The sequence below is a fragment of the Triticum urartu genome, chromosome 3A (genome assembly GCF_056163025.1).
Source record: "Triticum urartu cultivar PI428250 chromosome 3A, HENAU_Tu73, whole genome shotgun sequence".
Taxonomy (NCBI): Eukaryota; Viridiplantae; Streptophyta; class Magnoliopsida; order Poales; family Poaceae; genus Triticum; species Triticum urartu.
Window position 1 is genome coordinate 710,830,361 of NC_141875.1, and position 72,089 is coordinate 710,902,449.

General features: G+C 42.9%; 2 protein-coding genes across 2 annotated transcripts; one reads left to right on the top strand and one right to left on the bottom strand.

Moving 5' to 3' along the window:
* The first annotated feature begins 12,710 nt into the window (after positions 1-12,710).
* On the top strand, positions 12,711-13,348 carry LOC125549364 (uncharacterized). Its single transcript, XM_048712799.2, has one exon. It carries the CDS (start codon positions 12,936-12,938, stop codon positions 13,236-13,238), a length of 303 nt encoding a protein of 100 aa, XP_048568756.1. The 5' UTR covers positions 12,711-12,935; the 3' UTR covers positions 13,239-13,348.
* An 848-nt stretch (positions 13,349-14,196) lies between these two features.
* Positions 14,197-32,779, bottom strand: LOC125546147 (THO complex subunit 2). The gene is made up of 33 exons (XM_048710310.2): positions 32,475-32,779; positions 32,250-32,375; positions 31,521-31,562; positions 31,322-31,381; positions 31,145-31,207; positions 30,842-30,922; positions 29,816-29,890; positions 29,678-29,725; positions 29,512-29,580; positions 29,294-29,427; positions 28,657-28,732; positions 27,873-28,063; positions 27,621-27,701; positions 27,161-27,362; positions 26,076-26,264; positions 25,920-26,000; positions 25,706-25,825; positions 24,923-24,982; positions 24,655-24,782; positions 23,837-23,933; positions 23,631-23,759; positions 23,449-23,552; positions 22,934-23,111; positions 22,672-22,823; positions 21,246-21,852; positions 21,036-21,140; positions 19,635-19,790; positions 19,487-19,567; positions 19,311-19,386; positions 18,972-19,234; positions 17,328-18,473; positions 16,817-17,106; positions 14,197-14,823 (listed from the first exon to the last, which is right to left on the bottom strand). Exons 1-33 carry the CDS (start codon positions 32,616-32,618, stop codon positions 14,754-14,756), a joined length of 5,424 nt encoding a protein of 1,807 aa, XP_048566267.2. The 5' UTR covers positions 32,619-32,779; the 3' UTR covers positions 14,197-14,753.
* Positions 32,780-72,089: the final 39,310 nt, after the last annotated feature.

Here is a 72,089-nt window from a genome sequence, read left to right on the forward strand (position 1 = left end):
GGATTTTCAATGCAATTCACCGCACAATACATATAAATCTTCTCTAGATCAAAACCAAGAAGTTTATCGAGATTAAATTTTGGAATACCCTCACCTTTTCATCCATGCCTTCTTCCTCCTTTGCTCCTCCACTTTCGCACACTCGAGCTCCAGCGCCCAAGTCCGCATTTCCCACCTCGACCTTCTCCAATCATGTCCGGAGCGGGAGGCAGGTGGATGGTCTCCTCCGTCACGGAGGGACACATCAAGAAGCTGAGGAGAGCCGGATACTTGCCCGACGACATCGCGAACCGGCTCCCAGATGAGGGGCAGTTCATCCCCACCCCCAGGCCCCATTAGAGGGTAGTGTTCCTTACCCACTTCCTCCGCGGACTGGGATTCCCTCTCCACCCATTCGTCCGGGGCTCATGTTCTACTACGGCCTGGATTTCCATGATCTGGCCCCGAACTTCATCCTCAACATCTCGGCATTTATCGTCGTTTGCGAGGCCTTCCTCCACATCAAGCCCCACTTCGACTTATGACTGAAGACCTTCAACGTCAAGCCGAAGGTAGTGAGCGGCCGTCAGGCGGAGTGCGGAGGCGACATGGTGGGCAAGATGCCCAACGTCACATGGCTCGAGGGCTCCTTCGTGGAGACCATAAAGGGGTGGCAATCGGGGTGGTTCTACATCACCGAGCCGCGCGACCCTAAATGGGCAGCGGCCCCCGAGTTCCGATCTGGCTTCCCCACATGGCGAAGAAAGGCTTATCTTTTCCGGGAAGGAGGATACCGATCCGGCCATCACTTCCGCTTTTAATCAAACCTACGCTTTTTTGTTTTTTTGCTTGTTTTTTAGAGTTTTTTCTTTTTTTTTGCTAGGGAGAGGGTTTTAGTCCGTAGGACAACATACAATCATACCATAGGCTAGCTTCTAGGGTTTAGCCTCTCTGATCTCGTGGTAGATCTACTCTTGTACTACCCATATCATCAATATTAATCAAGCAGGACGTAGGTTTTACCTCCATCAAGAGGGCCCGAACCTGGGTAAAACTTCGTGTCCCCTGCCTCCTGTTACCATCCGCCTAGACGCACAATTCGGGACCCCCTACCCGAGATCCGTCGGTTTTGACACCGACACCCACCCCCTATGGGCCTGAAAGATCTCACTGGCGACTCGATCTAGCAGTTTTGTGCATCGTTGTAGCTCCAGTTTTGCGCCCTCCCTCACCTGCAAATGACACCAATCATTAATCCAATGTGACATTTGAAAAATAATAGTACTAGGGTCAAACAGCCAAACCCGTTGAAAACAAGCCATGTTCCTATTTTTCCAAATGCTCCAAATTAAGGCAGCAACTCCTACTGAATATAATCTCTCTTTTTCAAACCCATTCCCCTAGCCAATCATTAAAACATGAATCCAAATCAAAGAATTTACAGGATATTCCCAAAGTTTAATCCATGACACTCCATATATATCTAGCAAGAGGACATTGGAAAAATCGATGGTCAATTGGTTCTTTCTTCCCACAAATAAGCATCGTTCCTCACACTTCCCCCCTCTATGCAAAAGAACATCACTGGTTAGAATGCTTTTTCCAAACCCAACCACACGAATGATCTAACTCTAGGGGGGACTTTAACTTTCTAGAGGAATCGATTAGGACAGTTCTCTCCAGTCTGCAACGCAGAGTAAAAAGATTTGACACTAAAGATCCCACATGCTTCCAAAGACCAAATAAGTTTATATTCTTCATTATTCAAAGAAACCTGTCTACAAAGGTTCAACATATCCTGCCAATGAATTGCTTTATCACAAACTAGAGCTCTTCGAAAACTCAACTTTTCAAGACCAGTGGTAAGAGCATCATTGACCTTATGTTTTGATTTTGATAAATATTATATAAACTAGGAAAAGTATCATAGAGTTTCTATTTTCCCAGCCATTTGTCTTCCCAAAATCTGGATTTCAAACCATTTCTTACACAAAACTTGCAACAAGACAGAAACAAGTCCATACACTTCGGCGGCCCCTGCCAGAAGTGTGAATTGCCTTGCTCTTTCTGTACTTTCCCAAGAGTGGGATTGCCTATATATTCTTCCTACAATCCTTTTTCATTGAAAAGTTTCCACAACCATTTGGATAAAATAGCTATCTTCATGATATCTAAATTCAAAATTTCTAAACAACTCAAATCTTTAGTCCTACAAACTTTATCCAAAGCTACTAAATGATATTTCAGTTTGTCTTTATCTCCACTCCATAAAAGCTAGCTCTATGTCTATCTAACTTCTTCTTTACCCCAAAAGGGAGACCATAGAAAGAAAGCATGTATAAGACCAAGCTAGTCAAGGAGGAATTAATCAGTGTAGTTCTACCAGGAATATTTAAAAGTCTACCCAACCATCCACCCATTATGTTCTCCACTTTCCCAATCGAAGGATATTCCAATCACTTAACTTTAGTCTTTTTTTTACCAAGTGGAATGCCTAAATATTTAAAAGGCAAAGTACCTTTTCTACAAGTAAGAATCTCCTCAAATTATTTTATTCTATCTTCTTGCATACCAACACAGATCATCCCACTCTTATGAAAATTAGTTTTCAGACCAGACATGATTTCAAACAAGCTCAATATTCTTTTCACATTCCTGGCTTGAGCTAATTCATCTTGGAATAAAAGAATTGTGCCATCTGCATATTGTAGAATCGACACATCATTATCCTTGTGAGTTTTAGCAAGCCCACTAATTAACCCTTGCTCAACAGCTCTATGAAAAAGAACTGCCAGGATATCTACAGCAAGATCAAAGAACAAGGGAGACATAGAATCCCCTTGTCTCGAGCCCTTATGTGTTTTTAAATAAGGCCCAATATCCCAATTTACCTTAACTGCCACTTTTCTCAAGAAACAGTCTTCATTACCCAATCGGTCCATTTGTCTGGAAAGTTTTCATCTTAAGAGTTTGAAAAAGAAAAGGCCATTTGACTTTGCCAAAGGCTTTCTCAAAATCAATCTTGAAGAGAACACCAGATTTCTTTTTTTATGCATAGAATTCAAAGTTTCATGCAAAACCAACACACCCTCTAAAATATATCTCCCTTTTATGAATGTGGTTTGGGAGGACCTAATTACTCCAGTAATTATCAAGATCGATGTATTTACCATAAGCTTGGTTAAAAAACTTTAAAATAACATTCAAAAGACAAATTGGTCTGAACTTTTGAAACATGTCTGCATCACTCCCTTTGGGTAAAAGAGAAATTACTCCATAGTTTAGCCTATCAAGGTCTAATCTATGATCATAAATACTTCTAATAATGCAAATAGATCCATTTTTACCAATTCCCGAAAGTGTTGATAAGTTCAATATTAAAACCATCAGGTCTAGCCGCTTTATTTTGCTCCATACCAAAAACAGCCCCCTTCAACTCCTCCATGGTCAATTTTCTAGTAAGTAATTTTTGTTCCTCCTCACTAAGTGTTTCCACACCACCATGGTCTAGTTCCAAGGTTTTAATTTCATGCTCACTAAATAAATCTTTATAAAATTTGGTAATGTAATCTTTCAAATTATCATGTCCCTCAATAATCCCTTCATCTTGCAGCAACTTAACAATCATGTTTTCTCTGAGTCTCCCATTTACCTTAGCATGATAGTATTTAGTATTTGAATCTCCTTCAAATAGTTCTTTATCATGAGACCTTTGCAACCATTTGATTTCCTCCTCTTTTCGAATAATTTTCAAATTGTTCTGACATTCCTTTTTATACTTCCTCTCTTCCTCATTTAAAATATCTCTTTCTCCCAACTTATCTAGCCTATCAATTTCCTCCAACATATTCTTTTTCTGCCTTCTAATTACAGCCTCAACATTCAAGTTCCATGCTTTGAACACTTTCCTAAGATTTCTTAATTTGTTTTGAATTTTGTCTAAAAGAGATTTTCCAGGATAATCCTTCTTCCACACTTTTTCAACCACCTCATCCAGGTCTAGTCTCTGGAACCAACAATTTTCAAATTTGAAAACATATGGTCTCACGGGAGCTCCACAGATTTGATAAGCAAGGGAGTGTGGTCAACTACCAAAACCACCACAACCCAAAAATCAAACAGCCGCTAGGCACAAAGCACCACGACCGTACCACTGGCAATGGTGCTCCGGCAACCCTACCTCTACGGCATATGCATGTTCCTCTTCCATCTCCCGGCCATCCTTCTATCAACAGCCGAAGCCTCCCGCCGCCGACGGCCACTGTCTTGGCCAGCGACGACTACTACAAGACGGTGATGAGCCTCCAGAGTTGGTGCGCGGGATTGTTTTTGAAGAACACGCAAGCTGTGTATCATTTGTATTAAGAGGCCGAGGCCAAGAGGGAAAAACAGAGTATTACAGGGGTTAACAAGAGATGAAATGTGGCAGGAGTGCACACATCCCTCCACCGGGAGAGTTCATCAGGGCACTCTTCGTTGGTGTCAATACTTCCCCATCGACGAGTACTGCTGCGTGCAGCTTGCCTGCATGGCCGATATGACGTGCGGCCCCGTCACCCACGGTGTCTGCCCGCCCCCGAAGAAGTTCATGGATTGCCCGCCGCAATAGGCCGGCCGTCATCGACGGTGTCTACGACAGGCACTGCTAACTGATAAGTGGAGCCTTTTCTTTTTCTTTACTTTTTTGCGGGGAAATACGTGTAGCCTGAATGAATGCCTAGATGCATGCGCCTTCCTCCCATCCAAGTGCACATGCATGTCCATCCTCTCTTTGTGGCACCATGGTGGCACCTACTCTCCTCGTGGTTCACGCTGCTGTTGATGACAAGGTGTTCTAATGGTGTCATTCGATAGCCATCATGGCCAAGTGGCCAACCATATGCATAAATTCAGAGAGAACACTAGACACAGCGGCACACATTCAGTTAGGAGGAATGAACCGGCCCACTGAAGCAACATCCCCAACACGGAGTGTTTGCAACTTATATTAAGCTTCATGTATGGAGTTAAATCTCCTTTCCAAAGAAAAACGTCATTACATGCTTGCAACTCATACACATGAGAACATAGGAAGGAACAACATTGGTTGAATCCAAGGTTTTGGCTCCAACCTGAGTCAATTGTCAAATACTAGTATAATTCTATCAGGCACGATCCACAAATCTGTTGAATCGAGGGCAACAAAAGGCAACATGAAGAGGAGGAAACCGTAGGTGCGCACCTAGTCGAAGATGCCATCGGAGTTGGCTTAGCAGTTGATTGCATTGCGAGGCTGCGGTGGCAGAGGCGAAAAGTTTGCTGGCTTATAAAGGGAGGAAACCCTAGAAGTTCCCGTTGATCGGTGGATCTCGTAAGGAAAACGTGCTGGCAACTCATGGCATGGGTCGTCGGTGCCGGAGGCCGGACCCGGAGCTCATACGGGAAGGAAAGGCTTATCTTTTCCGGGAAGGAGGATACCGATCCGGCCATCACTTCCGCTTTTAATCAAACCTACGCTTTTTTGTTTTTTTGCTTGTTTTTTAGAGTTTTTTCTTTTAATCAAACCTTCCGCATTTTAACTTGCCATGGTCTACAATTTAACTTGCCATTTTCAACAAAGTTTTCAATTTCATGATGAAAATGATTCAAAATTCGAAAATAGAATTGCCAAGATCGACCTAATAAAAATGCCATAACATTAAAAATAAAAATTACATGATCCAAATATTAAAATTTCCATGCTTCTATATTTTCATCGTCATAATAACAAAAAGAAGAATTGTCATATGATCGAAAAAATGAAAATGACATGCTAAATAAAAAATTAATTTGATATAGAAAAAATCCATGCTCAAAATAATAAAAATAACATGCTTACATAATAAAAAATGCCATGCTCTTACTACTAAAAATTCCATGATTCTACAAAAAATTCCATGCTCTTTATAACAAAAATGTCATGCTATTTATAATAAAAATAACATGCTCTCATCATAAAAATTCCATGCCCTTACTACTAAAAATGTCATTATTCTACAAAAAAATGGCATGCATTTCCTAATAAAAATTCCATGCTATTTGTAACAAAAATGCCATGCTTTCATAATAAAAATGACATGCTTTTACTTCTAAAAATGCCATGATTCTACAAAAAAATGGCATGCTCTTTGTAGTAAAAATACCATGCTATTTGTAATAAGAATTGCATGCTTTCGTATTCTCTACAAACAAAATGCCATGCTCCTTATAAAAAGAAGGCCATGTTCTTTAAGATAAAAATGCCATGCTCTTCAAGATAAAAATGTCATGGTCTTTATAATAAAAATGCCATGGTCTTCAAGATAAAAAATTCATGCTTTTATAATAAAAATTGCAATGGTTCTACAAAAAAATGCCATGCTGTCAAGGACACAAATAACTAGTGACGCACAAAGCACACATTTCCATGATATATTCTTATGAAAAACTATTATAGGATTTTGATTTTCTTGTATGGTGGAAAAATGCCATTCAACTTGAGAAATATCCCATGGAAAATACATGACAACCATAAAACAACCATTTATGTTTATACAAGGACATGACAACTTATTTGGTTAAAAAAGGATTGTATCATGGCAACTTTTTTCGAAATTTTTAAGGGATACATGGGGGGATGGGCATTTTATTCCTTGAAACAACCATGATGTAAAGCAGAAAAGTTCTTAAAAATGCAATAGTCTTCTTTTGTCATGACCTAGAGCAAAAACTGTTATAAGTTGACGTATGTATCAACGAAAAAAAGCCATGTTCGGTGCTTAAAATATGTTCATCATAGATTAAAGTATCTGCTTGTTCTTTTTCAATATTATCTCCTCCGTACGATATAGTACTTATAGTTTCTGGATTCAGTGCGCGACAATATACCTATGGAAGAGGAAGTAGGAGGAGTTCCTTCAAGTTGAGGAGGAACACTGATGCTGGTTCATGAGTGGGAAAATTCTATCAATGGTAATCTATATTCATGTGATCCACGAGGCTGCAGTTTCCACTGGAGTAGATAAGTAGGACAAAAGGATGTGGTCAAAAAGTATATTTTGGTGGCAAGCATGTTATTTCACGGGAGAAAAATAGTTTTGCTAATTTTCTTTAGCTTAGCTGGAATTAGATAGATATGATGAATTTTATTGAGTGGTAGGCCTAGGCCAAGAGTTGGCCATCAGTCGACTCTCCAGGATAGTGCCTACAAGGCAACTAATAGGAGAGTTGTATTTAGGGGCAGGCTTTAAAGAATTTTATTTAGTGTCACGTAGTCCTTTTTCTGCGAAAAGGATCAGATCTGTTATAACAGTTAACTAGAAGCACAAAGCATCTCAAATATAAAAAAATAAGCATCTCCTTAGTGGCAGATAATTGCAATTAGTTTGCCAAGAGTTTCTTGTTTGCCGAGTGTTTTTCATCGGCACTCGGCACAGGCTAGGATTTGCCAAGTGTCAAGTGTTTTTCCCTGCACTCAGTTTAGGAGGGACTTTGTTGAGTGCCTGATAAAAAACACGGCAAACACGTTGATTTCGCTAGTGTTATGTGAATATTTTTTATACACATGACTATTTTATTCAGCACACATAAACAATTTATTTGACAATAATGAACATTTCCATGGATGATAAAGCATATTTAATATATATTTTACAACGGTCTTTCGATACAAAATATTGCATTAACTTGACAGGATTTGACAAATTATTTCTAATTTATTGGAAGCTGTCATTAAAAATCACAATTAAATGGGTCACCGACCTTTTTACTCTTACAAGGATGGCACTCCATTATGTTGGTGGATTTGGACCTAATTGACTCTTGAGAAAGTTATCAGTTTGAGAGGCACACACACCTTTTCAAAATTTCAGGTACTAGAAGAAACCTTTAGAGAAATTTGTGAACCAAGGAAGATACTCTCCCTTTCACGCCATGCAAAAAGATGTAATCATTCCACTTCATTTTGTTAAGCTCATCTCCAAGATATCATGTCCAACCCTCGCAAAAAAATATCATGTCCAAATGTAGAATTTTCCAAAAAATATCAAAGTGACCATTATATTTGCATCAAAGTGACCATTATATCCCAGTATTACATTGTGTACCTTAAAACCTACCAACTAATAGAAAAATTGATGTATCACTCTATTTAACTAGAATGCCCCGCCCGTTGTTGTGGTAACTTTGTTAAAAAATTCAAAAACACTTGCTAAAAATAACTAAATTTAATGCAAAGAAAATATAATCTTGAAAATCAATAAAAACAATGAAGTGTCTAAAAAGAAAAAACTTTTGAATTGTAGTTAAAAAAATTATTTGAAACAAAAATGTGAAGGATGACTAAAATGCATGTATGATATGGTGACATTACATGCATTGACTAATGCAAAAGTAATTATAATTTATAAGTTGAATGCATGGCTTGCTTATGTGGTAGACTTAAATGCATGGCATAGTGGGAACGCTGAGGTGGACTGTATGCATGTTGAGAGAAGACTTAAATAGATGGCTTAGTGGGGATGTTGAGGTGAACACTTGGCATGTCAAGAGAATTGGGATGAACTTTTTAAGAATATAGAATGAGGAAAGAAAGATATCATATCTTAATCTAACAGACATCTCTTAGCATCGAACTCAAGATAGCCCAGGTCTTTTCTAACTTGCCATGGTTCTACATTTTAACTTGCCATGGTTCTACAATTAAACTTGCCATGTCAACAAAATTTTCAATTTCATGATGACAATGATTCAAAAACCAAAAATAGAATTGTCAAGATCGACGTAATAAAATGCCATAACATTAAAAATAAAAATTCCATGATCCAAATATTAAAATTGCCATGCTTCTATATTTTCATTGTCATAATAACAAAAAGAAGAATTGCCAAATGATCGAAAAAATTGAAATTGACATGCTAAATAAAAAATTAATTTAATATAGAAAAAATCCATGCTCAAGATAATTAAAATGACATGCTTACATAATAAAAAAATGCCATGCTCTTCCTACTAAAAATTCCATGGTTCTACAAAAAATGCCATGGTTCTATAATAAAAATGTCATGATATTTCTAATAAAAATGACATGCTCTCCTAATAAAAATGACATGCCCTTACTACTACAAATGCCATGATTCTACAAAAAAATGCCATGCTCTTTATATAAAAATGTCATGCTATTTGTAATAAAAATGACATCGTCTCATAATAAAAATGACATGCGCTTACTACTAAAAATACCATGATTCTGCCAAAAAATGACATGCTTTTTATAATAAAAATTCCATGCTATTTGTAACAAAAATGCCATCATTCTACAAAAAAATATCATCCTCTTTGTAATAAAAATGCCATGCTATTTGTAATAAAAATTACATGCTTTCATATCAAAAAATGGCATGCTCTTAATACTAAAAAATGGCATCTCTACAAATAAAATGACATGCTCTTTATAAAAAGAAGGCCATGTTCTTCAAGATAAAAATGCCATGCTTTTATAATAAAAATTTCCATGCTTCTACCAAGAAAATGCCATGCTCCCAGGGGCAACTAGTGACACACAAAGCCCACATTGCCATGATATATTCTTATGAAAAATAATTATAGGAATGTTGATTTTTTCTGTTCACTCGAAAAATGCCATTCAACTTGAGAAACATCGCATGGGAAAAAATCCATGACAACTAGAAAACAACCATTTATGTTTATACAAGGACATGACAACTTATTTGGGAAAAATGGATTGTACCATGGCAAATTTTGTTGAAATTTGTAAGGGGCACATGGGGGGAGTTGGGCATTTTATTCTTTGAAGCTACCATGATCTAGAGCATAAAAGTTCTTAAAAATGTGATGGTCTTATTTTGCCATGACCTAGAGCAAAACAATTGTAAGTTGGCGTACGTGTCAATGAAAAAAAGGCATGTTTAGTGCTTAAAATATGCTCATTATAGATTAAAATATTTGCTTGTTCTTTTTCAATGTTATCTCCTCCGTAAGAGTACTTATAATTTCTGGATTCAGTGTGCTATAATATACCTATGAAAGAGGAAGTAGGAGGAGTTGCTTCAAGTTGAAGAGGAACGCTGATGCTGGTCCATGAGTGGGCAAATTCTATCAATGGTGATCTATATTCATGTGACCCACAAAGCTACACTTTCCAGCGGAGTAGATTTTGGTGGCAAGCATGTTATTTCATGGGAGATAAATATGTTTGCTAATTTTCTATAGCTTAGCTGCAATTAGATAGATATGATGTGTTTTATTCAGTGGTGGGCCTAGGACAGGAGTTGGCCACCAGTTGGCTCTCCAGGATAGTGTCTATAAGGTTCCTAGTCGGAGAGCCACAATAAGGGTTAATCAACTTGTATTTAGGGAGTGGCAGTGTCCTGGACTAGGGGGTGCCAACCTAGTCGGCCCATAGTTCTTGGATTGGGCATGTAAGCCATCATTCTCCTTTGGGTGGACTCCGGAAGCTACACGCCTGGACGTGATCAAGACTGCTTCTACCGAAGACTTGGCGTATACTCCAAGACATCTCCTGCCGCCTCCATGCGTACCCCTGGATACTGACCATGTAACGCTGGATGCCCTATGTGACGTGTATATAAGCCAAAGGGTTTAGCCTGTAGAGGGGACCGAATCACAATTACATTCGCCTAGCCCTAGAGTTAGATTTCTCCTTACGATCTCGAGGTAGATCAAGCTTGTACTTGATACATCATCATCAATACAATCAATGCAGGACATAGGGTATTACCTCTTCGAGAGGGCCCGAACCTGGGTAAATACTATCTCCTTTGTCCTTGTTACCACCTATCCAAGATCCATAGCTCGGGGTCCCTACCCCGAGGTATGTCGGTTTTACCACCGATGGGGAGGCTTTAAAGAAGTGGCACGTAGTCCTTTTACGAAAAGGATCAAGTCTATTATAAAAAGTTCACTGGAAGTACAAAGAATCTCAAATATATTTAAAAAAATAACATCTCCTTAGTGGAAAATAACTGCAGTTAGTTTCCCGAGAGTTTCTTCTTTGCCAAGTGTTCTTCATCGGCACTCGGCACAGGCGAGGATTTGCCGAGTGTCCAGTGTTTTTGCATGCACTCGGTTTAGGAGGGACTTTGTTGAGTGTCTGATAAAAAAACACGGCAAACACGTTGATTTCACTAGTGTTGTGTGAATATTTTTTATACACGTGACTATTTTATTGAGCACATGTAAACAACTTATTTGACAATAATTAACATTTCCATGGATGATAAAACATATTAGTATTTCTTTACAGTGGTCTTTCGATAAAAATAATGCATTAACATGACATGATTTGACAAATTATTTATAATCTATTAGAAGCAATCGTTAAAAAACCACAATTAAATGGATCGTCGACCCTTTTACTCTTACAAGGATAGCACTCCATCCTTAATTTGATGGATTTGGACCTAGTTGACTCTTGAGAAAGTTATCGGTTTCAGAGGCACACGCATCTTTTCAAAATGTGAGGTACAAGAAGAAACCTTTAGAGTAATTTGTGAACCAAGGAAAATACTCTCCCTTTGACGCCATGCAAAAGATGTAATCCTTCCACTTCGTTTTCTTAAGCTCATCTCCAAGATATCATGTCCAATCGTCGCAACAAAAATCATGTCCAAATGTAGAGTTTTCCAAAAAAAAATTGCAAAGTGACCATTTGATTTGCATCTTTAGGGTAGTCCCATTATTACATTGAATACCTTATCTAAAACCTACCACCCAAGAGAAAAAATGATGTAGCACTTTGTTAAAATAAATGAAAAAATACTTTCTAAAAATAACTAAATTTAATGCAAAGAAAATATAATCTTGAAAATCAAGAAAAACAATGGAGTGTCTAAAAATAGAAAAAATATTTTTAATTACAATAAAAAATGTCATTTCAAACAAAACGTGAAGGATAACTAACATGCATATGCACGTATGATTTGGAAACATTACATGCATAGATTAATGCAAAAGTAATTGTAATTTATAACTTAAATGCATGACCCGCTTATGCGGCAGACTTAAATGCATGGCATAATGGGGATGTTGTGGTGGACTGTATGCATGTTGAGAGAAGACTTAAATGCATGGCTTACTTGGCCGTTGAGGTGAACACTTTGCATGTCGAGAGAATAGGAATGAACGATTTAAGAATATAGGATGAGGAAAGAGAGATATTATATCTTAATATCTTAATATAGAGACAGCTTTTAGCGTCGAACTCAAGATAACCTAGGTCTTTTCTATCACAAAACACATTAAATAAGAGATTTTGTAGATACAGTACCATAAGATACAAATCCTTAGAGAAGTTGTGTCTAAATGTGTATGATCTGCTTAAGATACAATGCGTTAATAGCACCTTGCCCCCTCAACTACACGGCTGTCCACTACCAATACATTTACATGAAGCATCAATTGTTTTTTGGAGAAATACATGAAGCATTAACTAATATCATGAGAAAGGAAGGCAGTCATCACAATGAAAAAACTACTATATGCCTTGAAATGGGCCTAGAAGTTGCAACTGATCAAATTTTGGAGATGACCTTTCTGGTGGGTGTGTTTGTGTAATTGGGAGGGGGGAGGGGGGCTTACCATAGACATACTATATTGCACATTGTACTTTCCTCGATCTTCGACTGGTTTTTTGTTAATTAATCAGGCAATTCTTTTCCTCTTAATTAATGGATTAAGGCCGGCTTCCAAACATTTAATATCCTCCTGCATATTCATAACTTGTATAGAATTACTTCATCCAAAAGAAGAAGATAAATATTACGGCACAAATTAGGCAGAAAACACAAAAAGCATCTAATAAAAACGTGCTAGGAAAAAGTAAGTACGGCCATTACATCCCCCTCTATATACCGCCTCCAAACGCCGCCGCCTCGACCGATCCAGATCAAACAGCCGCCAAGCACCAGTCACCACCGGCCATGGCGCTCCGGCAACTCTGCCTCTGTGGCCTGTGCGTGCTCCTCCTCCTCCAGGCCGTCCCGTTCGCCTGCGGCGGCCGCAGCCCCCCGCAGCCGTGCTACAAGACAGTGACGGGCGTGCCGAGCTGGTGCGCGGGGGAGTTCATCCTGGCGCTCTTCGACGGCGTCAAGAACCACCCCATCAAGGAGTACTGCTGCGTGCAGCTCGCCTGCGTCGGCGAGACGACGTGCACCTCCGTGCTCCGCGGCGTCTGCCCGCCCCCGAAGCAGTATCTGCCGTGCCCGCCGCACCAATACACGTAGCCTATATACATACAAGCGTGCGTGTGTGTTATGTGATCTGCAAGTTGACCGTAATTTGTCGTACCTGGAGGTTGTGCGCGGAGCAGTAATAATCGATATGCAGTCCTTCAGTCTGGGGTTGGACGGGGCGCTCACTTTGTGGTTCTTGGTCTTTTACAACGGTCATGTAGCTAATAATTCAGGAAACAATAAAGCACAACCTTGAAGGTTCATCACAAGATAGCAGGCAACTAAATATAGTACTCCCTCTGTACTAAAATATAAGACGTTTTTGTAGTTCAAATTGAACTGCAAACATGTTGTATATATTGGTAAGGAGGTGGTAGTATAAAAGTCTGCGGGGATGTCACTCCTGTCCCGCTCCCTACTCGACAGCTAGCGGAGATGCATGGGAAGAAAATATTGTTGACATCCTCTGCAACCCACGCAATGGGCCTGGATGCCTGTGTTGCGAACTTGTATCGCTTGCACTCTGTTCTGAGAGGGAGCTCGTTTTGTTTTTAACTTACAACTACGTTCTGAACACTGAAGCAGAAACGTACTTGTTGACAATTGCTACTACAAACGTTATTTTCCATTGGTCAACAACTGCCCCAGACATATAATCTGCAACAAACGAACTAAATCACCAGGCCAGGAGAAGACGTTTGCCAAAATTTGGCAGCATTAAACCAAACGAGTTGCTCTTGCCAGGAACCCGGGATCAAACAAGCTCCAAGTTCCACACAGACTAGAAGGTAAAAATCACACAGATACAATGAAGGCGACAGTCGACAACGACCAAAACAAAACCACCACACTACATGATGAACTGCAACCATCTCATTACTTCCCTCCATAAAGAAATATAAGAGCGTTAGCGATCTAAACGCTCTTATATATCTCTACAGAGGGAGTAACATTTAGTAGAACACGACGATTCAGACAACCATTTCAGTTAACATCTAGAACACGACGATTCATGCAACCATCTCAGTTTAACATCTAGAACGCAACGGTTCATGCAACCATTGTAACTGTACATGTACAACCTACTCACAACCCCCCTGCTATTCCTCCTAGACAGTGCAAAAAAGGAAGCCCAAATGCTTCCCACAGCAAAACTCTCTGCAGTTGGTACAAAATGAATTACAAAAATAGCTGGACGACAAACTGCTCATCCTTGTTTACAGCAAATCCGTCTAAGTTCATGGTATGGCCCTTGTTCCTTACATTCCACATTGCTAAGATGTTTATAACGACTTCTATAACCGACCATATATGTTCCTTGCAATCAACATTTTTCGCAACAATTTGCATCTGGACAGCATAGACGAAGCACTGCTGAAGGTTTTATCCTGTTGGTCCCCTTAAGCCCCAGCAAACCTTTCTAAAACCATGGAGTGAGGCATGCACGCTGAATAGTTCAAATATGCCCAGATACATCTTCCTGCTACAAGAAAGCGGCTTGTTCGCAGGTGCGCGTCGCCAAGTGAAATCTTGTTATGTGACAATCATCAAGACACCCGCAGGAACCTACTTCCGATGCTTCCTTTTTGCTTCAGTTCTTGGCCTCTTCTCCTCTTCCCACTCTCTATCATGTGTTCTGCAATTTAACCAAGGATTGTTAGGGAAACAAATCGTATAGAAGCCATGAGTATATACATAAAAATAGATCTATACCAAAAATTGTGGCTGACATAGAAGCCATTACATAACTTTTTTACTTTTGTGCAGATTTAGAAAGAACATCAACCTATGTAATCATCTTCTGCAGCCTTATTTTTAATATATACCTTACTGCTGCTACATTTTTAAGGAAAGATATTAAGCCTACTCATATCAATGTGACAACAAATTTATAGCAAAAAGCTCAAGCTACACTAAACCAACAGAAAGATCAACACAAATTTAAAATACATATATGACAACACGAACAATCACACTGTTAAAATGTGCTTCCAATAGAAGAGTATATTGCATTGAACAAGAGTAAGCTTCGAGTACTCCCTATTTTTAAGTAGTACTCCCGACGGTCAGGTGTATAGGGCGTGCGCGTGTTCCTAGGTCCTCAATTTAATAACTTCCTAGGTCCTCAATTTAATATAACTAATAAAATATATGTTATATGCCACCAAAAATATATATGTTTAGAAACTTTATTTGAAAACAAATCCGATGATACAGTTTTAGATATAACAAATGTTTCATCAGTCAAATTGAGAACCTAAAATCCCACCCCGACACTATAAACCCATGGTTTTCTGAGTCGCGCGACTTGTCGCAACTAGTCGACGAGTCGCACTGCCAGGGTTGACTCAAACCCCTCGACTAGTCGAGACTAGTCACAACTCGTCGACCGGCCAGGCTCGACTCGTCGACGAGTCGTTCGACTTGAACAAGAGTAAGCTTCGAGTACTCCCTATTTTTAAGTAGTACTCCCGCCGGTCAGGTGTATAGGGCGTGCACGTGTTCCTAGTCCCTCAATTTAATAACTTCCTAAGTCCTCAATTTAATATAACTAATAAAATATATGTTATATGCCACCAAAAATATATATGTTTAGAAACTTTATTTGAAAACGAATCCGATGATACAGTTTTAGATATAACAAATGTTTCATCAGTCAAATTGAGAACCTAAAATCCACACCGACGTTATAAACCCATGGTTTTCTGAGTCGCGCGACTTGTCGTGACTAGTCGACGAGTCGCACTGCAAGGGTTGACTCAAACCCCTCGACTAGTCGAGACTAGTCACAACTCGTCGATCGGCCAGGCTCGACTCGTCGACGAGTCGCTACCCTTGAACTACTCGTCAATTCATCGACTCGAAAACCATGTATAAACCCGACCGGAGGGGGTACCAATTCTGCATACACCAAACATTGACCTTGGTTTTGGTAGAGCTAGGATTTAACGGTGACGCCCATACAGCTAAAATTGGTCATAAATCTCATAGTTCTCCATCAATGGAAACAAATACTTTGGATGCTAGCAATTCTTGGTAAGGCATTACTCCATTGAACTGTCTGCGTCACGCAGCTATTGGTGTGCTAACAAAATGACAACTATTTAGTTATGTGTTTCTCTACATCATTATTGCACACGAGTATTTATGCTTTTCAGTTGTTAAACAACCTTCGAGGTAGCTTTCTAAATAGCGCTAGCTTGGGAACACAAGTGCTTAGTTACCAGCCATACCGTACCTAGCTAAGTGCATGACACCATGTTATCTATTAAAACTTATGAAGGTACAATGGTGAATTTCCTACATACTTTACCTGCATAACGACTTGTAACCTGGGAATGCAATCATTATTTTATTTGACTAAATATTTTTCTTCAATTTAGAAACAGGCATACTAGAAGAGGTTAAAGAAAAAATGTGCCACAATTTGCACAGGATATTGCAGTTTACGATCTTGTATGTGCAGAGCATCTGAAATTTAAGGGTTTTTTTGTAAAAGCGACGATTTTGCAACTTCGTTCAGTCGACGAAACTGATCCTTCCCAAACAGATTGTGTGTTTCACATGACAGCTAATAAGGTATAAAGAACACATTGCAAAGTGGAAACTTCATTGTTTCCTAAACTTACTGGTCAGCCTCTCTACGACTTGTCTTGCTTGTTGAATCCTTGGCATGCATCCTAGGAAGGTCATCAGCATGTGATGGCCGATGCTGTGAAATAGCACCCTTTCTTTCTCTCTCTCGTATTTCAAACTGTGAGTTACCAGGTCCAACGCTCGGAGGCTGTGGAGCAGAAGGCGCATATTCCCCAGCTTCCAAAGCAGACTGTTCTCTTTTGATCTTCCGCCGTTTGGATGCACTATTAGGATCACTATCTTCTTTCACAGTATTACCTTTGTCCCTATCCCTGTCATCTACCTGTAAAAATAACAAAGTATTAGAGATCAAGCAAGAATGTCCATTACGATCCCAAGAGTGATTGCATGCCAAGTCACATCATAAAAGCCATAGAACTGTTCAGTAGATGAATAAGTACAGAGCACAAGACACAGATCAACTTTTATAGATATAACTGAACTAGTGAGCAAATAAATGATCACAGATCACAGAAGAGTATTAGGGGGTAAAGAAAAGTTTACCTTGCTTGATGAAACATCCCTATCTTCACGCTTTCTATCCCGAAGATCTTCCTCTCTTCTGTGCTTCCCATCATCCTGCGAGAGCGGAGCATTCTCCTCCAAGTGCCACCTTTCTTTCTCATCACGCCTGGGAGACGACCGTTGGGTATGCCTGGTGCTGCCGCCCCTTCGGTCACTGTCTTCATCTCTTCGGTTAGCAGCGACTGATTGGGGTACAAAACTAGTTGGAAGAGGTGGAGGTGGTGGCAAGCTTTGCCCTCGGAAGCGTTCATCAGAAGTATGTGCTCGGTCTATGGGTTCATGCTTAACAGTATGTGCTCGGTCTATGGGTTCATTCTTAATAGTATATGCTCGATCTATGGGTTCATTCTTAATAGTATGTGCTCGATCTATGGGTTCATGCTTAATTTTGTTCCTCTCCTCCTTATTCCTGTCTTCTCTTCCTTTTTCAGGAACTCTGTCTTGCATCTTTTCAATAGAACGCTCTCTCCTTTCCAATGATCTGTCTGTTGGTCTTTCAACCACATCTTCTCCACGGCGCCTCTCAGACCGATCTGCTTTTTCTCTATGATCTCTGTCATATTTATCATCAAACTTTTCTTTTAATTTCTCTGTCCGAATTAGGTTTTGTTCCTCACTAGCACCTCTCTCATGATCCACAGAACGAAATTTATCTACTGATCGCGAGTCCAATTTTTTTTCTTTTTCCGTATGGTGCTCTGGCAAGTCACCATCCCTGCCTTCAATCTCTCCTTTCCTTCGTTTACCTGTCCTCTCTTGTTCTTCAACAGGAACAGATCTTTTTTGCTGTTTCACGGTAGAATCAATCAAGTCAGCAGATTCACCTTCACCGGTGGGATTAGCTGTTCCACCGCTATGTGCAGCCAATACTGTTGATCTTTGGGAGGATGCAGATACCTTTCGTGGTGCCGGATGTACATTACCATTTGTGCCAACCAACGGACTAGTGGGATTAGTATCCAGCACACCATCAGCTGCCTGAGACAATACTTCTCTGTCAACAGGAATAGCAGAGGCTTGTTGATTAAGACCCCTGCTAGTAGATCTCCCAGGTTTTGCATCTTCCTTATCGTGCTTAGATACCTTTGCAGCATTTTGTACAGCACGCTTTTGTGGCGCTCTAGTCTGTTAATAAAAATGATTAGAACAATGGAAACCAAATGTCCAATACTAAAAGGCTGACTAATAACTGCTATGTTCCATGACATACTAAAGGACCATAAATGGAACAAGCGGATTTTGTGCTACCAAAAACACCTCAAGCTGTTGTTTTGAAATTTAAAACAAAAAATGTGTGTTTTGAAGTTCCATAAAATTCCTAAAATTTTACACGTAGAGATACACTTAGCGACTTGCAAAATTTTCTGAAAAAGGTACATCCATCTGCGGAAAACAAAGAAGAATGAAGGGCTAAAATAGAAATTATTTTTGCACCATTTATAGTGCGTGGGCAGTCCATAAAATGCTAATTTTGCACTAAAATGTACAAATACACATACTATTGCGATATGCACATTTTAGAAAGTTTTTGCGATCCCGAAACCCTTTTTGGAGTCAAGCTCACATGAGCTTTTCCTATAAATTACCCAATTGTTACCGTCCACATTATAAACTGAGAGGTACCTCAGGTTCTGCAGTAGGCTTCAAGACTTTAACTCCATCATCGGACAAAAGTTTTGGAGGTTCATCTACACCACGTGCAACCCCTGAACCTTTTCCTTGTGCAGAGGAAGATGGTATTTGACTATCAGATCCGTTTGTAGTCGAGGCATTCTTCTTATGAGCATCAGGCTTCATTGCATTTTCTGACCTTTCATGCCTACCCTCTACAGATTTTGCACGAACGCTATGATCTTTTGCTGTCGAGGGATCTGCATACTGATTTCCTGTAGGAGATCCAAAGAATAGTTATGCTCCAGTTAATCATAGTGGTTCTGGAAAAAAACTGTGTCTTCTACTTACCAGCAATAGGTTTTGCAGGCACTGGCTTCAGATCAAGGTGACCCATGCCAAACTCTTCTTCAGATACCCATGAACTCTGCATAATAGTCGGGAAATCCACACATGCATCTCATAATCATGCACAAAGGTCCCCTGATACGGAAAAAAGGCACCAGCAAAGAAGTGGTAACACTTACCTTGCGAGCTGCCAGAGCAGCAGCTACACCAGTGGCCAGTACTTTCAGATCTTCCCTTTCATCCCCCTTTAGCTTCGCAACCTGGTAAACATATTTGTGAGCAACAGCCCAGCAGCATATCATAAATGGTGACTAATGATGTATTTACCCTTTTCTCGATGTTGATACCGCTTTTTCGCATGACAGGAAAAATACTAGTTATCTTTGTGAGCACAATAAGGGCGTTTCTGATTTCCATATATTCTTTTGATTCCATACATTGATTAAGCACCTTGGTAATTCTTCCACTCCATTTCCAATGAACCTTTCAAAAGCACAGAAAAAAGATGTTCAAAAACATATGCAAAGAATGTAGCAGGAGAACAGCATAAAATTTTGGATATTAGAGATTCACTTGTGATTATTTGTTTTTGTTAATTCAATTCAGGTGACGTGAATAAAATGTAGAGAGCAAAGCAGCACATGGCAATAATAGATACTAGGATCCATGAAAGCATGCTGAATTTATACCTGGATTCAAGAAACAGAAATTTCACCAAGAAAAATGTACAGATGCTCACAAATAATAAGTATACGCAGTGGATCGTTTTGTACATGTACAAATACATATACACACCATTGAAACTTGCAGGTATTAACATTTTATTAAAAAGGTAGCCACTACACTACTGTTGCACAGCTCACATTTGACCAAATGTACAGCTCAATAAAGCCAACACGCCTAGCACATGCAGCAACAACTGCCACAACTGAAATTCTCTTCAAATAAAAAGGCTGCACGATAGGGCAGCACCACAATTCATGAACTGAGCGCCAACACGTTTGAATGAAAAAGAACACGGGGCCTGGTTATTAAGAGCAAGCTATCTTGCCACATTTTTGCAAATGTAACAAGCTGACAAACTATGAGTAGAAATATTTTATTCCTGAGGAAGCATCCATATCTAGGAACTAGCATGCTCACAGTCTCACACAACGTGCCCTTTCATGAGCACTGGAGACACCAGATTTAGATTGAATGAGAAGACAGTTTGTGAATTTGTGAAGGAGTTCATTTGCAAAATTGTGAATCCATTAAATAGTCCATCAAAATCTGGTGTGAAACAGTGCACACTAGAGTAGGAGTTGGCACCTAAACATGGTTTTGTGTATTAGTATATTCCTCACAGGATTAACTCCTGAGCTAAGACAGAACGAAATTTATTTTTATATGGTCATCTATGAAGCAACATAATAGATTTAATTTCTATGTTGATTACATGCCTAACAAGAAGCTTACTTGTGCACCAGATTGTGCTTTTATACTACAAAACGCCTCTAGGAACTCTTACGAACATACAACCGTACCATGCAACTTGAGTAAAATTTAGTCCTAAAATTTTAGTAATGGTGATCAAAGCACAGAACAGGCTTTCTATGTTGCGATCACCAGTTCTACAATTTTTAGGACTAAGCTGTACCAAGGAAATGACAAACATACAGAGCTTAATTATGCGTACAGAGCTTAATTATGTGACACACATAACTTCAAGGAGTGTGTAAAGCATACTTTAACAAACTGAGGATAAGATACGCGTTGACTATTTGGAAATCTGAAGTATACAGCGAATCCCGGCTTATTTCCACATTCACGCTCATATACTGATTCGTCACTCTGCAAAAAGTTGTATTATGCAAACTCAGAAGCACTAAAACAACGTAATAACCATCAGGAAAGCTATGGCGAAGAGTGTATAGCACACTTGAATCAATAAGCTACCTTCCAATGGTAAGCCATCTTCAGGGTCTCATGAAGAAACCTTCCAAGCCTGCCAGCCTCATATTCGGTACAACAACAGATCATTGGCTGTAGTGTCTTGCAGATGAAAACATCTATATGATTCACCGTGTTGAAAAATGGAGTCCCAAGTGAATGCATCATCTGAACGAATGTAGCACAATACACAGCATCCTGCATGCTAAGAACACAGCGTGGATATATGCACCGCTGGAGAAATTCCATGTTGATCTTCAGTGCGTCCGGACTGGAACTAAGCCATTTATCCTTTTCACGGGTTAGTCTTTGGAGCACTGATATAACGTGCTGTTGATGCTTGTCAGATTCATTGTTCAATTTGTCCAGCAAATCTTGGATTCTCTCCTTGTCCTTCTTACGCCGTGATATTGCAATGCTAGAGTTATCTGAGTTATCTTCAAGTTGTTTGAGATTTTCATGCAGCTTCTTAATTTCCGCATCATAACGATCTTTTGGAAAATGAAGATCATACAGTGTTAAACCCCAGAAAGTAGCATACAATTCAGGTGAAAGACCGTTCCAGGCTTTTGCCGGCAAAATTGTTCGGATTGTGTTGAGAAGATCTGACCACCTGTAAGAAAACAGAATACAGCAAACTACATATGAATCAAACCTAAAATACTATCAATGAAGTTCAACCAAGTTCATTTAGAAACAGAAAAATTGAACCAAAGTTAACTTCAACGAGGCTTAAACAGTTAAAGTATAAGTTTCTAAAAGCAATCATTCTTAAGGCATAAGGTAGGTTCATTTTCTAGCCAATATTGGACAACTCATGGGCAACCAAAAGCTTTAATAAAAATTTGCCTAGCCAATTGTATGGTAGGGCTAAGTTGGCTGAAACCAAACATACCCATAGTAGCTAGTTCCCTACCAGCTTCCAAGGACACAAGATCTTCACTTATCTTTTAGCGGTAAACAGGAGAGGATCAATTCTCAGAAGTGTACTCCAATGTTCTAAAGGGTATATAATTTATCTGAACTTACCATCCTTAGTAATTTCCTTCTCAATTTATTTTCAACATAAACCCAAAAATGAAAATGGAATAACTAAGACGTGCTATTTTCATGCTCCCAGAAACACTTGTACCCTTCGTTTGGAAGAAGAAAAATCAAACAGTGTATTTGGAAGTTCCAACAAAAACTGAAAAGAAATCACACTACAATGTGTTCATTTGTGGTCTGCACAATAAATAAATGGACAATGGACTAAACTAGTACAGCAACTAAGTGCACAGAGTATTGCAATATTTCCATGTGAGAGTTTTTTGACAATATTTTGCAATGGATTTCGTTAGACATGTGTAGGTGAGCCAGGCGTTGTCTGTGATGACCCATACCATTGAATAGATGATTAAACGACTCTCCACAGATGTTCATAAAAGCTTACATGATTGACTTCTGAGATGAATCGCCATGCAAGATCATTTCATCATATGATACAGACTCCCCTTCTTCATTGTCATCCAGAGGCCAACAGGCCTCGCCACCGTTAGCGCTTTTGAAAAGCCTCATTACAGGCCGGTATATAAGAAAAGCAACCTATAATGAAGAAAATTGCTAAGATGATTACTTGAGTGGAGGCATGATAAAATTATGAAATCAGCTCGCACATTGAAAAAAAAGGAGTGCACAAGATATGAGTGCATTACGTCTGGCTCGATATGATATTTATAAACCAGATCTTCCAGCGGAGGTATTAGTTGAACATAGGTTGATGGAGCTACAGCACTTGAAAGAAACTCGGCATACTGAAGCAGTATTCCATGGCATCTATCAAACTGCTCGCTAACCATTTTGATATATGTGGCATCTGCATTTATTATAATCCTGAAAACAATAGCAACATTATCAAGTGTAAAAGAGCAATGCAAAGAGTAAGAACTTAATATGACAAGCTTTTAGGCTAAAACATGAACCCCAGAATGCAGATAATAAAGCTTTACATAATTGTTGCTTTCTGAATATTTTCTTCGACATATATTTCCTAAAAAGTAATTGCATGATTACAGAAATTCAGTAAAGAATTGCATTCAATTAGGATGCATCTATAATAACCATCAGTCTGTCACCTATATTAAATGAAGTCCACTTGGTCGAGAGAGCAGAACAAAATAAGGAGGGGGAAAGGGCACAAAGGATTTAGCAAGTTGAGACAAAATCTTACTTGGATCTGTGTTGGGCAATGAGCAGTAGTAGAGGAATTGCAAGTTTAGGTTCATCTTTTGGAAGCAAAGAATCCCGCAATTTGTTAGTAGACTTATTCAGGACCTATAAAAAAACGATTTGGTAAGCTGTTTATTTGACCTCATCATGAAATAGAGAAAAGGCCTTGATTCCTCGCAAAACCTTATAGTTCCGTGTTGATCCAAACAGCGAAGATTGAAGCCGCAATGTTTCACTTCCTGCCATAGCATCAACCTGTTCATCAGTCATGTTCTCAGTGTACTGTACATTTGCCATTTGCTGAATGAGTTCCTGCATGGTACATCAATTTAAACTTCAGATTCATACAATACTAAGGCAGCAAGAAAGTTTCGACATAGCCAACAAACCTCAAGTACAACAAGCTCAGTACCCAATCCTTTCTTCAGTTGATTAACTATGTATTGGAAGAGGCATTTAAGCTCCATGGAAAGATGCTTCTTGCAGCTGTTAAAGTTAATTGGTTCAGAATAGAAGCATAAAGATAAAATTAAAGACAATAGTAATATTGGGAAGGGACACACAAGCACCCCAGTGATTATAGAACTACTGCTTGCATTTTCATAGCATTAAGATTAAATGTGATTAACAAATAATAACAAGGATCTGGAGTCTTGGCAAATGGTGATATTTTATTGTACACTTCTGTAGACGCGATGTCAGAATGAGCAAACAAATGAGAGGGGAACTCAAGATTATGCACAAGATAATGGCAGGGGTCCTTAGTGGTAAAACAGAAGGTAAACCTCTAAATATTAGGTTGTAGATTGGTTACCTAATGCTGCATTAGCATGTCTAAAATCATTGTCGCGAGTGTTCGACATAATGTATAGCAAGCTTATCTAACGATGCAAGAATGCAAGTACAGAAATCTTTGTAACATTTATTCAAAAGAAATTGCATCCTGCGCAGATATTCGTTACATTTAGTTTGATGCTAACCACTACGACACAGAAAAATGTCAAAAGCTCAAAGCAAATTTTAAATAGTTATAGTACCAGATCATTGTTTGTTCTATAAAAGCCATATGACAAAAGCACTTAATATGCCTAATAAGAAGGAAGATACATGACTGAATGTCGCTGGATCATCAAGTTTAACTAAAGTACACCACATCATGTTTTGTGTAAATATAATATGATCACAGGCAGGAGTCAAAACTACATACAGGTGTCCCCAGAATGATGCCAGACACTGAAGCCAGTCTGACAGGTTAAGGCCGTCATCCTTTACTTTCTCACGACCACCTTGAGCCAACCGTTCGATTACAATATATTGCAAAATATCATATTCCAGCTGTAAAAGAAGCACATTTAGACAACGGTGTAAACTTGACTTATAGAAACAATTCAAAGACACATGCAGAACAATTACAATCAACTCTAAAAAGGGCATGAGCATCTGTATAAAACATGCATCACATACGCAGCCAATACCTGAGTCAAGTATTTAAATGCATCCACAACTGGATTTATCATGTCCCTGTATGCTTCAACCTGAAAGTTGTGACAATGTATTGTAGAGGTAAAAAGATGAAAGAACTGAAGATAAAGCATAATTACACAAGTCAAGGAAGGATTGCAATTATAAAGGTGAGCTTCCAGAATCATTGAATTGTCATAATTAACAAATTAAAAATAATATATTCATAAATCATTTGGCCAGACTACTTCTACAAATCGGTTGCTTCATTAAGTGATGTGTAGCCATAAGGGGCATGTTCCCTCTGCACATGTACATAACTACATATACCATTCTATTACTAATAAGTAGCAGTAGGAGGCTCTTATGCTTTCTGGTCCAAAATGTAAATAAAAAAACACGCTCCATTGACATTAATCATTTGCAAAGACCCCCCCCCCCCCAAATGTACATTTGCCACAACTGAGTCCTTAAAGGGATGGCACAGGGGTGCGTAGTGACAGTAGACCAGCATTTGAGGGCCTGCTGCAAGCTTATAGTTGATAAGGATCATACCCATTGGCAGATGTAGTGCACGGAGAGCTAATGTGGCCAGGGTTAAAACTACAGTATGCACTCTGTGAGTTCAGCATCTAGGCTAAAAACATAAAGAGCCGAATACAGTCCAAATGGAGCTGCCAGCAGATTTAACTGTTGGCCATCTCCAACATCAGAGAATTAATATTGCATGTTTCAGATATGACTGCAGTATTTATTATTGCTTTGAATATTGCATGTGCATTGTTGGTTCAAAATACCTGTTGGACAATTGTCCGAAGCACAGTCATTGGATTTGCATGGGCAAGTTTAGCCACCATGCGGCCAAGCTGCTTCAGATTTTCCTTGGCCAGCCGTTTTAAGAGCCGTCTGGTGTCCAGCTAATTGAGAAAATAAGGATGCTGGTGAATTTAAAACTCAAGATAAAATGGTAGGCGAAAGAAAGAAAACCCAGGCATGGAATAAGCAGGCAACCTTTGCTGTTTGCCTTGCAGCAAGGACAATTGGGTTTTGTTCAGTGTCCTTCTCCCACTCACCATACAAACGATAGCGCACCTAAACATGAACAGTGCCAGATTGATTAAAAAGGTAGTGCAGTACAACAAGTAACGACCAGGGAGCATGACAGACCTCATAAGGAAGAAGGGAAAGAACTCCCCATATCTCCATATCAACAGCAGGATTGGCAGGTATAAGCTGCAATGAAGGAAGCAAGCATGACCCAAGTGCTTCTTCAACCTGAGATTCTGGAGACATTACACCTGCTGTACGGGCTGATTCTTTTGACGAGGCATGATACACCTTTAACACTCTGCAAACCTGAAAATGAACACATCCAATGTGCTATTAAATAACAATATCCAAAAAAAATTGCCACTAGATTGCTCCAGGCGGAAGTGCATAATTGCAAGTAAAGGTGTTCATAGTCATATGACCTTTCCTAGTCTTGAGGATGGGATTGGGGGTGTTTGTGTGCTATGATTGTATAATAGTCAGTGATAACTGGTCATAATGGCTTTGTGTGCTAATCCGTGCAAATTTGGTGGTTGGTGCTAATCATTTCTTATCAGGTCTTCTGTTACTTGGAATTACTAATAATCATGTTAATTGGCATTTTGGGTGTGGGTCAGTACCATTAGCATGCTGAATTCAGGGAATCGATGCTAAATGTGCACTTAATTGTGTTACGAAAATGTTGTTAGTTACAAGATATTAACAAAATCTAGGGAGTGCAATATGGATAGTCTGTTGTTGTGAGAGGAAACAAAACATAGGGAGGGTATCTTTTGGGAGAGGCCCCATATGGAGATCTAGGGAGTGAGACAAGGGGAGCTGCTGAAGATGCTCTTAGAGCATTTAAATACGACAGTTGACCGGTACCCATATCGCTATGCCTGCTGGATACAGCAGATAGACGGTGGACGTAGGCACCAGCTCAAAAACTCTGCTCTGCATCAGGGATGGCCATTTTTTACTTTTTAATTTATTACAGCAATACAAGTGAGGAAGCAAAATCCTGGTCATAACAACCACTGATGAGATGAACTTGTGATATGGACATATGGTATTTTTGTAGTTTGTAAAGATGTATATAACGAACTAATAATCTATGACATAAATGCAACGAAGAATATCTCAAGCATATCCAATAAGGCAGCACGATATTGAGCAGGTACTAATACAAGAAGAATGCAGCAAAAAAGATCTAAGGATACCTTCTGGAATAATTGTGTGTCACGGTGAAGGTATGGTCCACATGCGGCAAGCATTTGGAAAAACTCCTTCGGCAGATCAACCAAATAACTTGGTGAAGAGACAGATGATGCATCCATCATATGAGTGTCGATGTTACGGGTGATTTTGTGATGTGTTTGACAATATGTACTGTAGGCTGACGAAATAGTCTTCTCAACAATTCTGCACAAATGGAAGTAGGATTGAACAACATAAATTGGGGAACTCAACCATTGCATTACAATAAACATATTCGGGCCATCATATGCCATATTTCACGGAAGTAGAGGCAATAGGATTGAACAACATAAATTGGGGAACTCAACCATTGCATTACAATAAACATATTTGGGCCATCATATGCCATATTTCACGGAAGTAGAGGCAATAGTATACAACTGCTAAAGCTGCTAATAGAATATGCAGAGGAAGTTGACAAACCTAAATAAAGCATCACAAATTTCAACGTGCTCGACAGGATTTAGCTGTGCAAGACGTTCAAATAGTAGCTGTGCATGGTCCCTGGCAAATAACAGCAGAAGTCAATCAGTGACATTTATAACATGTCCAAGAAGACAGATGTGTTTTACTGCAGATTTGAAATATACCAACTGAGCATAACAATGAAATGTTATTATAAGAAACTTTGCAATATTATAATACATTTTAAATCAATGGCACTAGAGATAATACCAATCATGGACTGAGAGGAAACCAAGAAGAAGTCCAAGCTTCTGGTTCTTTTCTATCTCAGGGGCTCGTTCATCAATTATATCATTTTCCATCTCCAGTGCTGTGTATAAATCGATCGTTATTTCTTGCTTCTCTTCATCCATAAGGTCCTTTCCAGTAGCAGCAAGATTTATTTTGCCTATTTTAGTAGCCTGGGATCAAGAAAGAGATGAATAAACTCCATAAGTTGAATCCCTGATGTGTCCATAATTACTAAAGCGTATTGAAGATCAATGCAGGCATTTCATAAAGTAAGACCAAATCTGCATGCATAGCTTGAGATATGTCCAGTCACTAAAAACATGGTTACTGCAACCAGTGGAACAGCTTAATCAGTGTCTCTACTTGAGGTAACTGCAAATATGACACTTCCTCAAAGCCGAAACTACAAGATGACAATCAAAAGAACAACTCTTATATGTTTGCCAGTCGAGTTCCAATTTCAATGTGGCAACTTGTTTTTAGTCCTCTCATGTAGTGATTCCTACAAGAACTATCATGGTATTTGCATAAACAGACTTTACACGGTAATGTTCTCGAAGTATCATGGTGTTTGCTTAAAGATACTTTACACGTACTGCTTTCCTTTTTCAAATGGAAGTCGTTTTTAAAATCTAAAAATTGAAGCATAAAAATCATTGGGATTACCTTGTAGTGACATTCATATAATTCTCATTTATAACCCTGAGGAACTCAGCAAATCCTTTTTAGAACAGAATGAATTCAACAAGAAAATTATCCTAACCTCATCAATTTTCCTTGAAACAAAGGAGCCAAAATGCTCAAACGCCTCATCATCATTCGGAAGTAAATGAGCATAGCTGAAACAGAAGCCATGAACGTGTCTTGATTTATGAAATATCTGAGGTGCAGTTGGAAAGGATATAGCAACACAAACAGATCCAGCAGCAACACTAACTTGAGACTACGGATATGGTCAGTCAGTTACTAAAAGAACTAATACCATTGATACTACATATGATTGTTTTTCTCGGTATTGTAGTACTAACTATCTAAGGAAAATAACCTAAAAAAGTCTAGTACTGCTCGTGTAAGTCATCTTGTTTTTCTCGGTATTGTAGTACTAACTATCTAAGGAAAATAACCTAAAAAAGTCTAGTACTGCTCGTGTAAGTCATCACATAGTTATAAGAAATGGCCATCAAAATAAGAGCAGAAGTTGAAGAGGGAACCGCAAAAGGAATGTGATGTTAAAAATAAATAAATAAAACATGTATATAAACCTTACAAAAATATGATCTTCTCTTACTGCAGATATTTATAACAAAATATTTTAAAAAATACTATTTAAGGAAGATGTCTGAAATAGCAGTTTGCGGTCAAGAAGTGTAGACAAACACAATAACAACTAGAAAACTTACAGATTATCAAGGTCAATAAGGCCAGATTTGACCAACAGCGCTGCTATACGGAAAAGGCCAGATGGAACAGGGCTGTTTACATCCAATTGTTGATAATATTGAAATTTAAACCCCAAAATTTGAGCAGCATGGGACTGTAAAAATGAGAAGCCGTAAGATGGGCTGAAAATACTGCATGAAGTATGGTAACAATCTTTACAGGTTGACTAACAAAATACCTTTGGAAAAAGAGGTATAAGCTGATAAAAGATACTGTTGTCTGGATAGAGTTCAAAACATTCCAACACCTAGCAGGCAAATAAGAAAGAACATAATCAGATTATAGCAGTGACATACTTTTACAATATCAGATAGCAATACCGGGATAAAAAAATGAGAACTCACAATGTCAAATACACGATTCGGGTCCAGGTCAAAATGTCCAATTAATGACTGTCACAAGAACATTATGTTATAATTGTTTACATGCTGAAATCATAACATGTGGGGAAGAAAGAAGATTCCAAGTAACCAACACCGAACCTTTACAATGCTGATAGTTGCTGAAGAAGCATTTTGGCAAGCCAAATCTGAACCTACTTGACAAAGTAGGGTTACCTGAATTACAGACAAACAAAGGCAGCTAGGTCAAAAAATACACCATGCTCCAGTAAATCTTTTAGACACATCATTTACAAACTAAGCAAAGAATGGAACTAGCCATAAATCCCACATGGTTGCGATTTAGTCTCAAATAATTTCAAATTGGAAGTATAAGAAGTTAGAACACATGTGTGGAATTGTGGATATTTACATCTAATCAATGTAATCACACTTACAATCGTTTATAAAAGTATCTATATTAGAGTTTACCCTCTAGGTTTGGTAGAACACGTGTTAGAAACAAAGGAAAATTTGACTGCAGAAAACTGCACTTGGTTGACATTGCCAATTCTATCACAGCCCAGAGACTGAGACACGTCATAAAGTTGTGTGAATTTGCTAGTAGACACCAAAGTGTCTAATAACAAACAAGCATGGTTATGCTAGCGGTTTTAGGCAAGAAAAAGTGTCCAGTAAATGACTACAACTTCATAATGTGGTTGGGCAATAACATCATTTTGTGGTGTCTGGGCATATGCTAATCAAGTGCAGTGTTCTATAGCAATTTTTCCAATAAATACTTTCAGAAATACAGGTTATTTGGCTTTCCAGCCTTTCCCTATTTTGCATTCCAGGTGTCCTACTCTGTAATTTAGGATCAAAATTTAAATCAAAGTCTGGAATTAGTTGATCGTTTTACACTCCCCTTGAACTGTAAATGCGTCCAGTCAGTAACTCAATCAAATATTCTTCGGTAATTGAGGGCAGTATCACTCACCAAAGCATCAGTGAAAAAACTAGAGCACACTAAGGACAAATTTCTACGTTATGTTACTCATTTCAATTTCATAATATAGCATGAAGAAATAACAATGGTTACTGAAGTTCCAAAAAAAATTATGGAACGAACCAATGCACACCATTACAAGAACAAGAGGTAGAAGTTTCACAGGCAGATATACATACCAACTTGGCGTAGCCCTCACTTTCCTCTCTTACAAGGTTGAATTTAGTTTGCTGATAAAGAAGTCGTGTGTTGACTCTGACCTGTTGCCATTTATGTCAAGCGACAATTAAAAATGATGCAGTAAACAGGTAAAGAATGGAAGTGTGCAAAATAAGAAGAATGGTGCCCAGGAACCATGTTTAATAGATATCGGCAATAATGTGACATGGTATATTGTATTTCATATGAGCACGAACAAAAACATCAGGAAGCAATGATCTCACGTGATAACAATATGCATAGTATTAGTATGTGACACATACCTCCTTGGCTTTTAAATCCTGGCCTTTTGACTTACTCAGTTCAACCTCCCATAGGAACTCTTCCTTCAAATGTGCACATACAGGAAACAGAGACAGCATGTGTCAGCTGCCTTGAATCATGAAAAGGTGGTTTGGAGAAAGGTATGGTACCAAGTATGACGAAAAACAAATACTCACTTCACATCGCTCTTGAAGAAGCCTAGGCACAATCAATGAAGACTCCACGAGCGACTTAGTCTGCAGCCAAGAGTATTTATAAGGAAATTAGTGAGCACTAAATCCTCCACCCAAACAAAGTAGGGCACCAAGAAGATAGATAGCCATTTGCATTGGTAAAGATATGAATAGGTGTAGAAGTATTAAAAGAAACTGTTACCATTTTGACAAGACGGCTGCGATATTCACCAGAAATGGTAATCTGCAGATTACTACAGGTCAGATCATCAACTAGGAATGCAGCACTCAATGATTACAAGGAAATAGCAACACAAGGAACGGAATGGTAAATCCAGATTGCATGATTCTGAAATAAATGCATCTTGGATTTAAGATAGATTCGTTCACTAAACCACAAATCTCTGAGTGACACTCCCCGTCACCTGCCTCCACCCAATCAGGTACCAGTCGACAATTGGCGACTCATAGATGACAACAATCTTGGCAACTGTTTTCTGCTACGGATACAAAACCCCTAAATGGAAAGCTAAACACCCCGGCTCTATAATAATTAAAATAATAATGAATAAGTTTGCGCTCTCAACCATTATAAGGTTTGCTAGTGGTATTCCAAGAGCTGGTAGTTTCATGTTCATCAGAAAGGGCATAATTTAACCATAGCCTTTAGCAGGATACTTTTTTCAAACATAGCCTTCAGAACTTGTTCAGAGCTACCACATGCTATCACTACCAGTGAGATATCTATGCATGACCGAAACATCTTACAATTCAACCAGGTTGTCACTTCAGCTGGCACAACAAGTAACACAGCAAACTGGCCAACAGCTAAGTATTGCATTACAGTGCTATGCTCAATGGCGAATTGACTAATCGGACACACTTCATCTAAGCACCACACAGCAGCAAAAAAAGGACTCAGAATACTCACATCCTGCCCTAGGTGTGCGACGATGTCGGCGAGCACCGAAGCGGACTCCTCCTGCCGCGCCTCCTCCACAAAGACGACCGAATCGAGCGCCGCCCGGCACTTCTGGGGCGGCAGGTCCCCCCGCACCTGCACAGCCCAAGCAGCGCAATCAGCCCCAAAATCAAAAGCCAACTAACCCATCTCGCCGAGCAAAACCTAATTCGCGCAGCAGTGCAGGGAGCTCACCATCGCCCAGCAGAGCTCGTAGAGGAAGCGGGCCCTGGGGACCGGATCGGGGAGGTGGAAGGCGGCGGCGGACTGGCCCTTCCATTCGCGGAGGCACTCCTCGGTGACGTACTTGTAGTCCGGCGCCTGGAGCGGGGGCGACATGGCGGGCGGGCGCGGGTGCTGGGGGCAGGGTTTTGGAGGGGAACTAGGGTTTCATGGGAGGTGGAGGAGGAGGGGGCGAGCGGGCGACTTGGAAGCGGAGACGACCTATGGGGGGCGGGCGATGCGGGTGCAGGAGAGGGAGAGGGGGGGGGGGGGGGGGGTGCTGGGGCGGCGGCGGCGGCGGCAGCGTCGCGCCGACGAGGGTGGGTGACGGCGGCGGCGGGGTAGGGTCGGAGCGGCGAGGCGGAGGGAGCGGGCTCGGGTGGGGCGGTGGGGGAGTCGCGGAGAGCCGGCGAGGCGCTGTGACGGCGGGGGCTGGGTCGGGTAGAATCTGGCTGGCCTCACGTATAGATGGGCTGGGCCTTCAGCTCGGGTACAGCCGTGTAGGTCGGTTTGCGACACGTTTGACAGGAGTATGTGTATTTCTCGAGAAAAAAAATCTGCATATGTGTGATATTTTTACTCGGTAAAAAATGCGAGGTTACTGGGTAAAGTTCACCGGAGAAAGCATCTTAAATATAATTAAAACTACATTGAGATTCCGAGGCCATTACTGCCGCCAAAACGAGCCGCCAACGTGTTCTTGCCGCCGCTCCTCTATCAAAGCCGGCTTGACTTTGTCGATAACAACGGGGAAGTCTTCGTGCACATGCCCCTAAGGACCAGCGCCCTGGAGCCGCAGTCATCGCCGTTGGACACTTGCATACATCTGAAGCACCTGACACACAATCTCGTCACATAACAAGAAACTCTAACCTGACCACCTCAAGAAGACTGAGCGACAGTTATTTCCGAACATATGGAATACTTTGTTACATACATGATACATGCTGCATTTTTTTATTATGTTGCCACATGTGTGTGTGTGAAATGTTTAGGATATCACGAGAAAAAAAATGGAACAATAATGTTAGATGCGTAGGAGAAAATATAGTGCAAGGGTCCCACATTGAGAAGATCAACCCAGGTCCTGGATTTAAGTGTGATTCGACAGCCAAGGAGGTGGACGCTATGGGGCACACTCCACCCACGTTGGCGCAGCGTCTGCCAGTTCGCATAGTAAGAGTGAACCCTTAAACCACAAAATTAATTGAATTGCCTTTTAATAAAATGTGTGTGGGTGGGGGACGGGGGGAGTAGATAGTGATGATGATAAGAAGATATAGGCATGCAATGGCATGGAGGGCAATCTCGATGGTGACAGGGTCATGGCGGCGGGGAATATATTTTACGATGGTGGTAACAGTGGGATGGGTGGGAGACTATAAGGCGACAATACATGGAATTCAACGTGGGGAGGTCAGGGTGCCGGCGTGGAAGAGAGTCGGAGAGATGTAAAGGTCGGGTCTTTGTCAAGGCGAGAAATGTAAATAACGCATCTCAACTTTCGGTATTTCAAAAATAGAAGCATGATAATATAATCAAGGCATATGAAGGGATGCATCTAGAACTAAGATACGTCTAGATACATCCCCTTCTATTTATTTTGATGACAAGTATTTCCGGACGGAGGAAGTATATTTCTCGAAAAAATAAACAAAACTGCATATGTGTGATATTTTTATTTGTTTAAAAAAATTGTGAGGTTACTAGGTAAAATTTGTATGACCTGCATTTTTCGAAGAGGATCAGATCTATTATAAAAGTTTACCGAAAGTAGAAAGCATCTTAAATATAATTAAAACTACATTGAGATTTCGAGGCCACTACTGCCGCCAAAACGAGCCGCCAGCGCATTCTTGTCCCCGTTCCCCTACCAGAGCCGTCTTGACCTTGTCGATGACAGCGGGAAAGTCTTCGTGCACGTGCCCCTAAGGACCAATGTCCTGGAGCCGCAGTCATCGCCATTGCACCCTTGCATACATCTGAAGCACCTGACACCAAATCTCGTTACATGACAAGAAGCTCTAACATGACCACCTCAAGAAGACTGAGCGACAGTTATTTCCGGACAGAGGGAAATACTTTGTTGCATATATGATACATACTACATTTTTTATTATGTTGACGCATGTGTGTGTGTGAAATGTTTAGGATATCACGAGAAGAAAAAATAACAATGATATTAGATGCGTAGGAGAAAATATAGTGCAAGGGTCCAACATTGAGACGATCGACCCGGGTCTTCGATTTAAGTGTGATTCGACAGCCAAGGAGGTGGATGATCTGGGGCACACTCCATCCGCCGGTGCAGCATCTGCCAGTTCGCATAGTAAGAGTGAACTCTTAAACCACAAAATTAATGGAATTCCCCGTTAATAAAATGTGTGGGGTGGGGGGAGTAGATAGTGATGATGATAAGAAGATATAGGCATGCAATGGCATGGAGGGCAATCTCGGTGGTGACAGAGTCATGGCGGTGGGGAATATATTTTACGGTGGTGGCGACAGTAGGATGGATGGGAGACTATAAGGCGACAATACATGAAATTCAATGTTGGGAGGTCAGGGTGCCGGCGTGGAAGAGAGTCAAAGAGGTGTAAAGGTCGGGTCTTCGTCAAGGTGAGAAATGTAAATAGGGCATCAACTTTCGGTATCTCAAAAACAGAAGCATGATAATATAAACCAAGGCATATTATATGGTGAGATTAAATGATATATAGCATATCCATATGATATAATAAAGGGAGTGCCTAGAACTCATTTAGATGAGATATAATTTGGTCTCATTCACCTTGAAAACAAAAACAAATACAACCCACGTCAGCCCACACGTATCTTATAGCATCACATCCAGTGGCTAAAAAAGATGAATGAGACCAAATTATATCTCATCTAGATGAGTTCTAGCAAAACTGTATAATAAAAGTAAGGCATATATGATCAGATTAAATGATAGGAGTATATAACATATCCATCTAAAAAATGATATATAGCATATCCAGAAACATTTTTTTAACTTAACATATCCATTAGGATATAACGATCCAAAAAAGAAAGATAATTAGGCAATGCTCGTCAAAAAGTAATTTGATATTAATGCTTGTCAAATTAAGCAACTCATAAACAGGGTTCCAAAAATACAAGCCGCCAATTTAATACGTTCATTGCACCCTCCTCGCCAAACGCCCCGAGGCTGCAAATCGAATAGACCAAGCACCTTGCGGCAATGGCGCTCCGGCAGATCTGCGTGCGCGGCCTGTGCGTGTGCCTCCTCCTGGCCGTCGCTCTCGCCGGCGGCGTCCCGAGCCCTGTAACGTAGCCTGCTCGACCGCCACGACTGAGTAACGTAGCCTGCTACTTGTCCGAGTGCCCGATACGCATGTATGCATGCGCGTGTGTAGTGTGTGTGATCTGCAACTCTGCTTTCGACCGTGGGTTGCGGTTGCAGTTGTTTGCTGAGTGGAAGATTATTTTTCGTTGCTAAAACGTGGTTCGCGCTCTAGTTTTGGTCCAAGACACGATTTGCTAGCAAATGTTGCACATGTGGACGTGGACGATGGCCACGGTGGTACACTTTTGCGCGCACGTTTTTTTTTATGCATTTCGGTTCTTAGACCCATCACAAAGGAGCTGCGATGCGGAGTGGTGAAGACGGCAACTAAGGGCATCTCCAACAGTGATCCTCAAACCGTCTGCATTCATCTGGGCCGAGTGGTTTGGACACCGCAAGTCATCCAACGTTGTACCTCATCGCTCTGCGGATCGGTATGGACGTCTGTTTTTTCGTAAACCAGAGGCAAACCGAGGGTCTGGATCACTGCCATACACGCGTCTGACACCCTGAAACCACCTAAAAAATCTTTTCCGTGCAAAGCGGTTGCCGCACATTCATGTTGCTCGAGAGCGCAAGTGCCGCATTGATGCTGGTCCAGAGCAGACACGACCTCTCACTAGTGCCGACATTGAAGCGGCGCGCGGACCGAGAGCGCTGCCTGCGCCGCGTCCCACTTTCCGTGCTTGTTCAATGATGGAGCGAGGTGAGTTGACGGGATGGGACAGATATCTACCACATTCAAAAGAGCGGCCCCTCCATCCGCCTAGTGGGATTATACATGCACCCTAGCCAAGAAACTCACTCCGGCGCGGGCATTGACACACCCCGCCGGTTGGCCTGGCTGGCATCCGCTATTTAAACAAGGCCATGCCCGACACAAACCGCACCACATCACCGTCCCGCTTCACATCCTCCTCTGTGCACCAGCTCCACCATGATCGCGAGCTCTAGCACGTTGTAGAAGAGCCTTTAGACGGAGTAGAAGCACAAACTTAACCACACTAGCATCCGACTGGCAAGAACGCCATGGAGGGAGGATAGAGGTAGGCCTGCCGGTCAGCTCCCCGGAGGTCTCCAACAACAAACAAACGATAGAGGCGGCCTCCGATAATGGAGGCGGTCTCCGATGATGGAGGCGACCTAGACGACGAGTTGGCAGCCCGCGCCGTTCCATGTCAACTTGACCATGGAATAGGCGCAGGCACACTACAACACCAGTCTTCTTATAATCCTCTTTTGAGGTTGATATGAACACTCCCGCACTCTATGTAGTGCAAGTGTTGGTGGATGTTTATGAAGAAGCTGGTGGCTGGCTGCCACTACTCGTTGGAGAACACACGCTGGTGTGCTTGGTGCTAGATTTTTGTAGATAGTTTGTATAAACCTAGACATGCCAATGTTCAGATTAGGTGTGGAAGTAGTTTTTGCAAAAGCAAACATAACTTGTTTAGGTGTGCATGATTGGCATTTTTTCACATTGTGGTACCTGGATGGCAATTCACATTAGAAATTTTGATTAGGTGTGTAGGTAGTTTCTTAGAAATTTATTATTTGGATCTTGGAGAAATTTCTCGTTTAATTTCCCAGCAAAATTTGCCATTAGCAAATTTTAGGTACATGTTACCATGCATAGCAAATATTCCCCCCTTGCGAATTTTGCCCTTGGATATTTTGAGTTGCTTTTTTTCCATGCACAACAATGTTTGTCCCATGTATAATGCCACTTGCAAACTCTTCTTAAACCAAGTTGTTATGTTTTCTCTAAATTTGCCATCTTTTTTCAAAAATAAGAGAATTCCTAATTCTTTTTGCCATGTTCACATGAAGCTAGCATGGCACTTTTATCCGTTAGACCATGACATTTTTTATCAATTAGGCCATCGCAGGTTTAGTGTGGGTAGCATGGCATTTTCATTATTTTAGACTATGGCATTTTTATTATTTTAAACAATGGCAATTATATTAATTAGAACATGGTAGTTTTGGTGTATGTAGCATCACAATCGTATTATTTAGAGGATAGCATTTTTACTATTTCAAGTGATGGCAATTTTCTTATTTTTAGACCATGTAATTTTTATTATTTAAACCATGGAAAATTTTCCAATTTTTCGCCATCATTTTTACAAATCAGCTTTCCCAATTTTTGCCTTTGTCAGTAGAAATATTGAAAAAAAAATAACAACTAGATTACTATATGTAAATTTCCATGCCAAAAGTTGTTGAACAAATGTAAAATTTTCTCTTAGGTAGCATGGCAAAATTTGTTAACACATGGCAATCCAGTTTAATCAGCTCGAATGTAGAAACACCATGGTTACTACCAAGGCACATGGCAAATATAGCTAGCTAAATGTAAAACATGTGGCAACTATGAACCATGTCTAGTTTCACTAATCTGTAAGCATGAAAAATTGTAGTTTTTTGTTTTTCACACGATGGCAACTTTACATTTTCTTAAATGCATATGGAAAATCTAGAAAACATATTAACATTGCAATCATTAAAGAAAAAATAATCAAGTAAAAGGGGAAAATATTTTTTAGAGCACGACAACTTTATTAATTAGAGCATGGCAAATTTACTAATTAGACGATGGTAGTTCTATTGTAGGTAGCATGGCAACTTTATTACTTAGCTCATGGTATTAATTCAGACCATGACAATTTCTTTTTGTTTTCACAACTAACTTCCCTTTTCTTGTACCATGGCAAATCCATTTAACATGCATGTCATGGTAATTTCTTTATTACGAAAATGTTTGGACTGGTCAAATGGCAATTGTCAGGGGAAAAGTGTGGTCTATACAACATGGAAATTTATAAGTTTTGTTTTCATACATCTTATAAAAAAATAGAGAACTGTATTTGTCGCATGGCAGATTATGATTTTTTTTTTGTTCTGTTCAACATGTCAAGTTGTTTAAAATGCTTGTACTGATCACGTGGCACTTCTTTTAGAGAAGAAAGTGTGTTTTGTACGATATCGAATTTTTTGATTTGGTTGTACAAATCAAATGGCAAATTTAGAAGAAAACAAATCATGGTAGTTTGGTTGTATAGATAATAGCAGTTTTAGCGCTTATTTTATGACAACTTTAATTTTTGTGTTGTATCTATGAATTTCTTTGGTTTTTTTTACTTTCTATGGAAGTTTCATTGTATATGCCATGGCAATTTTCAGTGTACCTATAATCGCAAGTTTAATTGCATGATTTTTTTTGAATTTCCTGGGGTTTACTATGGCTTTTTTACTATGCACCTCATGGCAACTTCAATTTTGTGTGATACATTTTTATATATGTATATACATTTACATATATGAAAATTCTTGGGTTTTAGCTTTCATTGCAATTTTATTTTGTATAGATCATGGCAATTTTTATTTTGTATGTATCATGACAACTTTTTTTTGTACAACAACTTTCATACTTGCACGTAGTTTTAAAGCTTTTTTATATGCAATTCTCATGATAGTGGCGATTTTCTATTTATTTGATATGGCAGTTTTGTGATGTTTTTGACAAATTTACATGGTGTTTATGAGTTTGTTTCCCTTGGCGTCCACATTGTTGTCCTATGATTTTTAGGGATTTTTTCAGGCCTGAGAGTGTCCACGGGAATGTCCAGCCTCGAGCTGGGCTTGTTTGTGTGGCCCTTTATTTTTTTCTCGTTCCATTAGCACACTAATGTTTCGTTTTGGGCTTGCTAGGAGGACGTTGTGGGTTTTAGCGAGGGTTCGCACTGGAAGGGCTTAATTAGGCTGGCCCTTTTCAGACGTTTTTGCCGCGTCGGTGCTGAAAAAAGGCTCAGTCACGCTCTCAGGACGTCGAAAAACACCAGCTCGGGCCTTTTTCTGTCCGGCGGTGACAGGCCGAACCCGGCGCACTGGGGGGCAGTTGGGGGCTCCGACGCAAGGGAAAAGCGCGGCTGGCCCACGCCGTCAGGGGAAAAGTCAAGGTTTTCTTCCTCGACTCGCCTCCCACCCCCCGCGCCCTCGGCCACCACTAGCTTTATCCCGGCGCCGCCCGCCGCCTTTCACCACTAGATAGCCATTCCACGCCGGAAAAATAGCAGAGCTTTGCCGCGGCAGCCCCTCCAACAACAGTTGGGCGTTTCCGGCCGCCGTTTCCAGCCGCGGAGGGGCAGTTTAGCGGCGGGGACACGCCCACCGGGCGCAAGGTGTTTGGCGATTTGCCTGCCTCGGCAACAGACTCGGACGACGAGGAAGCGCTCGCCGCGCTGCTGGAGGAGGAAGCCGAGGCCGACGTCCAGGAAGAAGAGCATCTCATCGTGCTCGCCGCACTCGCCCAGCTGCTGGCGAGCAATGAAAAGTCGCGGCGAGGTGGCTCGGCGCCGGGGCGGGTGAAAGCAAAGAACCGGCATCGTCTCGAAGGCTACTGCATGCTCTACTCCAACTACTTCGCCGATGCTCCACTTCACGGCGAGAAAATATTTTGGCGCCGTTATCGGATGAGCCGAAAGCTCTTCCTCAGGATTGTGAATTCCATCCGGGAGTTCGACAACTACTTCAAGTGCAAGATGGATTGCACCGGCGCCCTTGGATTCACCTCCATCCAGAAGTGCACGACAGCGATGAGGATGCTTGCATACGGAGCTCCCGGCGATTCACTCGACGACTATGGGCGCATGGCCGGGTCCACCAGCATAGAGTGTTTCTACAAGTTCTGTCGGGCAGTGCTGGCAGTGTTTGGACCGCAATACTTGAGAACACCTAATGCGAAAGACACTGCTCGGATCCTAGCACAGAATGCAGCAAGAGGATTTCCTAGGATGCTTGGAAGCATCGACTGCATGCATTGGAAATGGAAGAATTGCCCATTTGCTTGGCAGGGGATGTACAAAGGCGCCAAAGGCGGTTGCAGTGTGGTACTTGAGGCGGTGGCCACACAGGACCTCTGGATTTGGCACTCCTTCTTTGGTATGCCAGGAACTCACAATGACATCAACGTGCTGCAGTGCTCTCCTGTCTTTGCCAAGCTTGTTGAAGGTCATTCTCCTCCGGTGAACTTCGAGATCAATGGGCGGCACTACAACAAGGGGTACTATCTAGCTGATGGCATCTATCCGAGATGGTTGACATTTGTGAAGACGATCTCAAACCCTGTGCCAGGAGGCAAGAACGCCTGGTTTGCGAAGGTTCAGGAGGCTTGCAGGAAGGATGTCGAGCGGGCATTTGGTGTGCTCCAATCTCGATTTGCTGTTGTCCGGTACCCCGCTTAGACCTGGTCGAAAGATCAAATGTGGGAGATTATGACTTGCTGTGTCATCTTGCACAACATGATCATCGAGAGCGAGCAAGAAGACCCAATGTTTAACACTGAACCATACTACAGGCAGGGTCCTCTAGCCGAAGTTGATCACCAGCTACCGACAACCTGGACTGCCTATCTCAGTATGCGTCAGGAGATCCGAGACCCACAGGTGCATCATCAACTGCAGAAAGATCTGATAGAGCATCTATGGAGGCTCAAGGGCGACGCCGGGCGCGACGTGTGATGAAATATGAGTTTTTATTTGTTGAACTATATAATTTGTATTGAACTATTTGTTGTTGTACTATTTTGTTGAAGTATTTGATATTTCTGTGATGAGATATGTGATAAAAAAATTTATGTGCATAATTGAACGTCGAACAATGGCAAACCACGCCGGATATGGGCCTATTGTCGCCCATATGGGCCCTTTATTCGCCGAAATGGGGTTGAAAAGTAGGCCAATTTCGACGGCTGGGGGCGACGATTGGGCGCGAAACCGCCCCAGCGCCGATTGCATCACCGGCTCGCCCCTAGGAGGCGATTTTTATGCGTCCTGGGGGGGCGAACGGCTGGAGATGCTCTTAAACGCCCGATATAGGCTACGCTCGCAAAATGAGCACACACACACCCTCCCTTCTGATGATTCTTAATGGGCCGGCCCATCGAAGCGCTCTAGCCCATGAGAGGAAAGTTTCCTCCACCGGTTTTGTCAAGCTTCCAAAAGCTTCCTAGGTTTTGGGAAGCTTCCAAACTAGGTTTTTTTCTTGGTCTTTCTGGATTTGTTTTGTTCGTTTCTATTTCTGTTTTTTTTTTCTTTTTTGTTATTTTTCTTTTTATATGCGCATTTTTTTTTCAAATTCATGTACTTTTTTTAAATTCATGAACCTTTTTATCAAAAGACGTAAACTTTTTCCGAATTTGTGAACTTTTTTTTCGAATACGCAAACTTTTCTTTCAAATTCGGTGTTTTTTTGTAATTTTATGATTTATTTTCAGATCCTACAAACTTTCAAATAAATTATTTAGAAAAATGAAGAATTTTTCTTAAATCTGCTAACTTTTCCCAAATTTATGAACTTTTTTTTCCAAAATTGATGAATTTTATGAATTCACAAAGTGTTTTAAAATCCGTGTTTTTTTCAAATTCATGAACTTTTTTTCAAAATCGTTGAACTATTTTCAAATCCTTGAACTTTTTCTTCTTCAAAATCCATGATTTTTTTTCTCTCAAATTCAGGCTTTATTTCAAAGTCGCGAACTTTCTTCAAATTGGGCGAACTTCTCTTTTATACTTTTTTTGAATTCCTTTTTTAAAGTTTTTCTCGAAAAGCCAATTGTCAATGGTGGAGCGATCAACCAGACAACTATGACCTAGCAAACCGGAATAACTAGCGAGCCCCCCCAAGCAAAGCGATCGCTTCATGTTGGGCCGGCCATCAGGGTGGTGCTTGGGTGCTGGCTACTCTCTAGCACTTGAGGCGCTAGGGAAGATCTTCTCTTTTATTAGCGAACGAATTTGTTCACTCAATCCTAACTGTCCTGGGAATGACTCGTTCGCTCTCCCCCGGTTGATGATCCCCAGATATTCGCACCATAAACTATTATAGGAGATTTTGACGAAGGCGTCATCGTCGACGATGGTTGTGGCATCGACCGGCGGACAAACGGTGGGGCTGGTCATCCCTGTCAAGAGTCCATGCGATAAACATGGCAAGATCTACTAGCGCCAACACCTTCTCCCTGGTTCAGTATTAAAAATCTTGTAGAAAACTCACTCTTCCTTGGACAAAACTATCCAATCATGGTGAAAGGCGATCCAGCTGCTGTTGACACAACGTTACTACCATTTATGAGAAGCAATTGTATCTATACCTCGGGCATTGCTATGCTTCCCTACAGTGGCTATCACAATATGGGTCATGAAATAGGCCACTTCAGCCTAGATGATCAGTCCTGCGTTGGTCTTGAGATTGACAGTAGCTGCCCCTTCCCAGAGAAACTCTTCTGGTTCAAAGAAAGCGTTTCCAACGCCGAGGAGTGGTTGAGCTGAAGTTCATTTCATTGCTTGTTATTTGTTGTGTGATGAAAACTTTAGTATTTACTAGAATGTTTTGTTGGAACTAATCTATAATCCAACATGTATCCTTGTTGTCGTTGTGTGTTGATGACTTGTTGTATGTAATGAATGATACATTTGCATATGCATGTCATAATCTCAATTATAAATGGTTTTCGACTCACTTCTTGGAGTGTTAGTGCCGTAGTAGTATAGCCAGCATCCTTAGTAGTATGAAGTTGCTACATCACATAGAGCCAACCAACAGTTAGTTCTAGTTAGATCAACTAGAGCTAGGTGTCGCACCGAGGCCGAGAAATATGGTGATAGCGTGACTGCGTGAGGTGGGATTGTACGTAGTAGTATGTGAAGGAAATATGCCCTATAGGCAATAATAAAGTTATTATTTATTTCCTTATATCATGATAAATGTTTATTATTCATGCTAGAATTGTATTAACCGGAAACATAATACATGTGTGAATACATAGACAAACATAGTGTCACTAGTATGCCTCTACTTAACTAGCTCGTTAATCAAAGATGGTTATGTTTCCTAACCATGGACAAAGAGTTGTTATTTGATTAACGGGATTACATCATTAGTTGAATGATCTGATTGACATGACCCATTCCATTAGCTTAGCACCCGATCGTTTAGTATGTTGCTATTGCTTTCTTCATGACTTATACATGTTCCTATGACTATGAGATTATGCAACTCCCGTTTGCCGGAGGAACACTTTGTGTGCTACCAAACGTCACAACGTAACTGGGTGATTATAAAGGTGCTCTACAGGTGTCTCCAAAGGTACATGTTGGGTTGAGGTATTTCGAGATTAGGATTTGTCACTCTGATCGTCGGAGAGGTATCTCTGGGCCCTCTCGGTAATACACATCACTTAAGCCTTGCAAGCATTGCGACTAATGAGTTAGTTGCGGGATGTTGTATTACGGAACGAGTAAAGATACTTGCCGGTAACGAGATTGAACTAGGTATTGGATACCGACGATCGAATCTCGGGCAAGTAACATACCGATGACAAAAGGAACAACGTATGTTGTTATGCGGTCTGACCGATAAAAATCTTCGTAGAATATGTAGGAGCCAATATGGGCATCCAGGTCCCGCTATTGGTTATTGACCGGAGACGTGTCTCGGTCATGTCTACATTGTTCTCGAACCGTAGGGTCCGCACGCTTAAAGTTACGATGACAGTTTCATTATGAGTTTATGTATTTTGATGTACCGAAGGTTGTTCGGAGTCCCGGATGTGACCATGGACATGACGAGGAGTCTCGAAATGGTTGAGACATAAAGATCGATATATTGGACGACTATATTCGGACACCGGAATTGTTCCGGGTGATTTCGGATAAAACCGGAGTGCCGGAGGGGTTACCGGAACCCCCCGGGGAAGTAATGGGCCTTAGTGGGCCTGAGAAGAGAGAGAGGGCAGCAGCCCAGGAGGTGGCGCGCCCCCCCTCATGGGGAGTCCGAATAGGACTAGGAGGGGGGGGGGCCCTTTCCCTCTCCCTCTCCCTCTCTTTCCTTCCCCCTCTCTATTCCTAGTTGGACTAGGAAAGGGGAGTCCTACTCCCACTAGGAGGAGGACTCCCCCCTCTCCTTGGCGCGCCCCAAGGGCCGGCCGGCCTCCCCTTGCTCCTTTATATACGGGGGCGGGGGGCACCCTAGAACACACAAGTTGATCTTCGTGATCGTTCCTTAGCCGTGTGCGGTGTCCCCCTCCACGATATTACACCTTGATCATATTGTAGTGGTGCTTAGGCGAAGCCCTGCGACGGTTAAACATCAAGATCGTCACCACGCCGTCGTGCTGACGAAACTCCTCCCCGAAGCTTTGCTGGATCGGAGCCCGGGGTGCGTCATCGAGTTGTACGTGTGTCAAGAACTCAGAGGTGCCGGAGTAACGGTGCTTGGATCGGTTGGACCGGGAAGACGTACGACTACTTCCTCTATGTTGCGTCAACGCTTCCGCTTCGGTCTACGAGGGTACGTAGACAACACTCTCCCCTCTCGTTGCTATGCATCACCATGATCTTGCGTGTGCGTAGGAAAATTTTGAAATTACTACGTTCCCCAACAGTATGATATAGGCACAGGGCTTGCCGTGTTTCCTACTCCTCCGGTCTAAATGTGGAGAATATTTGGTCGAGTTCTTCCTCCTTTTGCCGACACGTGGGACATCCAGCATCCAGGTCATGTCATGCAAGAAAATGGAGTGGTATTTGAAGCCACGTGATGTGCATCTCTGGTTAAACTGTAAATAGAATGTTACTACTCTTGAGTAACTCCAAAAGCGGCCACCGAAGATCTTTATTGAATTTGTTTTTCATCACCAGCACGTCGAGGTGAAAGATGTGCAGGTTCAGTGGGTCCTCTTGTGTTTTCACTGACATGTGGGACCGCATGTGAGTAAACAGACGATGGGCTCCACGTGTCTGCTGGTTGGCTGAGAAGAGAGATAGAGGAGCCATCACCTCGATATAGGCTCAATATAGTGGGGTGGCATGGGCCATAACCAGCATTCACGTCTAGCAGTACGGCACACGCCACCCACACGAGTCCCACGCGACACCAATTTTCTTGGAGTCCATGCTACAACCATATCTTCTCCCTCCTGTCTTCTTAGCCATCGCATGGTGGGAGGGATGAGGGTTTGCCGATAGTCGGTTTTCTCAACTACGGTCCCACTTGTAAATGAAAATGCAACACAGCACGCATTCCCCCTTGAGCGGCGTGCCGGGCCAACCGTGTGGGGGTGCGACGTACGCGAACACAGCAGGCTTTTCCTTTTGAACTTGTAACTTGTAAAATTTGGTTCTGCTCCATGGCGCGACCGATAGGTAGAAATAACGATTTTTCCTAGAGTAATGAGAAGTTTGGTTCTGGCGTGGTTCATGCATGGAGTACGTACGAAAATTATGAAGTTGATGCGAAAGGTAAGATAATTACTAGTAGTACCATATACTACTACATGGATTTGACGGAAAGATAAAGATACATACAAATCCATCAACGACATCCTCACGCCCTAGTGCGCTGGGTCACCAACCGACATGTGAGGAGCAGCGGCGTTGGCGGCGAGCTCAACGTGCTTCTGAACGATGCCGTCCAAGGTTGCCTTACGGGTCAAGAAGGCGAGCGACCTATCCTCCTCCTTTGGCACGTAGTAGTCCTTGTGGACGATTTGCGCGTAGATGTGGGTGATTATGTCGACGGTGTCTTGCTGCGCCAGGCGCTGCGCGGCGAGCGCGACCTCGAGGTGGACATTCTCCGGCGCGACGGCGGGCAGTCGCAGGGCCACCGGTGCGTCTAAGAGGTTGTCACCATAGAGGTCGTTGAGGGTGGCGGGCATCGCAGAGCCTGGCCGCGTGGGTTGGAGGCGTACGTCAAGGTCGTCCGCGAGCTTCTTGACGACGGTGAACTTGTCAAGAAAGCTGACGAGGACCTTGTTGAACAAGGAGACGAAGCTGTCGTCCAAGCGGCCTCTCGCCCTGGCGGCCTCAAGCACGACCTGGAGACGTTCCTCGGTGCCGGGCCGCAGGCCGACATCGTCGACCATCTGGCACAGCCGGCTGATGCTCGTGCTCATCGCCTCCATGGGTCTAGCTTCTAGTCAATTGATCTTGCGATTGGAGTGATCACTCTTGCCCTTGGTTAGGGTGCGTAGGTGTGTAGGATTTCGTAGATTGGACTGGCGGGGAGCCTTTAGGTTGGTCATAGTGGGGAGTATCATATACTAGTATCATGCATATGATACTAGTGTATGATACTACATTCATAGTGCATAGTAATATAGATTAGTATCATATGTGGACTCATTTTTTCCATGCATGACACATAGTAGCATAACATTTATTATGTTACGATATCTACCTATGTTACTATAACCATCTCTCTCTTCTTTAATTGACTGCCACATAAGCATGTTTGTGAGTCCCAAGTGCATGTTACTACTTATGTTACCCCCACTATGGCTTGCCTTATATGAGAAGTGCAGACTGCGTTGCATTCACGTGTGTGTTGGCCATCTACCCCTCGGCCCTTTACTGCACCTGCCTTTGGCTGTATGACAGGTGGGCCAGCCACCTGTTGGGCCCACGAGTCATTCACCCAAACGCAGGTGCAGTAAGTCAATGACGCATGGTACATTAACTCCCTCCTCGTTTCTTATTACGTGACATATCAACCAATGAGAGATGTGGGCCGTGCATGCTTTCAATGACTTAAGACTACCAAACATGACATGTAGTGGTTAGTTCATTGCATGTAATCCTATTAATTAGCAAAAAGACATTAAGTTCTCTCGCTTTCCCCTTCGTCTTGGTCATGGTGCACAACCTAAGAGCATGGTTAATACTTAATAGTATAGCCAGCTGCTGGCTGCTGGCTATATGATGTTGCTATGTCATAGTAGAGCCATCACTTGTAGCCACTCATACAATAAGGTTAGCTATAAGAGTACTACCTTTTCTCATCTTCTCTCTCTCTTTCTCAATATTTATTGTATATCAGCCTAGGAATCCGCATATAGCTAGGCTCTTGCATGAGAGCCCACTCCTCTTTTTCACTTGCTCTAAGATGACTTATACACCTAGACGAAGGGAGTAGTCTCAAGTCATTGGATGCATACACACCCCACGTCTCGTATTGGGTGATTTCTTTTTTCGTGGCAAAAAAAGGGAACGAGGTGGGTAGTTAATGCATCGCGCCTAAAAGTTTTGGGATTACTATTTGGTTTTCGTAACGTGACTGATGCACTAATACGGAGGGAGTACACTAGTAGTCTTTGATAGCAATTTTTTGTTGGTAGCTTACAAAGCTGAGCGCTCGGTGAGTACAATAGTAGTCTGATTGATGAGACTTCAGATTTGAGCCATCTACCGGAAGGAATAAAACAATACACCATGTATTTATTTACAGAGGGAGTAGTACATTTTTTGTGACATGCATTACTAGATATTGCTAGTCAAATACTAAATCCAGATGGACGTGGTGGTACTACTAAATCCAGACGGTGGTGCTAGTACTAGTAGTAGTACTACCAATGTAGTAGCAGTGTACTACCCGTTTGTCAAATTATTACGTGCTGCTCGTCGCAGTGAAGTGACAATACCCTGCGCCAGAGATGACACTTGAGTATAGGCACCGTGTTTGGCATAACACATAAATCAGCCTCACCGTCTGCAGTCACTATCATCATGGCTATAGAGCTAGCCTGCTTACAACTAGCCGTGTTCGACATAATTTCCCGTGCGTAGATGCCCGTGCATTGCACGGAACACCAATATTGGGGGTGGACTGCGCCGGCAGCGGCCATCGCGCCAGATTTTTCCATGGCCTTCTAGATGTGGTGGGAGGAGATAAGGCTGATTGTGAGAGACAATGAGTTGTTTGTAAATAGGGAACAAGTGCGGGCATATTTTTTCAAAACTGGAGAAGTTTGGTTTGTATGCATCAGATCTAGATCCGGCGGCTATTGGTGAAAGATGGCAGGCACAACATCATCACCAACTCAGGACCTCTTTGATTCACATGATTTTGAAAACGCAGGAATAGGACACGATAATATTACAAGTTTCAAACTGATATTACAAATGTTAGTGAAGGAAATATGCCCTAGAGGCAATAAGAAAGTTATTATTTATTTCCTTGTATCATGATAAATGTTTATTATTCATGCTAGAATTGTATTAACCGGAAACATAATACATGTGTGAATACATAAACAAACAGAGTGTCACTAGTATGCCTCTACTTGACTAGCTCGTTGATCAAAGATGGTTAAGTTTCCTAACCATAGACATGAGTTGTCATTTGATTAACGGGATCACATCATTAGGAGAATGATGTGATTGACATGACCCATTCCGTTAGCTTAGCACACGATCGTTTAGTATGTTTCTATTGCTTTCTTCATGACTTATACATGTTCCTATGACTATGAGATTATGCAACTCCCGTTTACCGGAGGAACACTTTGTGTGCTACTAAACGTCACAACATAACTGGGTGATTATAAAGGTGCTCTACAGGTGTCTACGAAGGTACTTGTTGGGTTGGCGTATTTCGAGATTAGGATTTGTCACTCCGATTGTCGGAGAGGTATCTCTGGGCCCTCTCGGTAATGCACATCACTTAAGCCTTGCAAGCATTGCAACCAATGAGTTAGTTGCGGGATGATGTATTACGGAACGAGTAAAGAGACTTGCCGGTAACGAGATTGAACTAGGTATTGAGGTACCGACGATCGAATCTCGGGCAAGTAACATACCGATGACAAAGGGAACAACGTATGTTGTTATGCGGTCTGACCGATAAAGATCTTCGTAGAATATGTAGGAGCCAATATGGGCATCCAGGTTCCGCTATTGGTTATTGACCGGAGACGTGTCTCGGTCATGTCTACATAGTTCTCGAACCCGTAGGGTCCACACGCTTAACGTTACGATGACAGTTTTATTATGAGTTTATGTGTTTTGATGTACCGAAGGTTGTTCGGAGCCCCGGATGTGATCACGGACATGACGAGGAGTCTCGAAATGGTCAAGACATGAAGATTGATATATTGGAAGCCTATGTTTGGATATCGGAAGTGTTCCGGGTAAAATCGGGATTTTACCGGAGTACCGGGAGGTTACCGGAACCCCCCGGGAATCAAATGGGCCTTAGTGGGCCTAGGTGGAAGAGAGGAGAGGAGGCAAGGGCTGGCCGCGCGCCCCTCCCCCTAGTCCGAATAGGACAAGGAGAGGGGGGCGGCGCCGCCCCTTCCTTCCTTCTCCTCCACTCCTTCCCCCTCAAGTCCTAATCCAACTAGGAAAGGGGGGAGTCCTACTCCCAGTGGGAGTAGGACTCCTCCTGGCGCGCCCTCTCCCTTGGCCGGCTGCACCCCCCTTGCTCCTTTATATACGGGGGCAGGGGGCACCCCATAGACACAAAAATTGATCATTGATCTCTTAGCCGTGTGCGGTGCCCCCCTCCACCATAGTCCACCTCGATAATACTGTAGCGGTGCTTAGGCGAAGCCCTGCATCGGTAGAACATCAACATCGTCACCACGCCGTCGTGCTGACGAAACTCTCCCTCAACACTCAGCTGGATCGGAGTTCGAGGGACGTCATCAGGCTGAACGTGTGCTGAACTCGGAGGTGCTGTACGTTCGGTACTTGATCGGTCGGATCGTGAAGACGTACGACTACAGCAACCGCGTTGTGCTAACGCTTCTGCTTTCGGTCTACGAGGGTACGTGGACAACACTCTCCCCTCTCGTTGCTATGCATCACCATGATCTTGCGTGTGCGCAGGAAATTTTTTGAAATTACTACGTTCCCCAACAGTGGTATCCGAGCCTGGTTTTATGCGTTGATGTTATATGCACGAGTAGAACACAAGTGAGTTGTGGGCGATTTAAGTCATACTTCTTACCAGCATGTCATACTTTGGTTCGGCGGTATTGTTGGATGAAGCGGCCCGGACTGACATTACGCGTACGCTTACGCGAGACTGGTTCTACCGACGTGCTTTGCACATAGGTGGCTGGCGGGTGTCAGTTTCTCCAACTTTAGTTGAACCGTGTGTGGCTACGCCCGGTCCTTGCGAAGGTTAAAACAGCACCAACTTGACAAACTAACGTTGTGGTTTTGATGCGTAGGTAAGAACGGTTCTTGCTAAGCCCGTAGCAGCCACATAAAACTTGCAACAACAAAGTAGAGGACGTCTAACTTGTTTTTGCAGGGCATGTTGTGATGTGATATGGTCAAGACATGATGCTAAATTTTATTGTATGAGATGATCATGTTTTGTAACCGAGTTATCGGCAACTGGCAGGAGCCATATGGTTGTCGCTTTATTGTATGCAATGCAATCGCCCTGTAATGCTTTACTTTATCACTAAGCGGTAGCGATAGTCGTGGAAGCATAAGATTGGCGAGACGACAACGATGCTACGATGGAGATCAAGGTGTCGCGTCGGTGACGATGGTGATCATGACGGTGATTCGGAGATGGAGATCACAAGCACAAGATGATGATGGCCATATCATATCACTTATATTGATTGCATGTGATGTTTATCTTTTATGCATCCTATCTTACTTTGATTGACGGTAGCATTATAAGATGATTGCTCACTAAATTTCAAGATAAAAGTGTTCTCCCTGAGTATGCACCGTTGCCAAAGTTCGTCGTGCCCAGACACCACGTGATGATCGGGTGTGATAAGCTCTACGTCCATCTACAACGGGTGCAAGCCAGTTTTGCACACGCAGAATACTTAGGTTAAACTTGACGAGCCTAGCATATGCAGATATGGCCTCAGAACACTGAGACCGAAAGGTTGAGCGTGAATCATATAGTAGATATGATCAACATAGTGATGTTCACCATTGAAAGCTACTCCATTTCACGTGATGATCGGTTATGGTTTAGTTGATTTGGATCACATGATCACTTAGAGGATTAGAGGGATGTCTTTCTAAGTGGGAGTTCTTAAGTAATATGATTAATTAAACTTAAATTTATCATGAACTTAGTACCTGATAGTATCTTGCTTGTCTATGTTTGATTGTAGATAGATGGCCCGTGTTGTTGTTCCGTTGAATTTTAATGCGTTCCTTGAGAAAGCAAAGCTGAAAGATGATGGTAGCAATTACACGGACTGGGTCCGTAACTTGAGGATTATCCTCGTTGCTGCACAGAAGAATTACATCCTGGAAGCACCGCTGAGTGCCAGGCCTGTTGCTGATGCAACTGACGACGTTAAGAACGTCTGGCAAAGCAAAGCTGATGACTACTCGATAGTTCAGTGTGCCATGCTCTACGGCTTAGAACCGGGACTTCAACGATGTTTTGAACGTCATGGAGCATATGAGATGTTCCAGGAGTTGAAGTTAATATTTCAAGCAAATTCCCGGATTGAGAGATATGACGTCTCCAATAAGTTCTACAGCTGCAAGATGGAGGAGAATAGTTCTGTCAGTGAACATATACTCAGAATGTCTGGGTACCATAATCACTTGACTCAGCTGGGAGTTAATCTTCCGGTAGATAGTGTCATTGACAGAGTTCTTCAATCACTGCCACCAAGCTAAAAGAGCTTCGTGATGAACTATAATATGCAAGGGATGAATAAGACAATTCCCGAGCTCTTCGCAATGCTAAAAGCTGCGGAGGTATAAATCAAGAAGGAGCATCAAGTGTTGATGGTCAACAAGACCGCTAGTTTTAAGAAAAAGGGTAAAGGGAAGAAGAAGGTGAACTTCAAGAAGAACAGCAAGCAAGTTGCTGCTCAGGAGAAGAAACACAAGTCTGGACCTAAGCCTGAAACTGAGTGCTTCTACTGCAAGCAGACTGGTCACTGGAAGCGGAATTGCCCCAAGTATTTGGCGGATAAGAAGGATGGCAAGATGAACAAAGGTATATGTGATATACATGTTATTGATGTGTACCTTACTAGAGCTTGAAGTAGTACCTGGGTATTTGATACTGATTCTGTTGCTAATATTTGCAACTCGAAACAGGGACTACGGATTAAGCGAACACTGGCAAAGGACGAGGTGACGATGCGCGTGGGAAACGGTTCCAAAGTCGATGTGATCGCGGTCGGCACTCTACCTCTACATCTACCTTCGGGATTAGTATTAGACCTAAATAATTGTTATTTGGTGCCAGCGTTGAGCATGAACATTATATCTGGATCTTGTTTGATGTGAGACGGTTATTCATTTAAATCAGAGAATAATGGTTGTTCTATTTATACGAGTAATATCTTTTATGGTCATGCACCCTTGAAGAGTGGTCTATTTTTGATGAATCTCGATAGTAGTGATACACATATTCATAATGTTGAAGCCAAAAGATGCAGAGTTGATAATGATAGTGCAACTTATTTGTGGCACTGCCGTTTAGGTCATATCGGTATAAAGCGCATGAAGAAACTCCATACTGATGAACTTTTGGAACCACTTGATTATGAATCACTTGGTACTTGCGAACCGTGCCTCATGGGCAAGATGACTAAAACGCCGTTCTCCGGTACTATGGAGAGAGCAACAGATTTGTTGGAAATCATACATACAGATGTATGTGGTCCGATGAATGTTGAGGCTCGTGGCGGATATCGTTATTTTCTCACCTTCACAGATGATTTAAGCAGATATGGGTATATCTACTTAATGAAGCATAAGTCTGAAACATTTGAAAAGTTCAAAGAATTTCAGAGTGAAGTTGAAAATCATCCTAACAAGAAAATAAAGTTTCTACGATCTGATAGTGGAGGAGAATATTCGAGTTACGAGTTTGGTCTACATTTGAAACAATGCGGAATAGTTTCGCAACTCACGCCACCCGGAACACCACAGCGTAATAGTGTGTCCGAACGTCGTAATCGCACTTTACTTGATATGGTGCGATCTATGATGTCTCTTACAGATTTACCGCTATTGTTTTGGGGTTATACTTTAGAGACGGCCGCATTCACGTTAAATAGGGCACCATCAAAATCCGTTGAGACAACGCCTTATGAACTGTGGTTTGGCAAGAAACCAAAGTTGTCATTTCTTAAATTTTGGGGCTGCGATGCTTATGTGAAAAATCTTCAACCTGATAAGCTCGAACCCAAATCGGAGAAATGTGTCTTCATAGGATACCCAAAGGAGACTATTGGGTACACCTTCTATCACAGATCCGAAGGCAAGACATTTGTTGCTAAGAATGGACCTTTCTAGAGAAGGAGTTTCTCTAGAAAGAAGTGAGTGGGAGGAAAGTAGAACTTGATGGGGTAACTGTACCTGCTCCCTTATTGGAAAGTAGTACATCACAGAAATCAGTTTCTGTGACACCTACACCAACTAGTGAGGAAGTTAATGATGATGATCATGAAACGTCAGATTAAGTTGCTACTGATCTTCGTAGATCAACCAGAGTAAGATCCGCACCAGAGTGGTACAGTAATCCTGTTCTGGAAGTCATGCTACTAGATCATGATGAACCTACAAACTATGAAGAAGCGATGGTGAGCCCAGATTCCGCAAAATGGCTTGAAGCCATGAAATCGGAGATGGGATCCATGTATGAGAACAAAGTATGGACTTTGGTTGACTTGCCCGATGATCGGCAAGCCATTGAGAATAAATGGATCTTCAAGAAGAAGACTGACGCTGACGGTAATATTACTGTCTATAAATCTCGACTTGTTGCGAAAGGTTTTCGACAAGTTCAAGGGATTGACTACGATGAGACCTTCTCACCCATAGCGATGCTTAAGTCTATCCGAATCATGTTAGCAATTGCCACATTTTATGATTATGAAATTTGGCAAATGGATATAAAAACTTCATTCCTGAATGGATTTCTGGAAGAAGAGTTGTATATGATGCAACCGGAAGGTTTTATCGATCCAAAGGGAACTAACAAAGTGTGCAAGCTCCAACGATCCATTTATGGACTGGTGCAAGCCTCTCGGAGTTGGAATAAACACTTTGATAGTGTGATCAAAGCATTTGGTTTTATACAGACTTTTGAAGAAGCATGTATTTATAAGAAAGTGAGTGGGAGCTCTGTAGCATTTATGATATTATATGTGGATGACATATTGCTGATTGGAAATAATATAGAATTTCTAGATAGCATAAAGGGATACTTGAATAAGAGTTTTTCGATGAAAGACCTCGGTGAAGCTGCTTATATATTGGGCATTAAGATCTATAGAGATAGATCAAGACGCTTAATTGGACTTTCACAAAGCACATACCTTGACAAAGTTTTGAAAAAGTTCAAAATGGATCAAGCAAAGAAAGGGTTCTTGCCTGTGTTACAAGGTGTGAAGTTGAGTAAGACTCAATGCCCGACCACTACAGAAGATAGAGAGAAAATGAAAGATGTTCCCTATGCTTCAGCCATAGGCTCTATCATGTATGCAATGTTGTGTACCAGACCTGATGTGTGCCTTGCTATAAGTCTAGCAGAGAGGTACCAAAGTAATCCAGGAGTACTTGACAGTGGTCAAGAACATCCTGAAGTACCTGAAAAGGACTAAGGATATGTTTCTCGTTTATGGAGGTGGCAAAGATCTCATCGTAAATGGTTATGTTGATGCAAGCTTTGACACTGATCCGGACGATTCTAAATCGCAAACCGGATACATGTTTACATTGAACGGAGGAGCTGTCAGTTGGTGCAGTTCTAAACAAAGCGTCGTGGCGGGATCTACATGTGAAGCAGAGTACATAGCTGCTTCGGAAGCAGCAAATGAAGGAGTCTGGATGAAGGAGTTCATATCCGATCTAGGTGTCATACCTAGTGCATCGGGTCCAATGAAAATCTTTTGTGACAATATTGGTGCAATTGCCTTGGCGAAGGAATCCAGATTTCATAAGAGAACCAAGCACATCAAGAGACGCTTCAATTCCATCTAGGATCTAGTCCAGGTGGGAGACATAGAAATTTGCAAGATACATATGGATCTGAATGTTGCAGACCCGCTAACTAAGCCTCTTCCACGAGCAAAACATGATCAGCACCAAGGCTCCATGGGTGTTAGAATCATTACTGTGTAATCTAGATTACTGACTATAGTGCAAGTGGGAGACTGAAGGAAATATGCCCTAGAGGCAATAATAAAGTTATTATTTATTTCCTTATATCATGATAAATGTTTATTATTCATGCTAGAATTGTATTAACCGGAAACATAATACATGTGTGAATACATAAACAAACAGAGTGTCACTAGTATGCCTCTACTTGACTAGCTCGTTGATCAAAGATGGTTAAGTTTCCTAACCATAGACATGAGTTGTCATTTGATTAACGGGATCACATCATTAGGAGAATGACGTGATTGACATGACCCATTCCGTTAGCTTAGCACACGATCGTTTAGTATGTTGCTATTGCTTTCTTCATGACTTATACATGTTCCTATGACTATGAGATTATGCAACTCCCGTTTACCGGAGGAACATTTTGTGTGCTACCAAACGTCAAAACGTAACTAGGTGATTATAAAGGTGCTCTACAGGTGTCTCCGAAGGTACTTGTTGGGTTGGCGTATTTCGAGATTAGGATTTGTCACTCCGATTGTCGGAGAGGTATCTTTGGGCCCTCTCGGTAATGCACATCACTTAAGCCTTGCAAGCATTGCAACTAATGAGTTAGTTGCGGGATGATGTATTACAGAACGAGTAAAGAGACTTGCCGATAACGAGATTGAACTAGGTATTGAGATACCGACGATCGAATCTCGAGCAAGTAACATACCGATGACAAAGGGAACAGCGTATGTTGTTATGCGGTCTGACCGATAAAGATCTTCATAGAATATGTAGGAGCCAATATGAGCATCCAGGTTCCGCTATTGGTTATTGACCGGAGACGTGTCTCGTTCATGTCTACATAGTTCTCGAACCCGTAGGGTCCGCACGCTTAATGTTACGATGACAGTTTTATTATGAGTTTATGTGTTTTGATGTACCGAAGGTTGTTCGGAGCCCCGGATGTGATCACGGACATGACGAGGAGTCTCGAAATGGTCGAGACATGAAGATTGATATATTGGAAGCCTATGTTTGGATATCAGAAGTGTTCCGGGTAAAATCGGGATTTTACCGGAGTACCGGGAGGTTACCGGAACCCCCCGGGAATCAAATGGGCCTTAGTGGGCCTAGGTGGAAGAGAGGAGAGGAGGCAAGGGCTGGCCGCACGCCCCTCCCCCTAGTCCGAATAGGACAAGGAGAGGGGGGGCGGCACCGCCCCTTCCTTCCTTCTCCTCCACTTCTTCCCCCTCAAGTCCTAATCCAACTAGGAAAGGGGGGAGTCCTACTCCCAGTGGGAGTAGGACTCCTCCTGGAGCGCCCTCTCCCTTGGCCGGCCGCACTGTTGGGGAACGTAGTAATTTCAAAAAATTTCCTACGCACACGCAAGATCATAGTGATGCATAGCAACGAGAGGGGGAGTATGATCTACATACCTAGTAGATCGACAACGGAAGTGTTTGGTTGATGTAGTCGTACGTCTCCACGATCCGACCGATCAAGCATCGAAACTACGGCACCTCCGAGTTCTAGCACACGTTCAGCTTGATGACGATCCCCGGACTCCGATCCAGCAAAGTGTCGGGGAAGAGTACCGTCAGCACGACAGCGTGGTGACGATCTTGACGTACTACTGCTGCAGGGCTTCGCCTAAGCACCGCTACAATATTATCGAGGACTATGGTGGCTGGGGGCGCCGCACACGGCTAAGGAATAGATCACGTGGATCAACTTGTGTGTGTCTAGGGTGCCTCTGCCTCAGTATATAAAGGACCAAAGGGAGGAGGCTGGCCGGCCACATAGGGCGCGCCAGGAGAGTCCTACTCCCTCTGGGAGTAGGATCCCCCCCAATCCTAGTTGGAATAGGACTTGTGGAGGGGGGGAAAGAGAGAGAGGGGCCGGCCCCCTCTCCTTGTCCAATTCGGACCAAGGGAGGGGAGGGGCGTGCGGCCCATGTAGGGCTGCCTCTTCTCTTTTCCACTAAGGCCCATCATGGCCCATTTAGCTCCCGGGGGGTTCCGGTAACCTCCCGGTACTCCGGTAAAATCCCGATTTCACCCGGAACACTTCCGATATCCAAACATAGGCTTCCAATATATCAATCTTTATGTCTCGACCATTTCGAGACTCCTCTTCATGTCCATGATCACATCCGGGACTCCGAACAACCTTCGGTACATCAAAATGCATAAACTCATAATATAACTGTCATCGTAACCTTAAGCGTGCGGACCCTACGGGTTCGAGAACAATGTAGACATGACCGAGACATGTCTCCAGTCAATAACCAATAGCGGGACTTGGATGCCCATATTGGCTCCTACATATTCTACGAAGATCTTTATCGGTCAGACCGCATAACAACATACGTCGTTCCCTTTGTCATCGGTATGTTACTTGCCCGAGATTCGATCGTCGGTATTCCAATACCTAGTTCAATCTCGTTGCCGGCAAGTCTCTTTACTCGTTCTGTAACACATCATCCCGCAACTAACTCATTTAGTTGCAATGCTTGCAAGGCTTAAGTGATGTGCATTACCGAGAGGGCCCAGAGATACCTCTCCGACAATTGGAGTGACAAAACCTAATCTCGAAATACGCCAACCCAACATGTACCTTTGGAGACACCTGTAGTACTCCTTTATAATCACCCAGTTACGTTGTGACGTTTGGTAGTACCCAAAGTGTTCCTCCGGTAAACGGGAGTTGCATAATCTCATAGTTATAGGAACATGTATAAGTCATGAAGAAAGCAATAGCAACATACTAAACGATCGGGTGCTAAGCTAATGGAATGGGTCATGTCAATCAGATCATTCTCTTAATGATGTGATCCCGTTAATCAAATAACAACTCATTGTTCATGGTTAGGAAACATAACCATCTTTGATTAATGAGCTAGTCAAGTAGAGGCATATTAGTGACACTTTGTTTGTCTATGTATTCACACATGTATTATGTTTCCGGTTAATACAATTCTAGCATGAATAATAAACATTTATCATGATTATAAGGGAATAAATAATAACTTTATTATTGCCTCTAGGGCATATTTCCTTCACGCACCCCCTTCCTCCTTTATATACGGGGGCAGGGGGGCACCCCATATACACAACAATTGATCATTGATCTCTTAGCCGTGTGCGGTGTCCCCCTCCATCATAGTCCACCTCGATAATACTGTAGCGGTGCTTAGGCGAAGCCCTGTGTCGGTAGAACATCAACATCGTCACCACGCCGTCGTGCTGATGAAACTCTCCCTCAACACTCGGCTGGATCGGAGTTCGATGGACGTCATTGGGCTGAACGTGTGCTGAACTCGGAGGTGCCGTACGTTCGGTACTTGATCGGTCAGATCGTGAAGACGTACAACTACATCAACCGCGTTGTGCTAACGCTTCCGCTTTCGGTCTACGAGGGTACGTGGACAACACTCTCCCCTCTCGTTGCTATGCATCACCATGATCTTTCTTGTGCGTAGGAATTTTTTTGAAATTACTACGTTCCCCAACAGTTAGGAGTAATGCTGCACCTACGAAGAGGGAATCTAGGAAGTTTACGTAAAAACTTTCGTTACTTTAGGTGGATGCAGCATTATCGTACAAACTAAAATCCACTGCCCTGACAAGTCACTAATGGGTAAATAAATTTTTGAGTCTCTGGCCGTATATGAGCCCATGAGAGATAGCAGAGAGAGAGAGAGAGAGAAAGAGCTACTCCCTCCATTCGATAATGTAGTGCCAACATTTTTTGAAGTCAAAATTTTGAAACTTTGACCAAGTTTATAAAGAAATTACTTATATCTACAATACTAAAGATAAATGATAGTATGAAGTAAGTACATGTTGTGATGAATCTAATGATCTTTCCAGATGTAAATGTTTTTCTCCACATATACCTGGTCAAACTTTTATGAGGTTGGACTTTTCAAAACATCCATATGCTTATGAACGTGAGAGAGTCCCTACCTAGATAGAGAGAGAGAGTGAAATAGAAAGAGTGAGTGAAAAAAGTGTGTGTGCGTGTGTGAAAGAGACGTGGACAACACACGATAAAAGTAGAGAAAAGGCGTGTGTGTCTTATGCAAACATATCACACATGCATCTTCGACAACGGAAGCAAGGTGAGGAGATAGTGTCTGGTTGTGTGCAACCAAGAGAGAAAGACCCCTAGCACGTGGCTAAGAGGGGTCTGACAAACAAGGGAGAGAGGTCGAAAGAGACATACGGAGAAAATGCAGACATGGGGAGGAGAGAGTGTATGTTTGTCATAGAGAGATCCCCTGAAGATCATGATGGGACTACATGGGTGGGGGATCGAGTGACAAGGTGTGTGCGCGATAGAAGATACCCGAAGAGATATCGAGATAGACATATGGATGGAAGGAGACAATACGTGTGTTCCAGATGGATAGTGAGAGATAATCATACTTAGGGGGGGGAGTGCGTGCTCCTATGATGGAGTGATGGATTATGGTACTTAGAGGGTTGCGTGTCACATAGAGAGAGAACAAGGGCGGAGAGTGTTGGATGGGTCTATATGTAGCGTGAGCGAGACATTTGTATGTGTGAACCAGGGAGATATAAAGTTTGAGAGAGATAGAGGAGCCCCGATAAGGCTGAGTGGTGCGTCAGATAGATGAGAGGGGGGAAAAGAGATATTCCATCCGCTCGATAATGCAGTGCATGTAAATTTTTTAGAAGTCGAACTTTGGAAACTTTGATCAGGTTTACGCAAATGTTATTTATAGCTATAATACCAAAGATATTCGTCCTATGCAAGTGCCCTTGAAGGTGAAAGTAGCGGACGACGCAATTACCAGCTGCACTTTGGAGCTGCCTTGTTGTGAGTATTCGGCTCAGGGGTCACCTTTAGTTCCACTTTCAAGCTTTTCCCTTTGGGCTGCTATGATATTGTCCTTGGGATGGATTGGTTGGAGTCCAGACGCATTATGACAGTCAATTGGTCTGCGAAGAAAATGTCATTCCAACACAATGGGCAGACGATTCACCTGTCAGGGCGATCTCAGCAGCCAGCAACCTGCAGTGCGATCTCCATGACTCAGCTCAATCTTTTGCAGTCACGCACGGACATTGCTCACATCCTTCTGCTGGCACCCAGTAAACCAGATGTGAACCAAGCTCCGATTCCAGCAGTTATTGAGGAGCTGCTCAAGGATTTTCCTGAACTGTTCGAGGAACCCAGTGGACTGCCACCACATCGGGAATTTGACCACATTATTAAGCTCGTTCCTAGAGCACAACCAGTCAACAGACGCCCGTACCGGTACAGTCCAGCATAGAAGGATGAAATTGAGCGTCAGGTGATGGAGATGCTTCACCAAGGTATCATACAGTTCAGCCGCAGTCCTTTGTCATCCCCGGTGCTTCTGGTTCAGAAAAAGGATGGGGAGTGGCGATTCTGCATCGACTACCGCTTCCTCAATGCGATTACTGTCAAAAATCGATACCCCCAGTCATTGATGAGCTCCTGGATGAATTGCATGGTGCCATCGTATTCACCAGTCTGGATCTGTGTTCCGGATATCATCAAATCCGGATGCGACCAGGGGATGAAGCTAAAATGGCATTTCAGACCCATCATGGACACTTCAAGTTCAAAGTTATGCCACAAGGTGTCATCGGCGGGCCATTCACATTCCAGTCTGCTATGCATGTGGTTCTCACGCCATTCCTGCGCAAGGGGGTCCTGGTGTATATTGATGACATCCTTGTCTTCAGTGCCACTTTGAAGGAGCACGTGTTACTATTGCGAGCAGTGTTTCAACGGCTGGAGCAATACGCTCTCAAGGTCAAGCTAAAGAAGTGTGCCTTTGCGCAGCCACAACTTCGATACTTAGGCCATGTCATCAGTGTGGAAGGGGTGCACACCGATCCATGCAACATCGAGAAGGTGCAAAACTGGTCTTCACCATCATCTGTGAAAGAGTTCATGTGCTGGCTGAAGAAAGGTGCAACACCGATCCACACTACTGAAGAAAGGTGTTCCTTTTGTGTGGACGGCAGATCATGAGCAAGCATTCGGGGTCCTCAAGACGGTGCTGACCACAGCCCCTGTGTTGGCTTTGCCAACTTTGCCAAGTCGTTTGTGGTGGAGACGGATGCTTCAGATATTGGAATTGGCGCAGTTTGGATGCAACAACATCCAGTGGCTTTCCTCAGCCAAGCCTTGGGTCCACGACACCGGGCATTATCCACGTATGAGAAAGAATGCCTTGCTATTTTGATGGCGGTGGAAAGATGGCGGTCGTACCTTCTATTGTCAGAGTTCACTATTCGCACAGATCATCAGAGTCTCGCTTGCTTGGATGAACAAAATCTCACTACCCCGTGGCAGCACAAAGCTCTGACCAAGCTACTTCGATTGCAATACAAGATTGAGTATCGGCAGGGGGCTAACAATTTGGCAGCGAATGCTCTTTCGCGAAACCAACAGCTCACGCGGTGGTAGCCGCAATCTCGGTATGCATGCCGACATGGCTTGAGGACGTCAAACAGGGCTACAAGAAGGATCCTGATTGCTGTCGCATGCTTGCCTCACATGCCCGAGGAGCTCAATTAGCAGGGCCTTTTTCTGTCACTAATGGACCGACCCGTTACAAAGGGCGAGTCCAGCTGGGCAATGATGTGGATAGCCAACAAAAAGTGTTGCAAGAATTGCATGCTGGAGCGATAGGAGGACATTCCGGAGTGCAAGCAACATACAACCGAGTGATCAAGCTCTTCGCCTGGCCCAAACTCAAGCACACCGTCAAGGCGTTCATTGCTCGTTGCTCCGTCTGCAAGCAAGCAAAGCCCGAGCATGTCCGGTATCCGGGACTACTTCAGCCTCTCCCCGTTCCCGAACAATCTTGGGAGATGGTGACACTGGACTTTGTCGAGGGACTGCCCACATCAATGGGATACAACTCTATTCTGGTCGTTGTTGACAAACTGACTCGGTATGCGCATTTTATCCCACTTTGGCATCCGTTCACAGCTCTCCAGGTGGCCAAGTCGTACGTGAACAATGTGTTCAAACTACATGGACCCCTAGACAAGATGGTATCCGACCGCGATCGGGTTTTCACCAGCAAGGTATTGTTGGGGATCGTAGCAGAAATTCAAAATTTTCTACGCATCACCAAGATCAATCTATGGAGTAATCTAGCAACGAGGGGAAGGAGAGTGCATCTACATACCCTTGTAGATCGCTAAGCGGAAGCGTTCAAGTGAACGGGGTTGATGGAGTCGTACTCGTCGTGATCCAAATCACCGATGATCCTAGTGCCGAACGGACGGCACCTCCATGTTCAACACACGTACAACCCAATGACGTCACCTACGCCTTGATCCAGCAAGGGGTGAAGGAGAGGTTGGGGAAGACTCCATCCAGAAGCAGCACAATGGCGTGGTGGTGGTGGAGGAGCGTGGTGATCCAGCAGGGCTTCGCCAAGCACCGCGAGATATGAGGAGAAAGAGAGGTAGGGCTGCGCCATGAAGGAGTCAAAACTCATCTGTCTGCAGCCCCCCAAGTGCTCAAGTATATATAGGGAGAGGGAGGGGGTGCGCCCCACCTAGGGTTCCACCCTAGGGGTGGCGGCCAGCCCCAAAACCCCATCTAGTGGGGCGGCCAAGGGGGGGAGAGGGGAAACTTGCCCCCCAAGTTAGGTGGGTGCGCCCCCTCCCCAAACCCTAGGCGCCTTGGGCCCTTGTGGGGGGGGCGCACTAGCCCACCTGGGACTGGTTCCCATCCCACACTTGGCCCATGCAGCCCTCCGGGGCCGGTGGCCCCACTTGGTGGACCCCCGGGACCCTCCTGGTGGTCCCGGTACGTTACCGATAGAACCCGAAACTTTTCCGGTGACCAAAACAGGACTTCCCATATATAAATCTTTACCTCCGGACCATTCCGGAACTCCTCGTGATGTCCGGGATCTCATTCGGGACTCCGAACAACATTCGGTAACCACATACAAACTTCCTTTATAACCCTAGCGTCATCGAACCTTAAGTGTGTAGACCCTACGGGTTCGGGAGTCATGCAGACATGGCCGAGACAACTCTTCGGTCAATAACCAACAGCGGGATCTGGATACCCATGTTGGCTCCCACATGCTCCACGATGATCTCATCGGATGAACCACGATGTCAAGGACTTAATCAATCCCGTATACAATTCCCTTTGTCTAGCGGTACGATACTTGCCCGAGATTCGATCGTCGGTATCCCGATACCTTGTTCAATCTCGTTACCGGCAAGTCTCTTTACTCGTTCCGTAACACATCATCCCGTGATCAACTCCTTGATCACATTGTGCACATTATGATGATGTCCTACCGAGTGGGCCCAAAGATACCTCTCCGTTTACACGGAGTGACAAATCCCAGTCTCGATTCGTGCCAACCCAACAGACACTTTAGGAGATACCTGTAGTGTACCTTTATAGCCACCCAGTTACGTTGTGACGTTTGGCACACCCAAAGCACTCCTACGGTATCCGGGAGTTGCACAATCTCATGGTCTAAGGAAATGATACTTGACATTAGAAAAGCTTTAGCATACGAACTACATGATCTTGTGCTAGGCTTAGGATTGGGTCTTGTCCATCACATCATTCTCCTAGTGATGTGATCCCGTTATCAACGACATCCAATGTCCATGGTCAGGAAATCGTAACCATCTATTGATCAACGAGCTAGTCAACTAGAGGCTTACTAGGGACACGGTGTTGTCTATGTATCCACACATGTATCTGAGTTTCCTATCAATACAATTCTAGCATGGATAATAAACAATTATCATTAACAAGGAAATTCTATAGTGCTCCCACTCACTTCTTTGGAAATACAAGTTTCTCATAAACTTTGTATACACCCAAAATCTTTGATCATCTCATCAAAGCATACATTCCAACTCCGAGATGCTTACTCCAGTCCTTAGAAGGATTGCTGGAGCTTTGCATACTTGTTAGCATCTTTCAGGATTGACAAAACCTTCCGGTTGTATCACATACAACCTTTCCTCAAGAAAATCGTCGAGGAAACAATGTTTTGACATCCTATCTGCAAGATTTCATAAATAATGCAGTAATCGCTAATATAATTCCAACAAACTCTTAGCATCGCTACGAGTGAGAAAGTCTCATCGTAGTCAACTCCTTGAACTTGTCGGAAAACATCTCAACGACAAGTCGAGCTTTCTTATGGTGATACTTACCATCATTGTCTGTCTTCCTTTTAAAATCCATATGTACCTAACAGCCTTACGACCATCAAGTAGTTCTTCCAAAGTTTACACTTTGTTTTCATATATGGATCCTCTCTCGGATTATATGGCCTCGAGCCATTTTGGAATCCAGGCCCACCATCGCTTCTCCATAGCTCGTGGGTTCATTGTTGTCTAGCAACATGACTTCCAAGACAGGATTACGTACCACTCTGAAGTAGTACGCATCCTTGTCATCCCACGAGGTTTGGTAGTGACTTGATGAAGTTTCATGATCACTATCATAAGCTTCCACTTCAATTGGTGTAGGTGCCACAGGAACAACTCCCTGTGCCCTGCCACACACTAGTTGAAGAGACGGTTCAATAACCTCATCAAGTCTCCACCATCCTCCCACTCAATTCTTTCGAGAGAAACTTTTCCTCGAGAATGGACCCGATTCTAGAAACAATCCCTTATTGCTTTCGGATCTGAGACAGGAGGTATACCCAACTGTTTTGGGTGTCCTATGAAGATGCATTTATCCGCTTTGGGTTCGAGCTTATCAGCCTGAAACTTTTTCACATAAGCGTCGCAGCCCCAAACTTTTAAGAAATGACAGCTTAGGTTTCTCTAAACCATAGTTCATACGGTGTCATCTCATCGGAATTATGTGGTGCCCTATTTAAAGTGAATGTGGTTGTCTCTAATGCCTAACCCATAAACTATCCTGGTAATTCGATAAGAGACATCATGGTATGCATCATATCCAATAGGGTGCAGTTATGATGTTCGGACACACCATCACACTATGGTGTTCCAGGCTGTATTAGTTGTGAAACAATTTCCACAATGTCTTAATTCTGTGCCAAACTCGTAATTCAGATATTCATCTCTATGATCATATCATAGATATTTTATCCTCTTGTCACGATGATCTTTCAACTTCACCCTGAAATTACTTGAACCTTTCAATAATTCAGACTCGTGATTCATCAAGTAAATATACTCAACATCTACTCAAATCATCTGTGAAGTAAGAACATAACGATATCCACTATACGCCTCAGCACTCATTGGACTGCACACATCAAAATGTATTACTTCCAACAAGTTGCTTTCTAGTTCCATTTTACTGAAAACGAGGCTTTCAGTCATCTTGCCCATGTGGTATGATTTGCATGTCTCAAGTGATTCAAAATCAAGTGAGTCCAAACGGTCCATTTGCATGGAGTTTCTTCATGCATATACACCAATAGACATGGTTCACATGTCTCAAACTTTTCAAAAACGAGTGAGCCCAAAGATCCATCAACATGGAGCTTCTTCATGCGTTTTATACCGATATGACTTACGTGGCAGTGCCACAAGTAGGTGGTACTATCATTACTATCTTATATCTTTTGGCATGAACATGTGTATCACTACGATCGAGATTCAATAAATCATTCATTTTAGGTGCAAGACCATTGAAGGTATTATTCAAATAAACAGAGTAACCATTATTCTCCTTAAATGAAAAACCGTATTGCGATAGACATAATCCAATCATGTCTTTGCTCAACGCAAACACCAATCTCGATGGTAGAGGGAGCGTGCGATGCTTGATCACATCAAGGTTGGGAAAAACTTCCAACACATATCGCCAGCTCACCTTTAGCTAGTCTCCGTTTACTCCGCAGCCTTTTATTTCGAGTTTACTAACACTTAGCAACCGAACCGGTATCTAATACCATGGTGCTACTAGGAGTACTAGTAAAGTACACATTAACACAATGTATATCCAATATACTTCTATCGACCTAGCCTGCCTTCTCATCTACCAAGTATCTAGGGTAATTCTGCTCTAGTGGCTGTTCCCCTTATTACAGAAGCACTTAGTCTCAGGTTTGGGTTCAACCTTGGGTTTCTTCACTAGAGCAGCAGCTGATTTGCCGTTTCATGAAGTATCCCTTTTTTTCCTTGCGCTTCTTGAAACTAGTGGTTTCACCAACCATCAACAATTGATGCTCCTTCTTGATTTCTACTTTTGTGGTGTCAAACATCGCGAATATCTCAAGGATCATCATATATGTCCCTGATATATTATAGTTCATCACGAAGCTCTAGCAGCCTGGTGGTAATGACTTCGGAGAAACATCACTATCTCATCTGGAAGATCAACTCCCACTCGATTCAAATGATTGTTGTACTCAGACAATCTGAGCACAAGCTCAACAATTGAGCTTTTCTCCCTTAGTTTGCAGGCTAAGAAAATCGTCGGAGGTCTTATACCTCTTGACGTGGGCACGAGCCTGAAATCCCAATTTCAGCCCTCGAAACATCTCATATGTTTTGCGACGTTTCAAAACGTCTTCGGTGCCTCAACTCCAAACCGTTTAACTGAACTATCACGTAGTTATCAAAATGTGTATGTCAGATGTTCGCAACATCCACAGACGACGTTCGAGGTTCAGCACACTGAGCGGTGCATTAAGGACATAAGCCTTCTATGAAGCAATGAGGACAATCCTCAGTTTACGGACCTAGTCCGCATAATTGCTACTATCAACTTTCAACTAAATTTTCCCTAGGAACATATCTAAACAGTAGAACTGAAGCGCGAGCCACGACATAATTTGCGAAGACCTTTTGACTATGTTCAGGATAATTAAGTTCATCTTATGAACTCCCACTCAGATAGACATCCCTCTAGTCATCTAAGTGATTACATGATCCGAGTCAACTAGGCCGTGTCCGATCATCACGTGAGACGGACTAGTCATCATCGGTGAACATCTTCATGTTGATCGTATCTACCATACGACTCATGCTCTACCTTTCGGTCTCTTGTGTTCCAAGGCCATGTCTCTACATGCTAGGCTCGTCAAGTCAACCTAAGTGTTTCGCGTGTGTAAATCTGTCTTACACCCGTTGTATGTGAACGTTAGAATCTATCACACCCGATCATCACGTGGTACTTCGAAACGACGAACTTTCGCAATGGTGCATAGTTAGGGGGAACACTTTCTTGAAATTTTAATGAGGGATCATCTTATTTACTACCGTCGTTCTAAGCAAATAAGATGCAAAAACATGATAAACATCACATGCAATCAAAAAGTGACATGATATGGCCAATATCATTTTGCTCCTTTTGATCTCCATCTTCGGGGCTCCATGATCATTATCGTCACCGGCATGACACCATGATCTCCATCATCATGATCTCCATCATCGTGTCTTCTTGAAGTTGTCTCGTCATCTATTACTTCTACTACTATGGCTAACGCTTTAGCAATAAAGTAAAGTAATTACATGACGTTTATGTTGACACGCAGGTCATAAATAAATTAAGACAACTCCTATGGCTCCTGCCGGTTGTCATACTCATCGACATGCAAGTCGTGATTCCTATTACAAGAACATGATCAATCTCATACATCACATATATCATTCATCACATCCTTTTGGCCATATCACATCACAAGGCATATGCTGCAAAAACAAGTTAGACGTCCTCTAATTGTTGTTGCAAGTTTTTACGTGGCTGCTATAGGTTTCTAGCAAGAACGTTTCTTACCTACGTGAAAAACCACAACGTGATATGCCAATTTCTATTTACCCTTCATAAGGACCCTTTTCATCGAATCCGATCCGACTAAAGTGGGAGAGACAGACACCCGCTAGCCACCTTATGCAACTAGTGCATGTCAGTCGGTGGAACCAGTCTCACGTAAGAGTACGTGTAAGGTCGGTCCGGGCCGCTTCATCCCACGATGCCGCCGAATCAAGATAAGAGTAGTAACGGCAAGTAAATTGACAAAATCGACGCCCACAACTACTTTGTATTCTACTCGTGCATAGAAACTACGCATAGACCTAGCTCATGATGCCACTGTTGGGGATCGTAGCAGAAATTCAAAATTTTCTACGCATCACCAAGATCAATCTATGGAGTAATCTAGCAACGAGGGGAAGGAGAGTGCATCTAGATACCCTTGTAGATCGCTAAGCGGAAGCGTTCAAGTGAACGGGGTTGATGGAGTCGTACTCGTCGTGATCCAAATCACCGGAGATCCTAGTGTCGAACGGACGGCACCTCCGCGTTCAACACACGTATAGCCCGGTGACGTCACCTACGCCTTGATCCAGCAAGGGGTGAAGGAGAGGTTGGGGAAGACTTCATCCAGCAGCAGCACAACGGCGTGGTGGTGGTGGAGGAGCGTGGTGATCCAGCAGGGCTTCGCCAAGCACCGCGAGATATGAGGAGAAAGAGAGGTAGGGCTGCGCCATGAAGGAGTCAAAACTCATCTGTCTGCAGCCCCCCCAAGTGCTCAAGTATATATAGGGAGAGGGAGGGGGTGCGCCCCACCTAGGGTTCCACCCTAGGGGCGGCGGCCAGCCCCAAAACCCCATCTAGTGGGGCGGCCAAGGGGGGGAGAGGGGAAACTTGCCACCCAAGTTAGGTGGGTGCGCCCCCTCCCCAAACCCTAGGCGCCTTGGGCCCTTGTGGGGGGGGGGGCGCACCAGCCCACCTGGGGCTGGTCCCCATCCCACACTTGGCCCATGCAGCCCTCCGGGGCCGGTGGCCCCACTTGGTGGACCCCCGGGACCCTCCTGGTGGTCCCGGTACGTTACCAATAGAACCCGAAATTTTTCCGGTGACCAAAATAGGACTTCTCATATATAAATCTTTACCTCCGGACCATTCCGGAACTCCTCGTGACGTCCGGGATCTCATCCGGGACTCCGAACAACATTCGGTAACCACATACAAACTTCCTTTATAACCCTAGCGTCATTGAACCTTAAGTGTGTAGACCCTACGGGTTCGGGAGTCATGCAGACATGGCCGAGACAACTCTCCGGTCAATAACCAACAGCGAGATCTGGATACCCATGTTGGCTCCCACATGCTCCACGATGATCTCATCGGATGAACCACGATGTCAAGGACTTAATCAATCCCGTATACAATTCCCTTTGTCTAGCGGTACGATACTTGCCCGAGATTCGATCGTCAGTATCCCGATACCTTGTTCAATCTTGTTACCGGCAAGTCTCTTTACTCGTTCCGTAACACATCATCCCGTGATCAACTCCTTGATCACATTGTGCACATTATGATGATGTCCTACCGAGTGGGCCCAAAGATACCTCTCCGTTTACACGGAGTGACAAATCCCAGTCTCGATTCGTGCCAACCCAACAGACACTTTCGGAGATACCTGTAGTGTACCTTTATAGCCACCCAGTTACGTTGTGACGTTTGGCACACCCAAAGCACTCCTACGGTATCCAGGAGTTGCACAATCTCATGGTCTAAGGAAATGATACTTGACATTAGAAAAGCTTTAGCATACGAACTACATGATCTTGTGCTAGGCTTAGGATTGGGTCTTGTCCATCACATCATTCTCCTAGTGATGTGATCCCGTTATCAACGACATCCAATGTCCATGGTCAGGAAACCGTAACCATCTATTGATCAACGAGCTAGTCAACTAGAGGCTTACTAGGGGCATGGTGTTGTCTATGTATCCACACATGTATCTGAGTTTCCTATCAATACAATTCTAGCATGGATAATAAACAACTATCATGAACAAGGAAATATAATAATAACCAATTTATTATTGCCTCTAGGGCATATTTCCAACAGGTATGGCAGTAGCTATGCAAGTTAACTCATACCACTCTAAACATATATTCGCCGCGCCACCCACAGACGGATGGTACCACGGAGCGTGTGAATCAGTGTATGGAGCTATATCTGCGTTGTTTCGTACACAACTGTCCGAACAAGTGGGTCGAGTGGCTAGCTTTGGCAGAATTCTGGTACAACACATCATATCATTCGACATTGAAAACATCTCCATTCGAAGTTCTATACGGTCACAAACCGCGCTTATTTGGCATCACCAACATTGCTGATGACACGGTGAGAGATCTGGCTGCCTGGACCCGTGACAGAGCAGCAGTGATGGGCCTTCTCAAGTAGCATCTTCATCGGGCGAATCAAGTTATGAAGAGCAAAGCTGATATGCACCGCTCAGATCGTGTGTTCTCAGCTGGCGACTGGGTCTATCTGAAGCTGCAACCCTATGCCCAGTCCTCCGTGGTGGCTCGTGCTAACCATAAATTGGCTTTCAGGTATTTTGGCCCCTTTCAGGTTCTTGCTCGCGTAGGGGAGGTGGCGTACCGGATTGCCCTACCTAACCACACCAAGATCCACCCGGTCATCCATGTTTCGCAACTTCGAGCTGGGCTGCCTCCGTCCACGACGGTACTTCCTGAGCTACCTGTATTGGACCAAGACCTTCTTCCACTTCAAGTTCCTGAAGCGGCGATCGGTGGCTCGAGGGACATGCATGGTCGATCAAGTGTTTGTCAAATGGCCGGGCTTTCCAGAGTCGCTCGCCTCCTGGGAAGACGAAATCCCTCTCCAGTCAAGATTTCCAAGAGCATTGGCTTGGGGTCAAGCCACATCTCAAGGAGGGGGGAATGTCACGGGAACACCACGTCGCCCGGCCCAGCAGAGCCGGCCCAAGCGAGGGGGCCAGCCCAACCGTCGAGTCCAAGGAGAGAACTGGGTCCAGTGAATGTGTATTTAGGGCTGCCTGTGTGGAGTTGACAGGCATCGTTGGATCACTACTCTGTATCGGCGTCGTTGGGCGAGACCTCCTCCTCCCAGCTCTTGGCTCTTTTCACACCTATCCCCTTCCTTGCTTGGAACCCTAGATCGAATTTGTATCCCGATCTAGAGATTGTAAGAGTAATCCAGGGCTACTTACTGAGGATTGTTACATCCCGGCGCATCCACTCCCACGCCGGAGCAAAGGTGGCCAGATGAGGACAGGGAGTGGATGAGGCCGGTCCCGTCGCACGCATCAATTAAAAAGGACGGGCACACGGTCCTTCCACACACTGCCAGGCGGGCCCTCGGTAGGTGGCCGTGTTAATTATGACCGCTTAGGATTGTTGGCCGGTCGACATGTGGGACCGCAACGGACACCGAGAGGACGAGCGGCGCGAAGCGGACCGGTTTTGGGAATGGGTCAGCGCGTTGGGTCAGCGTTTTTGTGTACGGCGATCCAAACAGAAGTGGGGACCGAAATGGGTTGCCCGGTTGGAGCTGCTCTTGGATCGCCGTAGAGCAGAGACACAAATTCAGATA

Bases quoted from the DNA above. Each gene is read 5' to 3' on its own strand.
- LOC125549364 (XM_048712799.2), top strand. From the start codon at position 12,936: ATGGCGCTCCGGCAACTCTGCCTCTGTGGCCTGTGCGTGCTCCTCCTC.
- LOC125546147 (XM_048710310.2), bottom strand. From the start codon at position 32,618: ATGTCGCCCCCGCTCCAGGCGCCGGACTACAAGTACGTCACCGAGGAG. The intron at 26,001-26,075 runs GTCTGTCATGCT...GTTCATGTTTAG, and splicing joins TTTCCCTTCTTCCTTATGAG to GTGCGCTATCGTTTGTATGG. The intron at 19,235-19,310 runs GTAAGTAGAAGA...GATCTCCTACAG, and splicing joins GCCTGCAAAACCTATTGCTG to GAAATCAGTATGCAGATCCC.